This window comes from Castor canadensis, chromosome 8, assembly GCF_047511655.1.
Source record: "Castor canadensis chromosome 8, mCasCan1.hap1v2, whole genome shotgun sequence".
NCBI lineage: Eukaryota > Metazoa > Chordata > Mammalia > Rodentia > Castoridae > Castor > Castor canadensis.
Window position 1 is genome coordinate 154,183,024 of NC_133393.1, and position 70,852 is coordinate 154,253,875.

Here is a 70,852-nt window from a genome sequence, read left to right on the forward strand (position 1 = left end):
CAGTCGCACAGCCATAAAGTGGTCACAGGAGTTGGGTTTGACAGGTGATCAGGTGCACAGCCCAGGTGGAGAACCACTGGCACATGCCTGCTCTCTCCCTATAACCCTTGCCCAGAGTTAGTCTATAAAATCCCTTTTGGCACATTCTGGGGGGAAACAGCAAGTTACCAGTGTTGCCAGGAGCTATGCCAGCCTCCGTGCCCAGCCTTGCCTCAGTTCACTGCCAGTGCCCCAGGAAGACAGCGGTAGCTGCTTTTGAAAAACCCGTGGCCTGGAGTCAGGTGACAAGCCCAGGCGATGGGCAGGGCGGGGTTCCAGGTGCCCTTTAAGTGACTGAGCTTAACTGGTTTCTGGAATTGGCTAGTCTTTTGAGAAAAACTTTTTTCAAAATACACAGTTCACTAAAAAACACGATTATTTCAAACTGAACAACCTAATTATTTTATTAGTCATATTCCAAAATGAAAGACCCCCCTTCGTCCACAGAGAGGAAAGAAAAAGTGTTAACCTGTAGGCTTATGTAAAGGCTAAATCAGGAGGCAATTCAGTGTTGTCTTCCCCAGAAACAACCATTTTCCCCTGCCAGCTGTGTTCACTTTAACAGCCTGGCACAAAGCACAGCTGTGTTACCTGGGGACAGTTCACCTTTCTCTTCCCAGTTCCAGATTCCCCCAGGGTTTCCCTTCCAGTGAGCACATTCTGGGCAAGGGTATGACAGATCCTAAAAGCTATCTGGGTCAGGATAAAAGACCTGAGGCAGCAAAATGGTCTTCAAGAGTCGGTGAGTAACATGAAAGAGTGTCGCAAGTAAGATGCTCCCTGCTCCCCGTCCCTGCCTGAAGGACATCGATCAGAGGTCTCAGGTGACTTTTTGGCAGTACTAGGGTTTGAACTCAGGGCCTTGCACTTGCCAGGCAGGCACGCTGCCATGTGAGCCATAAGCCCAGTCCTTCCTCAGATGACTGTTAGACTTAAAAGACTTCCCAGTTACTTGGCAAGGGTTTGATCTGGATGACAAGGGGGTCCTATGGCCTAGGTGGTGTCCAGTTCCTCTCAGACCCCTTTCTCTGCCCCTTATTTCTATTCTGAAACCTCAGTGTGTTAGGCCTTTGCCCATTGCCTTGTGACATGAGTAGTCATTTGGCCACATGAAAGGTGGCTGTGAGGTGAGAGAGCAGCCAGCCGAGAGCAGGCTCTGGGAGGCTCAGCCAGAAAGCACTGCAGCACAGGATGCTGGGCAGAGGGCCGGCCAGGCAACAGGAACACCTGGTCCAGCCCCTCATGCCCAGAGGCTGAGTGGCTTACTGGGATCTACCAAGACCAGATTCCTGCCTCTGTTCCTGTCATTTCCCACTCCTGCGAGGGTTTTTGGAGAGATTTTCTAGAAAAAGTTGGCTAGTTTCACAGTGCAATTCCAAGGGCATGCACTGCTTCCCGGGGTCTGAGAGCTAAACCTGAAACACATCTCACGTTCATTTTGCAAACAGCACCTCTGGCTAAACCAATGTCACTGCCCCCCTCACTGACACCACTGGCCAGCATCTGCCAGCACAGGGTGACATGGTGGCCTCCAACATGTCCCATTTAAAAGCAGTACCTTGTGTGAGAGCTCCAATAAAAAGTTTAAGGACTCTTTGGGGGCAAATTAAAGTTCGATCATTAAGCTACTGCTTTGACAGAAAGCAATTAACCTGAAAGTATATTATATGAAAAATAATCGGGTACAAATCAGAGGAAGCTAGAAGAAAAATGAGCATCTCATATGCAAAGCAACTTGCAAAGAAACACGAAATATAAAGGCAACCACAAATCCTGCCTGGCAATGACTATTGCATGCAGAGAATGGTTCACCAGTTAGCTGTAGATAATATTTATGGAAATACCACTGACAAATTAGCATACAAATGTATGCCATTACGATGTTTTTGCTAAAATTTATTTCGTAGAAATCACGAGTTAGGCTTCAAAGAGCAAAAAAAACTCTCAACATCATCTTTATGGGTTTAACTACGCTCATAGAATTAGTCTGGAAACCATAAAAGATTGCTATTGCACCTAAACCTCTTAAACCTTCTACCAAGTGAGGGACTGAAGCCAAAAGAACGCAAGGACGAAACGGTTCACGCTGTGTGCAGAACCGGAGGGTCATTGTCATTTTTGATGGGCAGATCTCAAGGCCTGGGCCTGCCCTTGGGAATAACAGAAAACTGTAAACAAATCTCTGCATGTCCATGGCTTCCTTCACTTCCAGGGTTCCACCTGCTCAGAACTCTGAGCCCAGCCCCAGGCCACTTGGTGTCAAGTACCCCAGCTTCTGTGTCTGATGATCCTGGCAGAGCACTGTGGCTGTTTGTTCCAGGGGCTCAGAGAAAGGTTTGGAGGATTCCCTTTTCCACAGAGGGTCATGTTGGTAACTAGTCAGTTGGTCAAAGGGAAAAAGATCTGGTGGCCACCACCCCATAACTCCCAGTGGGCACCCGCAGAGGTGTGAAGCCACCTGGCCTAAGAGCAGCTCTCCCTTTTGGGATATTGCTGACTCCTCTGGAGGTTACTTTTTGCACTTTTGGGTCTTAAGAGTTCTTGTCAGGATTTAGCAGAAGCACTTCTGATTTTTTGGTTTTTTGTTTTGGTGGTACTGGGGCTTGCTAGGCAGGTGCTCTACCACTTGAGCCACTCCACAGCCCTTTTTTGTGATTTTTTTTTTTCCAAGATAGTCTTGCAAACTATTTGCCTGGAGCTGTCTTCAAATGATCCTCCCGGTATCTGCCTCCTAGGTAGCTAGGATTACAGGTGTGAGCCACCAACACCTGGCACAATTCTGCTTTCTGATGCAAACGTGAGAGCAAGCCAGACGGGGGCAACTAACATGTCAAGAAACTGGATGGGAAACCAGATTCCAGTTCATCTAGACTATACGGCAGAGCGAAGCCTACTGAGTTGTGTAACACGTCGGCAGGTTTTTAATATAAAAGCCTTTAAAAAATTTGGCCAGCAATTTAAAACCACGACATGACACCGTCAAGTGTTTTCAAGTCATTAGTATGCATCAGCTGCATCGGAACTGGAATGTCTTAATGAAAAACAAGTCTTTCATTTTTCAAAAGTCTATTAATTAGTCTGTGATTAAAACAGCAAAAAATAGATCCTGGTTTGATTCCAAATTTTTTTGAGAACACATCAGGAACACGCTTTCATGTTCTTCATCATTACTCCACGTGGACAGAAGGCTAACTTCCCGGCGATGTGTCCAGTGTTAAAGATTCTGCTCACAGGAAAACCCATCCGATAGCCAGGTGGGTCGGGCTACACAATGTTCTTTTCTCTTTTGGTTACTTGTCTGCTACTTGTGTTTTAAATAATATTCTTCTCTTGGGACAAAATGAGCCAGCCAGCTCTTGTGACAGCCAGGACTGCAAGAGCGATGTTGCCTGAGCCTTCACGTACCCAGAGTCACTCACAAAGAAAAAGCCCAGCACTACCACCTTCTCAGTGTCCTTAAGGTTGACACCTCAGTTTCCACAAAGGAGAACTGTACTCTAATCCTGATTCCCATTTATGACCCGTCTGTGCGCTTTGCTGACCTGACCCATGTTGTCCAGGAGACAGGAATGTTCCCAGAAAAGCGAAATGGCCTTCCAGAAGCAAGTGTATCAACACCAGGACTTTTGGGGCTCTGGTTCTGACCATCACTTATATCACTTTTTTGTTTTTATTTTTTGAGGCAGGGTCTCACTATGTAGCCCAGGTTGGCCTTGAACACATGATCCTCCTCCATCCATCCCTGCGCCCCAGTGCTGGGATCTTAGGCATGGCCACCACACCCAGCTATCAACTTTTGTTGATGTCAGTTACTACTGTGAATAAATAAAAAACCTCAGAGTGACAGTTTATAATCTAGTTACCAAATGTCACTGCACATGCTTTAATCAGGATCAGAAGTACCCTCTGGAGATGGATTTAGGACTAAGAATGGTAGATGTAACCAAACACCTGTCCATGTGTCCCAAGCCAAGGCCCAGCTTAACTTCTACCATCGTGATCTGTGATTTAACTTTACGCAGTTCACCCAACTGCTCTGTGGCTGTTTCCTTGTCTGGAAGATGGGAACACAGGGGTACATAAATGTTGGAATGGGGCCTGCACATGGTAGGTGCTGTGGGTTAGACACAAACACAGCCAACCCATGGCAGGCATCTGTTCCCACACACCACATCTGCATTCCTATGACCTGGGGAACACTTTCACACAGGACTAGTCCTTCCCAGGCCAGCCTGGCTATGGGTGAGGGAGCCCTTTGCTGGTCCTCACTCCGAGAACAGAGCGCTGCCTGTCTTACACTACCTGTCCTTCCAGAAGATGCATCGGGGCTGTATTTCTCCCAAGATCCCAGCCCAGAGTCTTCGGATTCCAGAATGAGCAGGGAGAAAAAGTTCCTGAAGATAGGTATATTTCAGCTATCCTGGACACAAACTTGGGAACAGCATTCACAACCCTGTAGAACAAGCAGTGTCCTGCAGTGCTGGGTCACGTCCACGGCCTGAGGCGCTGCTCAGACACCCTGGGGCAGGACCCGACTCTGTGGCCCTAAGACACCAGGTTAGAATGTGAACCTGCTCCAGGGAGTCACAGCACCAGCCTAAGCCAGCACTGCTGGAAGATGGGACACCGTCCCAGTCTACCTGCCACTGGCCACCGTGGAGGAGGTTATCTCAGAGTGGGCAGAGGCAAGCTCCCAAGAACCTCACCCTAACCCTGACGCCCAATCAGCTATGCAGTACAGCTGCTGACTGTACCATGACCTTTGTGCACTTGAACCCTAAAGACGTCAGTGAGGTAGGTTGTTAACAGCCCCATTTCATAGGTGGGCAAGCTGAGGCAGAACGAAATGCAATAGCTTGCTTTTAATAACAACATACAAAACCTGGAGAAAGCCCCAAAGTAGTCCCCATTCCCAGAGCCGGCAGAATGGAAACAGAGCAGACTCCTGCTCTTCCTTTTCTGCCCACAGGGGATCTCTCAACGCTCAGTTGGAGCCCTCCAGTACTCCGGACATCAAACTCCAAACAGCAGCAACAAGGAGACCAGCTTCCAGTCTATTCCAGTTGGGTAGAGGAAGGCCTCAGCTCCTGAGAGCACACTGTGCTGGGACAAGGCAGGGCTAGTGGCCGTGGGTCGCTCACATTCATCAGCTGTACCACCCACGCACAACCAGCCAAGCCAGTTCCTCCTTGCCTAGGGAGCTGGTCCAACCAGCACACTGGTCAGAGGAAACAACACCCGGCCCCAGAGGTTGGTGGTTCTGCCTACAACCCCCTGGGAGGATGCCAACCCCAGCCCACACCAGATACCCTGCAGCTAAAGTGCCATTTTCCTGCCCTCAGTATCCAAATTCTGGGAGTCCTGGCAGCCAAGGTGGGAGGCAGGACGTCTGCCTTCCTGTCCGGATTGGAGGCGGGCGATGATGATGTTCTTTGGCTGGAAGCAAAAGGCCATTCTGGCGGGATGGGGCCTGTCTGCCCAGCTTGGGGCCATTCTGAGCTCAGCTTGGGCATAAGGGAGGTATTCCCAGCCCAGGGTGAAGCTGCAGTCTCCCCATGGGAACTTGCTGTGACAGAGTGATAACTAGGGGAAGACAAGGTGGGACTGCCTTGGACGCTGAAGTTCACAGGTACCACAACTGCAAAATCATCAACTGCTTTTCCTAAGAAGTGTGGACGGTCTGACTCGCTGAGAGCACCAGCACTGGGTTCCACCTGCCATGTCAGGAGGTCTGGGCACATTGCAGACGCCAGCCCTTGCGTGCTCTCTGACCTGTTGGTGTCTCTGGCCTCTCTGGGTGCAGAGAGCTCTTCACAGATGGGCTGGGGTGCTGGGGTGGGATGGGGATACACAGGGGAGCAGAGCCAGCAGGGAGGAGGACGAGGCACTTCAGTTTGGGCTGGTGTTCATGGAGTCGGCCCTGGCTCCAGGAGTCGAGCGGCCCCGCCTGGCTGTGGCTCTGGCGCTGGCTTGTCACAGAAGACCCCGGTGGCGGTGACAGGTAGGCACTTGGCAGCATTCCCAGGCCAGGCAGAGCCAGGGCTCTGCATAGGCTCCACACACGCTAGGTCATCAGGATGGGCTTCTGCCGGACTTCCAGGATGTCTAGGGTAGCAAGAGGGAAGCAGACTGGATGGGGAAGCTCAACCACCAAGCCATAGCCATGTCAGCTCCTTTCAGCGGGGGAGCTGTGGCTGCCACACACACACATTTCTGCTTAGGTCTCACAAGACCGCAGAACCTGCCACCTTCACCCCTCACACGCAGGCACTAGGCCAGACACAGCTGCAGAGCTCAGCCAAGGGTGAGAGGAAGGGGCTCCAACAGAAGCAGGGGCCTGCAGAGCCCAGCCCCAGAGGCTGCAGGCCAGGCATCGAGGGAGCCTGAGACAAGCCAAGGTCATGAGTACCATACCTGGGGACTGAGACCATGCAGGAGGGGACAGCAAGGGCCCCAGGAAGGTGTGCAGAGGCGAACCACTGGCTCTGGGAAGCTAGGCCCACCTGAAGTCTGGAACAGGGAGGCCAAGGTCCACAGCCTCCACCCCCCACCCAGGGCCTTGGGAATCTTGCCTGGAGTTAGACCTGGCTATAAAGGGGGTCCGCCCTTCTACGTGGGCCACATTACCTGTTAAGATCCGATGCAGCGGCAAAGTGACGTAGGTCAAGTGTGCATAGAGAAGGAAATTCCCATCGGCCCTGTTCAGCTTCAGCCAGGACCCGACCAGGGACCGTCCCGTGCCAGACAGGGACCGAGACCGCAGGTTGGTTGCATTGTGTAGGTCAGCTAGAGGGGAGAAAAGCCCTGTCAGTGGGGGAACAGCAAGACATTCCCATTCCAGGCTGAGGCCACCTTCAGCTGCAATCCTTAAGAATGGTTCCCCACGGACACAACCCGCCTCCAGAACAGCTGCCTCCTTACTTTCAACCCCTCCCATCCTTCAGGGCTCACCTCCAGAGGACTTCCCTAACTGCTCCTTCTCCCCTTTCTTTCTCCCAAGCTCAGAGTCTCTCTGCGGGTCAGTTTCCCAATGCCCCATCTGTTGCTGTAATTGGGCACCAACAGTCACAGACCATGAGAGCAGTAGGCCTGGGATGACCCATCACTGTCAGCCAGTCCTGTGGCCCTGCCCAGGTGGGCAGACTAGATAGCTACTAGCACTTTCCTACCAACCTGGAAACAGTGGAGGTGGGGGCTGTAATATGGCCCTGTCTGCTGACTCAGAAAGTGACAGCCATAGTCAGGCACCAGTGGCTCACTCCTAGCTACTTGGGAGACTAAGATCCTCCCTACCCCATCCTGGACCAACCCAGGAAAAAGCCCCTCTCAACCAAGAGCAGACAGGATGGCATGCACTTGTCATCCCAAGCTATGTGAGATCAGTAGAGCTGCGGTTCAAGGCCAGCCAGGCAAAAAGGTTTATAAGACCCCATCTCAATGGGAAAAAGCTGGGCATGGTGGCATGGTGGCACGGTGGCACACACCTGTCACCCTAGTCATGGTGAGAAGCTTAAAACAGGAGGGTGTTTTGGGCAAAAGTGAGGCCCTATCTCCAAAATAATCAGGAGATATGGCTCAAACAGTGGAGCACCTGCCTAGAGAGAGTGAAACCGAGTTCAAACCCCGATACCACAAAAAACAAAAAAAAGAACAAAAAATGTGACCACCACAGACAACATGCTGGCCACTAGGGGGCCAAGGTCACACAGGAGCAGGTGAAGGCTGGTATTACTGTCTCCATGCCCCAGCTACCCCTGGCCTCTGGGTCCTGGAGTTAAGACAAGATCTCCCCAACAGGCTGCACCCCTGCTCCCTATTGGGATCTGGCCTGCACCAGCAGGGAAGCTTTCACTTATTCAATCAACAAACACACACAGAGCTGACACAGCAGCAGCTTGTCCTGAGGACAGTGAAGAACACTCAGACCCCACCAGTAGAGCTTTCCAAAACCTTCCATGTATCTGTGACCACCCTGCTCCCTAAAGTCCACTTCTCACCCAGACCACCCTGTGGCCAGCACCCCAGCAGTTTCTCTGGCCTGGAAGACCAAGGACTCCCACTTCCCACTAGCAGTAGCATGGCTCACTGATAGGATGCTGAGAAGGGGCCGGTATGAGGAGAGGACATAGACGGGTGGACAGAAGGTGTACAGAGAGAACAGAGGATCTCACGGACCTCTGCGCAAAGACACCTAGGAGGCCACTGGCCAAAGCCAGAGGGGAGGACGTGAAGCAGTGGTGACTGGAAAGCAGGCAGCCCTAAGGTCAGAGACAGAGGGAGGAGGAAGGCCAAGGAACACCCACGACAGAAGGTTCCACAGGGAGGGTGACAGCTTGTTCAAGACAGCAGAGAAGGATCACAACCAGGTTGCTGAGTCAAAGCTGTCCTCCTGCACACGGCCTGCAGACGGGTCAGGCCCCAACACCTGCTCTTGATCAGACACCAAAAGGCTCTGGAGGCCTCTGAACCCAAGGCAGGACAGACTGCTGGTGGTGTGGAAGGGTAGTGGGGAGTCCATGGAAATGGGGGCTCCTGGAGGACTAATGTCTGTCCTCAGCTCTGTCCCCAGGCCCCAGATCAGCTCCTGGCACCTGGCACCCACTGTAACTAACTGTTGCTGAATGAATGAACGAACAAGGAATGGAGCTGCCACTAGTCCAGATCGAGAAGAAAGTGGATGGCCGAGGCACCAGGCTCACCCCCACCGCTGTCCTCCCGGAAGAACTCCTCGCTGTCGTTGGCCGAGTGAGACTTCTTCATCTCAGCGATCCGGTTCCGGGGCACCTTTCTCTTGAGGGATGGGGAGAAGAAAGCAGGCCGGTTGTTCCGCTCTGGGGTGGGGGGTGTGCTGAAGGAGGTCACCTGGGAACAAGGAGCCCAAGTCACAAGAGCAGCAAGAGCTACTCATTGCCTCAGGGGCCCCATGTCCTGCCGTCAAACTGAAGTGGAACAGAGCCCTGGGAGAAGGGGCACTGGGCCCACCATCCTGGCAAGGAGCAGCCGTGCCCTGTGTGAGGAGGACGCATGACGCCCGCCTTCCTCCGACATAAACTCCAGGGAGGGGTTGTCCAGCACAAAGTGACACGGCACTTAACCACAGCACACGTGGCACCCCCTGGATCCTCCCCCCACGCTGAGTGGAGGCTCTGTTGCCCCGTTTGACCCCTGAGCAAAGGAAGGCAGGACAGGGACAGTGCCCTGCAGGATGGAGGCGACACGGGGGCCTGAACTGTCTTCCGCTCCCAAGGCCGCACCCGGGGGCCCTCGGGCCCTGCCCTCCCACTCCCCACCCCTGTCATAAGAAGTACTGGGCTGGGCGGCTCGCTGCCTCCAGCTCCTCTTCTCCCTCTAAGCACATGTGGCTCCACTCACTAAACGTTCTGCACACTCAGTCAGAGCCACTCGAGCACACACAGGCACATGACATAGCTCCCTGCCCTCAAGGAGCTCACAGTCTGCTGGGGGCAAGAGGTTCAAAATGTGACAATCACAGACAGCATGCTGACTGCTAAGACAAAGAAAGGGAAGTACAGGACACAGGAGCACAGAGGTGGAAAGGGTCAACAGCCTGGGAAATCAGGGTAGGCTTCCTGGAGAAGGTGCAGCTTGAGCTGGGTCTTGAAGGACGAGTAGGAGTTCGCCAGGTGAAGAAGGGGGGGAAGGGCGTTCCAGGCAGAGGGAACTTAGCCCATCTCCTCCCTCCTCCCCACGCAAACAAGCATCGGAGCAGCAGGACGAGCTGGGACAAAGACTTCGGGAGCCCCATTCGGCCTCCTCCTCACAGCTCCGACATCCACCAGTCCCGGCGGCTGCTGGGCTCCAGACGGTCCTCCCACAAGCCAGGGAAGGTTTTAAAAGATAAAAAACAAACACCAGAAACCACAATACACACAGTCTGCATTGGTCGTGCACTGGTTACAAGTGACCCCTCAGGACAGGAGGACAGGTGACACTGAGCACACAGGAGGTGGGTGGTCCCTGGGGCTCAGGCCCTGCCCCTAGCACTAGTGACACCAGCAATTTCTCTCCTGGGCCCCAGGACCTCCCTGCTTCCTGGAGCCAGGCACTGTCTCAGCCCTCACAGCCACTCCCACTGCTGGATGAGGGAGGGAGAGGCCCAGGTGGTCCAGTGACGTACCTAGCAAACAACGAACAGCTGACTCAGCATCAACCCTGCCCAGCCCAGGACCCAGGCCACATCTTCACAAGGACTGTCACACACTCTTCATGGTCCCAGGGGGCAATTTAGTACCCAGGAGAAGAATTAGGTCCCTCATCTCAGCATGAGCTCAGAAATTAAAACCACCTCCTCTCCAAAGACAGAGGCCCCTGCCTACAGTCCTCACTCAGCCTCGCAAAGAAGAGCACCCACAGTGATTGCAGAGGGTATCAAAAAGAAAAGACGGTAAACAGAGAGAAAGAGAACCAACCTCTGGCCACCTGGAGACACACACAGTTATGACCTCTGCACAGAATTAAAGTGCAATGGACCTGCTCCCCTCATTTCAGCACCTAAGGGTCATTTATGCTCCCAGGAGCGGCAGAGTCACCAGCACAGCACTACTTGAGAAGGCTTCTGGGCTGAGCCCCATGCACAGTGTGTGACGAGGGCGGGGCGCCTCAGAGCTCCCATAGCTCAGGAAGCACGTGTTCTCACCCCCATTTCTGAATGAGAAAACGGGGCCCAGAAAGGAAGAGAAACAGCTTTTGAGCTGCAGAGTCTGGTTCCAGCCACAGCGTCTCTCCTGGACAAGGGCTGGGCAGGTCATGAGTGCTCTAACTTACCTGTTCTTTTCTGGGACCTACAGCTCTAAGGCCCCTCAAGACCCAAGCACAGCTAAGCAGCCAGTGTGGGGAGAACCTTCTCTTGCCTCAGGACCTGCAGGCTGGCCCACGGAAGGCTTCTGGGCTTGGAAAGTTGCCCGACCTCAGCTCCCTACCAGGGGATGGAGGGTGTCTGGAAAGAGCAGGGGTGAGGGCCCAGTGCCCAGTCTGAGGGGCAGCAGCCTCCCAGGCCTGTGAGCAGGAACTCTTATGCTTATCCACAGGACTGCTGCTACACCCCTAAACAGGTGGGCCAGCACAGAGAGAGGTGAGGTGGGCGAGGGCCTCTGAACTCTTCAGCTAACTTGTGGGGCAGCAGGAGGCCAAGTCTTCATGATCCTGCACTCACCAGGGAGGGCTCACATGGCCACACTCACCTGGCAGGCCCATCTAGGCAGGCTTTCTGATCAGTCTCTTCTGTCTACAGTCCCTGAAGACTCAGCCTGGCCACAAGAGCAGCTCAGGGAAGCAGAACGAGCTCTGGCCCAGGCCCCAGCCTGCCATGGGTCCTGCAGCAAGGCACCTCCCTTCTCTGAACCTCAGTCTCCCCATGGTGGGGTGATGAGACCTACCCCACCCAGGGAGTATGGGATAAAGGAGACATGGGAGGGAATCCAGATGACAGGAGGCCCCTCCCCAAGCAGTGCAGCCCTTACCCGCTCATGCATGGGCGAAGCCGGGCTAGAGTCCTCTTCAGTCCCACAGGGGGATGTGTCACCTGTGGACACACGGCTGACGGCCATCTCAGCATGCCCCTTGCCCTGGGGCCCCTTCATGCGCACAAACTCCATGTTGCTGTACTTGTAGAAGCCGAACGACATCTTCTGGGCCATGCGGGCAGCCACGCTAACCTGTGGCAGGTGGACATGGCCTGAGGAGGTGTGGCCGGGGGGCTCCACAGGACCTCTCCCTCAGGACAGAATTGGTCACAGCAAGCATCCCCAAGGGCTGTGCACAAGGAGGCTCTGAGCCCCCATGAACCCAGGCCACCCAAGCCAAGGAATGTGTACAGACCCCTGGCCAATGCTGTCTCGCTGCCCTCACTGCCCATCACAGTCCCTCCAAATCCCAAAGCTGCTACCCTGGGCTGGGAAGGGGTTTCCTCAGGATGACCAGCTGCAGGAGAGCAGCCTGTCCACTGGACTCCTCTCCCTTCACTAGTCAGTCAGGGGCCAGTTTCAGGAGTGCTCCCAGCACCTGGCAACAGACAGCGAGGGGCCTGTGGTGGTGAGACAGCCATGGCACCACTGCTGTCACTCCCCAGAGAACTGCAGAGTACAGAGGACATCCCCACTTGGAAAGGACAGAACTATCTGAGGGTACCAACCCCAGGTCCCAGTGAGCATCCCTGGGCCACCCAGCACTCACGCGGTTGTCATACACCTTCTTGAGGGCCTCATAACGGATAGAGCCCTGAAAGATGACCCCCTGGAATGTGTTGGTTTTGTCACTGGCCACCAGCTCCACACAGACCATCTCTCCTTCCCCCACAGTCATGTCGCAGAATACCTGGTGGGGCACAAAAGGAGACAGGGACATCAAGTGTCAGCTGCCACCACCCAAACCATAGCCTGACTTGGCTGCCAGGAAGGCCTGCCTAGAAAATTCCATTTTGAGCCAGGTGTGGCTGCACACTCCTGTAATCCTAGGACTCAAGAGGCTGAGGCAGGACAATCTCAGGTTCGAAGCTGGCCTAGGCTACAGAATGAGATCATCTCAAAAAACAAGAGCCAGTCGCAGTGGCTCACCACTGTAATCCTAGCAACTTGGGAAGTGGAGATTGGGAGGATTAAAGCTTGAGACCAGCCTAGCCAAAAAGTTTGTCAGACCCTATGTCAGTTAATAAACAGTCGCACATGATGTCATGCTCCTGTTATCCCAGCTCTGTGAGAAGCATAAATAAGGAGGACCATGGTCCATGCAGCCTACGCATAAATGTAAGACTATTTAAAAAATACCTACGGCAAAAAGGCTGGGGGTATGCTTCTAGTGGCAGACTGCTTGCCTGGCAAAATGCAGCCCTGAGTTCAAGTCACAGCAGTGAAAAAGATAAAGAAAACCCCATTTTTCAGGTGAGCATGCTGAGCAGAGAGGTCAGGCTATTTGTCCATAGCTGCCCAGCTCTTCCATGGCTCCTCCTGGGACCACTGACACAGGAACAGCCTTCCGAAAGGACAGGGATATGCAGCAGGGACTCTCAGACTGGAGGACAGCTCCCTGCACTGGGCCACTCAGGGGACTCCACCCCTCATCCCACTTCCTCAGGCATTAGATAAGATCACCAAGACTGTCAGGCCACTTGGAGACCTTCTTCATGCCAGCTATAAGCACAGCCCCCCTGGCCCGCCAGTCCCTGAACTCGGCTCAGCAGAGTTGGCAGGTTAACCGCCCGCCTGGGAGAACACCACCTGGACTCAGGTTCCCAGATGGGTCTGACCACTTCCTGCCACCTTTCTGAGGTGCTGCTCCCAGGGGCTGGCATATAGACATGAGCTTTGAGGTCAGACTCAGATGCAGATAGATGCAGATACTGTGTGACCCTGGGGAAGGCATGCCACCTCTCTGAGCCTCATGCTTCAAGGCACCATCAGGACCTGCAGCAACCCTGAAAGCCATGTGCATTTCTTCATGGGTCCTCCAGGAGCCCTGTCTGCCTATGGACAAGCTCAAGGACCAGTCCAGAGCCTCAATGGAGGCAGCCATGCAGGAAGCAGAGCAGCCTTCTTCCCTCCCTGTGTTTCCCCATGAGTCACATTCTATCCTGGGCCATTTTCCCAGCCTTAAGACACAGGTGTGGCCCAGAAAACGGAAGGCCTGGTCCTCTCTGACAGCCTAGGATTCCATGTGGGCACAGGTGTGCCATTTACAGTGTAGTACCAAGGGTAACGAAAATCTCCTCCTGCCCAGGCAGTATTTATTGTGAGAGTTTACCATGTATTTTCCCGCTCAGAAGTCCATAGATCATCAATCCTGACAGGTAAATAGGACATATGGTCATCACACTCACTTTACAGATGAGGAAACTGAGGCTCAGAGCTGGGAGAATGAGGGGGAGCCTCTTCAGTTGGGCCTGCGTCAGACCCCTCCCTGCTCCCCACGGCCCAACAGCTCCTGGAACACTGCAGGCCCTCAGGGCGGCAGGGGTGGGGGTTGGCGCCTCCTGAGGGGATGGAGGGGGCGGGGCAGTCTCAAGAGGCTCACCTCCTCGAAGCTGTCGATCATGAAGAAGATATTGGGGTAGCTCATCTTGGATTCTTCCCCTTTGCTATCCATGGGGTGTTTACTGGGGGATGCAAACACTTGCTGAAAGAAAGCAGATTTTAAGGGCTGAGAGAGGCCCCTAAAAGGCAGGCCCAGAAGCCACTCCAGGTATGCGCATGGCCATGTGCTCGGAGCCAGCCCGAAGCCAGGGGGAGCTCTAGAGCACCAGCATTGGTGAGCTGGTTGGGTGCTCTCTTCACGGGATGTGGGACCCAGATTGCTGAAGGGATCTCTGGAGTCGACCCCTCACAGTAGGGCAGGGAAGTGAGGAGGACATGTCTCCACAGCACAGGTGCAAGGCAGCCAGAGGGCTGACGAGCTGGTCACCTGGGGGCTTCTGCACCAGGGCTCACCTGGGATTTCTTCCTGTGGATGTGGATGTCGCCCCCGTCAGCACGCGTGCACACTGCACAAGTCACCATGTAGTCCAGCTGGAAGACAGCACAGGTCAGTGTGCACGGAAGCTGCTGTCCCTCGGGCCTGCAGCTACCTGACCCATCTACCCCTCACCTTCTGCAGGATGAGGTTCAGGCAGACGCTCTCCTCCCAGTCGATGTCAGGGTCTCCCAGACCCGGCAGTTTCTTGGAGTCCCGCCGGTACACCTCCACCTCCACCTCGGGCTCGGCCTCAGGCAGCTGCAGCACAGAAAGAAAGTGTGTCCGAGGCTCATCGTGGCCTCCGGCATGCGTCCACTCTCTAACTGCTGCGCTGGACAGGCGTTAACAAGGACAAGAACACCCATTCTTCCTTCCCAACTCTCCAGCTTTGCGACCAGAGGCCATCCATTCTCCTCTTGGAGCCTCTTTTTCCTCATCTGTACAGGGCCTGACAGCAGCTTCCTCCCAAAGGTGTTGTGATGACTGCCAAGCTCAATTAATGATAAGGACAACAGTGACATTTTGAGCTCACAGTGGGCAGCAGAGTCTGAGCTAAACGTTTTGTAAGTGGTTAATCTTTCTGCCCTGACAACAACCCTTCAAGGAAAGCATCATTAATCCCAGTGTAAGAGATGAGGACTGGACTTACTGAAGATCAAATAATATATCCATATCAAAGAGAAACCAGAGCACCTGGCCACACCTCTCCAGGAAGAAGAGGTGTTAAGATGTCAAAAGCAGATTTTAACTGGGCACAGTGGCTCAAGTCTATAATCCTAGCTACTTGGGAGGCTCAGATCAATACGATTGCAGTTGGAGGCCAGCCAGGGCAAAAAGTTCATAAGACCCCATCTCGACCAACAGCTGGGCGTAGTGGCTCACGCCTGTTATCCTAACTACACAAGAAGCATAAATAGGAAGATCAGAGTCCAAGATGGCTCAGGTATAAACAAGAGACCTTATCCCCAAAATAACTTGAGCCAAAAGGGCTAGGGACGTGGTTCAAGTGGCAGAGCACCTACCCAGGCCCTGAGTTCAAACTCCAGTACCCTTCCCCACCAACAAAACAAAAGCAAATTTTGATGCAGCTTCCTTTGGCTGGGAGTCCCTCAGCTCTTAGGAATGCTAGCTAACTCCTGGTGAGCAGTGCTGGGGCCTCTTGCAGGGACACAGGCCTGTGCACCCCAAAGGCAGAGTGGGGATTCATGCAGAGGTGCAGGAGGCCAGGCCTGCCTCAGTGAGAAGGGATGGTACATAAGGTGAAGCTCCCACTTCCCAGTACCTGTGAGGCTGCGGGAAGTCACCCAAGCTCCAAGTGGAAGCAACAAGACTGCTACGCCTCTCAATCTCACTCCATAGCCCTGCTTGGTTACTTTCCTCTCCTCCCAGCTTTTATCACTCCAAGGTCATCTCATTTATTCCCCCAAGAGATGCAGCTTCAAACAGGCAGCAAGTATATAGGCTTTGTGCCCAGCAGGTGCTTGGCAAATCTCTGCCAACACAGTGCGTAGAAGAAAAAGCACAGAGGTTAACACACAGCTGTTTGCAGGTCAGCACCCAACACACTGGACAGTGGAAAAAGCGGCTCCCCAACAGAATGGTGGCCATGTGCACACCAAAGACAGGTCTAAGAACATGCAGGGCAGATGGACAGTGTGGTATACTCAGGGGAATAGCTTACAGCCACCAAGGTGGACAAGTCACAGCCACCTGTGTCAACAGGCACAAATCCAAAATATGACATGGAGAAAAGCAGCCAGAGTACACCCTGTGCCAGTCCATGTACACGAGAGGTACCACCTGCCCAGAGGTGTGAGAAGAAAGAGTGACCCCTGAGGAGAGAGACAGCTGCGGTGGTCAGGAGTCTCAGGCGACACTGGATCTAGAGGCTGGTGACCCTGGGTACTCACACTGACAAGATCATCAAGCTGTCTACACTTGCCTGTGCGTTTTTCTGCATGTCTGTTATACTCAAGAAAATCTACTGAAATCTACTGAAAGAGAAAGAACCGTGGGGAAGCTGTGTGACGCAGAGCTGGCGTCACACTATCTCTGGCCTCTAGTTTTCTGTGAGTGAGTTTAGGATAATCTGCAGCCCAGTATTGCACGGGTGTTGATAAGAGTGACAATGGCACAAAGCATAGGCCATCAGCACAGAGCAGGCCACAAGCAGACGCCACTGTCCCACACTGCCAAAGACAAAAGGGACTGCTGAGAACAGGGAGCATTCTGTCCAGAGGGTGGCATGAAAAGACAGCGCAGGGACATCCTTCTCTGGGAAAGGCTGGGACAGGATTCCCACGGTGTTCCTGGAGCCAGGTGTGGGGATCCAGCATCCCCTGTCCACCCACACTGCAGCTCTGGTTCTGCTCAGCTAGGCAGGGAGCCCTGTTGCCGTGGCAACAGGATACCAGCAGGACGAGGAGGAGTGGAAAGCTGCACTGCGGCAGAGGACGGGCACTGCGCAGGCGTAGTGGCCCACACCTCCAGCCCTGGGTTCTTGACAGGGAGGGGCTCCTGGCTCCCACCGCCCTCCACACTGCAGCCTGACAAACTGGGGAAATGCTAAGTGGTGGTGGAGCCAGGTGCCACCTGCCCCTGCCTTGGCCCTCTGAACACTGTGCCAGACACTATCCTGTTGGCACTTGTTGGTAAGGCACTACGCTGGCCCTGCCACACACTGTGTCACATGCTTATGTCACGTTGCTTGGAACCCCCTGCCCTATTCCCTCCCCAGTGTGTCCAGTCCACAGCTGCCTACTATCCTACAATTCTCCAGACAAACAGATGTCATCTTCTTTTTTGCAGCCCCCGAGCCCGTTCTTCCCGCCATCACAGCCCTGGTGGCTCTGTACATGAATGGCATGCCATCTGTGTGCCCCAACAGACTAGGGAACCAGAGGCCAGGGCTGAGTTCCTGATGCTGGGGAAGGGGACATTTGCACATGAATCACTGTGGGTGCTCAGCAATCCCATGGGACTTGGGGTCCCCTCACTGACCTCCATACCCCCAAATCTTCAGAAGTGTTTGGAAACAGCAGCCCTAACCCCTCCCACTCCAAACTCTCAGCCCTGGATCCAGGACTGCTCCCTTGCTGAGGACAGCTCTTGCCTTTAACTTCTTTCACTCAAGAAAGAGCCAGCACCTACCCATTCCTCTTCTCTTACTCCCTCCAGACACACATGGATCTGTCCTCTCTTTCCCCTCCTGGTATCTCCTGGAACAAAAATCCAGGGTACAGCCGGGAGAGAGGGTCTCACATATGCCTGAGCCTCTGCTTGCAACAGCCTTTGACTTGGAGAAAGATAAAAGTTTAAAAAAACAATTCTCTGCAACCTGCCTTCAGCAGACAGTGCAGGCTGGAGTAGCTGGACCCAGTCTACAGTCCTGCCACCCTCTGCTCCTCCCTCCTAGGCAGACAAAGGCCTTCACTCCCTGAGTGTGCCACGGGTGGAAGCAGGGCCCTCACCCATGCTGTGCTGGGCTGCAGGAAGGAGTGCTCACAGCATGGTCACCAGCCTCTTCCTACCAAGGACATCTCAGTGGTCACATCAGTCCCAAGTATCCCGGCCTCCCAGGTGTCCACAATGGGAGAGCTCTACCCACAGAGTATCTACTCCAAGCCCAGAGACAACTGGATCCAAGGCACCATCACACAGCAAACGGGAAGGAAGCCAGTCTAGAAAGCTGCTCTCCCAGCTGCATCAGCCAGAGAGGGCATGGTGGGCAGGTCAGAGGAGCCAAGAGCTGGGCTCCAGAAGGTGCGAGGTTCAGGAGTCCCACCCTCAACACCTGCCTAACGACCCCACAAGCAAAGCTCCTCATCACCCCTTCCATGGGATGCCCTGCCCAGCCCAACCACACTGAAGCTATTCTGCCAGGCTTCCACACCCTCCCTGGTACCAAGTCCAATTCACTGGCCATGCCTGCTTCTCCCGGCCCTTGCCTCCCTCAGCATTTCCTCCTCTCTGGCCAGAGCCCATGGTTTCCTGCTGGTCCCTCCCAGGCCAGGCTGGCAGGGAAGGCACCTCCTCTGTGGAGGCACCCAGGCCTGTCCAGTTGCAGCAAACTCATTCTGCATATGTTCAGACTCAAAGCACAGGCTCAGGGCAGAAGCAGGCTCACTGTGTGAGCCACAGCTAACCATGGGGCTGGAGTCCCAGGCCACTGGACTTGGAGCCAGGCAGGCTGCAAGCCCCAGACCTGTCTCCACGGCCCAGCAACTTTTTGTTTTAAAGTAAAGCAAAGCATTTCCACGTTTAGCAAACAGGCTGCTTAAATATTCTATAAACCACCAAAGCTTCCGAAAATAAGGACAGACTCATGCAAAATTCGTTTTATTAACTCCACACATACTTAAGTTTAGCGGTGAAACACCAGTGAGTCACATCATCTCTGAGCCCTGTATTCTCATCTGTGTACGCTGACGAGCCGTGGGGAGCTCACAGAACCACGGACAGAGCCCAGCATGTGTCTAGTTTACGGGAAGAGCTGTCAGAGGAAAGCAACACCAGCACCAAGCCAGGTCACCCTTCCCACAGCCAGAGCAGGGTCCTGGGCTCTGAGATCAAACCTCTGCACAACCATTAATTACTAACTGTGAGAGGACGGCCATGTCAGCTGGACCCTAAACCTCTGCTTCCTCAAAACTCCACAGCACCCTTCAGGGCCATCATGCAGATGAAAAACGGTGCATACAGCATGCCCACCACAACCCACAGTGGGTTCCTGCAACGTAACGGATGCTCAGAAAGTATCAGACATGCGCAAGGAGACCGCAGGGAAGCCCAGCATGCAGGCCAGGAGCAGCACCTGAGGGATGCTGGAGCACAGACTGGGTGGGGTTGGAGGGGTCACACACCTTCCTCCCTTCCACGTTGCTCTCGCTGCCTGTGTAGGCCAGCTTCCGGCGCACATAGAAAAGCATGTCGTCTTGCCGGGGGGCCCATTTCTCCATGAAGTAGGTGGAGAACATCCACGTCCAGAAGACGATGCGGTCATCCTTGAAGCACCCTGCGGAAGGAGGCCGGACAGGAGTGAGAAAGGATGGCCACCCTGGCCCTTGCTGTGTAACCATGGCCAAGCCCTGCCCATCCCCTGCATTTCTGGTCAGAAATCTGACAGGGCTGAGACACTTGGCCCCTTCTTCCTCAGTGCCCCCACCCCACCCACAGGGCATCAGGAGAGGCTGGGGGTTGCCCCTAAGGAGAGCCAATTCCTCCATCCAGCAGCAGGCTGAGAGCCGGAAGTGGCTACACTGCAGAGCCGACTCCAGTCTGTGAGTGAATCAGCAGCTTCAGCTCTGGTAGAAAAGGAAAACCTAACAGACAGAAGGAGAAACGTCACCGGCTGGCTGTCTGGGCTGGGAGCTGAGAGCTGGAGGCTTTGCAGGGAGATCTCCCCACCCCCACCCACTCCCCCCCTCCCCAAGGCTGCAGCAATTCCCTGGGAGAATCCAACTTAAAGGGACAGAGAGAGCCCTTCACCAGCCAGTCTCAGCAGCAAGTGTCAAGGCAGGAACCACTGGAGACAGAGCTGCAGGGCCCTGACAGCACGCCAGACTGACTCCCTTTTGGTTCTCACACAGACGTTTTATTGCAAATAAAATATTTGTAATCTTTTCCTGAACAAAAAGGAAAAAAAAGCCCACAGGTTTTATTAGGAACAATCTGGGTTTCCATCCCAACTCTGCCACTTTTATTATATGACATTGGACAGGAGGCTCAGTCTCTCTGAGCCACAGGTTGCTTTTGGATAGATGCAGATTAACTGGCACCACAGTTGGAAGAGCCCATGCCTGGCACACAGCAGGGTCAGCAAAGGGCTTCCTCCCTTCTAGACAGATCCACAATTTCAACATATTAAGCTGCCCCTCTCCCCCATTTCCCATTCGCCTTTCAGAGCTAGTCCTGGCACTTTGCTGCTGGGAAGACCTCGTTCCTACACTCAGACATGGGGAGGCTGAGGGCCAGCCAGGTTTGGGACCCTCCCTCATCCTCACCGGACGTCAGTGGCCGACCAGGAATGGACCAGGTCCTTTCCTGGGGGGTCAGTAATTGGGCTGAGTGGCAAGCAGAAAGCCCCAGCCATACCACTGACCAAAGAACCAAAGTTTGAAGCCAGCCCCTGCCCACAGCCCTCTGATCTCTGCTGGCAGTCTGGGGTCCACACAATGAACCCCAGACATAGGGGCAGCGGGTGGGAGGAAAAGAGGGTATTTCCTTGGTCAACAAGCCCTGTCAGCCTCAGGTGAAGGTGGGGAGTGCCTGTAGCACTGACAGCCACCCCAGGCTCACCTCCTGTCCATTGAGTGCCAGGTGGGACCCCACACTGTCACCGCATTACTTGGGAATTTCTGCCACATTTTCACAGCAGGCAACGCCCAACTCGTGCTACTACCTCCCTGCGAAGTTAGTTCCTGGATAAAACTGCCTGAGTCTGTTAAAACTGTTTCACTTTTAACTCCCTTTTACAGCCCCACAGAAAGCCCATTAAGACTAAACCCCCAAAGGCAGCTGAACCAAATGCTTCCTGGTCCCCCAGCTGCTACAGAAGCAACTCTGGCCTATCAAGCAGGGGGCCATGACTCAATCCCGCCCCTGCTACAGCGTGGCAGGGTTTTACCACGAGTCACTCCAAGGGACACGCTGCCCTTCCTCATGGCGTCTCTTTTTAATCTGCAATAAAAGCCACCTGAGGGGGATGCAGGGATAGTTCAGTGGTAAAGCGTGTGCTCAGCAGACACAAAGCCCTGGGTTCCATTCCCAGCACGCGCGTGCGTACACACACGCGCGCACACACACACACACACACACACACGTGGTTTCTAGGGCACCCAGGCAAAGGTGATATTAGCAAGAACAATGGTGATAATGACAATGCTATTAGCTATGACTTGTCAAGGCAAAGAGCTCAACACACATTTCTGCAGTCACTCTATTATCACTGCCCCATTTCACAGAAGAATCTGTCCAGAGGCTAAAGAATGTGTCCAGGTTCACAGAGCTGGAAACCAATGTGACAGAAGCAGGCCTTGGAAAACCCCTGTGCTCAGCCACCTGCATCAGGAAGGAAACAGATGACAAATGCTCACTCTGCAGGCAGCCAGCAGGCCCAGGAGGCAAGAAGCTGGAGGGCATGAGGCTAGGAGTTGGAAATGGCTCTCCACCGTTCCCACGCCTGGCACATCCAGTCCCACCCTGTTCTACACTCCTCGAAGCTCAAGAGCCCAGCCTGCCAGTGTGGGCTCCAACAGGACAGCTCAGCACATATAGGACTCCTGGGGCAGGGACTTATCCCCTGCCCATCAGGGCCATGCCCTCAGGGTCAACAGCCATCTGTGCAGTGTGCCAGACCCCATGCTGGTCCCACCCAAACGGGTTCCAACAGCATGTCACAGTGCAGCTGTGTGACTGTCAGAAAACCCAACAGGTGCCACCCATTGCCACCAGCCTCCAAACTAGCACCATCTGCACTACCAGCCTCTGACCTCCACTTCTACCCAATGGCCCACACTACATACCACAGCTGGAAGGGCTTTATTTAAAAAGATCCTTTTCTGAGTCAGGTGTGGGAGTGCATACCTGTAATCCCAGCAATAGGGAGGCAGAGGCAGGAGGACCTCAAGTTTGAGGCCAGCCTGGGCTACATAGCAAAAGGCTATCTCAAAAAAAAAAGTAATAATCCTTTCCTGCCCCTTCCCTTGGGCCTTCAGAATAAAATCCAAAGTCTTTATCCAGTGCTCCATGACAGATCCCTCACAGCAACCTGGCCCACTGGCCACCTGCTCATGACACTAGGTACGCTCCTGTCCCCAGGGCCTATGCATGGCCCCTTCCACCTGTAGTTTCCTCTCAGGATCTCAGCATAGGTGCAAGCTCCTCCCATTGTCTCTTGGAGGGCCTTCCCTGATGCTGTGTGAAACTGTGACCTCAGGAACCACACTCTCCCTCCATCATTTCACTGCCATCAGAGCCTTATCACCATCTGGCATGTTCACACACGGGTACTGACTGTCTCCTACTACACAAAGGTGTCACTGGACACCTTGTAGCCAGGGCCAGGGGGTCTGGTTTGTTATTAGATTCCACTGCCCCCATATCAGTACCAGACACACAGCAGGCAGGCACTCAATAAATGCATGTTGAATAACTGGGTCACCCCAACAAAACAGGAAACAAGACTCCCGGCGAGGAAGGAACCAGCCAGGACTGACCATCACCTGGGCTCACCCTGGTGGAGCGTAGCTCAGGCTGCCATCCTCCCCTGGCCTCAGGATCTCCAGTGGTAAGTTTCCAGGGACGCCCCAATCTGTACCTGAGCCTGGGCTGGGCCCACCCGCTTAGTTCTCCCTCATTCACAGCAGAAAACTACCTTGGCTGTGAGGAGTTGCAGTGCCTGGAATGTGCAGGGGGGACAAGTCCCACTGCCCATCAAGTCCCCAGCCTTCCCAACCCCCTGCTGCCAGCCTGTGGCAGATACATGCAAGTTAGGAAAGCTAGCACCAACAAGCTCTGAGAGAGACAAGGCTTAAGACTGGCTATAAGCAATGCAAAACCACACAGATATCATCAGTACTATTCCAGTACCACGAGGGCAGACCCAGCAGGGAGGAACCTGCAGTCCATCAGGGAAAAACCTCCCTCACTCTAACACAAGCGAAGGCCCTGCGTGAAGAGGGAGAGAGGCACACAGCAGGCAGGAAGCAGCATCAGAACACCTCCCACAGGGGCTGAGGCACTGATGGGATGGACGACACATTCCTGGGACACTAGATACCAGGGAATCACAAAGAAAGTGGCCAGGAGATGGCCCCTCAAAAAACATTCAAAATTCCCCTCATGCTCGAGAAGCCCAACCAAAATTAAAGAGAGCAGAAGAAACCAGGAGAGAAATCCACACAGACAACGGAGGCCAATACAGCAAGGCGTCACATCATAGAAGCTACGAAAGAAATGCTCAAGACCCAACAGAGAAATAGCTAAGACAGCAAAGCAGGCAATACACCAGAAAGGAAACCAACTGGTTCACAAAATGAGAGTAAGTATTAGTTCCACTAGTAACTCATATTATAGGACCAAGTTGTCACTTTTAAGAGGTCAAATTTGCTCTTTAAAAAAATACCACTTAGGTAGGCTCAGGTGTGGTGGCACATACCTGTAATTCCAGCTACTTGGGAGACTGATATAGGGAGGATCGAGGTTTAAGGCCAGCCAGGGCAAATAATTTTTAAGACCCTATCTCCAAAATAATCAGAACAAATTGGACTGGAGGTGTGGCATGCAGTAGAGTACCTGCTTTGCAAGCGCGAAGCCCTGAGTTCAACCCCAGTCTCATCAAAAAAAAAAAAAAAAAAAAGTTAGTTCCAGCCCATGACAAGGGAGTACTGGGCTAGGACCCTCATATCTAAGAGAACAAAAATCATCACAACTTTGTGGAAAGCAAGTGAATGTTTTTCCACTTCTCTGAATCTACCTTATTGAAGAAAAACACAAAACAAAAGCCACTTCCTGCGGTGCCAATACCGTGATGTAGAGGGCAGGGCAACACGAGGTTGATGAGGCTGTGAGGTCAGACCATGTGAGTCCAGGTCCTAACAGCTCCTCTCACCTGCCCCCCTCCAGAATCAATGTGAGGACTGCGGGGAGAGAGCCACTGAGAAAGTCCATCCACCTGAAGGTCAGTGAGGACCCTCTGCTCTGCTGCTTTGCATGTCTCTGTGGCCTGTTAGGAAGAGGTCAATGGATCCCAACCCCCCAGTGTTCTTGTGTGAATGAACACACAAGGGACAACTGACTCCTCATGGGGCCTGAGAAATCACCGTGGTCTTTCTCCCACAGGCAAACCTCTCCTCCTTTCCTTTCCCAAGACCTGGCCGGCCAGAGCTCCCCTAGGTCTCTCTCTGCACTCCAGCAGAGAGCATTCCAGTTTGCAGAACCTGCTCTCTTCCTGCTTCCAGCCCTTGAGTCCAGGGGACAGACTCAGGGAACAGATGCAGTTCTTGAAGCAGAGCCACTCACCAGGGAGCACCACAGGCAGCTCTGTGTCCTCCTCCTGTGCTGGGGTCAGAAGGGACAGCATCAATTAGCCCCTTCCTACCTGTGGCACCTAGGTTCTCTAAAGTAGCTGCAAACTCTGAACTAGCAAATGCTGACTCCCACTGCTCTTGGGGAAACCCAAGGCTGGGCTCCCAGGAACCTCTGGTCACAACCTCATTGGTCAATAACCTGATGTCAGGTTATCAGATGTCTGTTTAAAGGCACTGTGTTTAACATGTGCACCATTCGCTGTCACTGACTGCAAGACAGCGGCCTTCATGCCTGAACAAAGCTCGTCTAACACCTGCACTCTCCATGAACACATCACAGCCTTCCTGTGCCTGAGACCATTTTAAATGACCCACAAAAGCACAAAAACGTGAAATACATGGCACTAAACAGAATACCAAGAGAATACTTGTTCACAGTCTGAGGACTAAAGCACAAAGGCAGAGTGTCACCTTGCTCACATCAGCTAGGAACTTAGATGTCAGAAGACAATTTTTTCATCATCATTCTGGGAAAGTCCACCAGTAATCATGCACGTGCTGAAGGGGTTACAGATAAATTTTAGCAAGTGGGCAAATTCATAAGTACAGAACCCATGAATAATGAGGATGAAATGCCTCAGGAAAACGGCTCCCAGCCTCACTCTCCACGACAATGGACTGGCAGAGTGACAGTACCAGCAGCTCAGTACCGACTGGAGGAATGAAGGAGAGTGATGACAGCTCAAATGTCTCCTGCATTCTAGAGCTTACAAAGCCCTGTCACTACTACCTCTTCAGATTCTCTTAACAACCTGGTGAGGCAGAGATGGTCTCAGCACAGTGTGAAGCCCCAGACTCAACATAAAGACCTTGGAAATCTGGGGCTCCATGGTATCCACAGGAGATGGCACTCAAACCCAGCCCCTCAAAACAGAGCCATGTTCCTCCCACACAGGCACATTCAGGGCCAGGATTCTTCTAGCCAATCTATAATGACGGAACTGAGGAGCCCTTGAAGTCACTGGCAAAGAGATGGAAAATCACCCTAGTTTCCTCCTACCCTTCTGAGTCCCAGGAACAGCTCTGTCCTCCCTGATAACCAGGAGGGTGGCTCACAGTGGCCATCTAAATCCTGAAGTGTCCTCAGGGCTTGCAGCTGCGTCCAGAGGGACATCCGAGGAAGATGGTTCATGTGTGGGCACTGTGCGTCCACTTCCAAGCAGAGTGCCAATTTTACATCATTAAATTACCGCCCTCAGACTGCTTCCTCAAATGGACACTGAAAGGGAAGGAAATGCTGTGTTTACAAGGCTTTTCACATGAAAACAATCACAATATATATAGGCTGAGGAGAGCTAAGAGCAGACTTGATCAGCATTTTCAACCCATTCCCCGCCTAGGGGTAAGCTACTTTAACCTCTCAGACTTTCAGTTTCTCATCAGCAAAATCAGGAGAATGGCTCCTTCCACAGTGACTGTGGAAACAACAGGAGATGACACAAGGTACCCAGAAGGGACAGGCACTTAGTAAACACTTAGGAACGATGACTGCTGTTTGCAGTCTGAGGACTACTGTGACAACGAAGAGCTTTCCATTGCCTGGACCTTTGGAATAATCATGAACTGGATTTTAGGAGGTGCTTCCTGAGACCCCTCCCACTCCTCTTCCAGACACTACACCACACAGGTAAAGTCACTAAAGTCACGATCGGGTGTCACAGTACAGAAAACACTCAGGAGCTACTCTTGAAAGGAGGACACTGGAGTGGTAGGCCCAGGACCGTCTTTCACAGGGCAAGTCTGTCAGAGCTTTGGAATTCCAGGGCTGGCTGCTCAAACATTTCTGGAACCTAAGAGACTTACAGTTCTTTTAACAAGGTGGCAAAACACTGATTCCAAAGATACACACACACTCACTCAGCAAAATCAGAGGTCAAGCTCTCGTATGGGTATCAATATAAAAAGTCCTAAATAAACAGAATCCAGCAACCCATTAAAAAATACATGCTAAAGGCCAAGCAGATTTAATCAGGAACACAAGAATGATCTAGCACTAGAAAACCTGTTAATTTATTCCCATCTATTTGTAGATCAAAAAAAGAAATCCCATATGATCATTTCCACCAATGCTGGGAGAGCATTCAACAAAATTCAACACCCATTCCTGATTAAAAAAATAATCTCCATAGAACTCAGATGGTGGTGTCCATCTGCAATTCCAGCATTCAGGAGGCAGAGGTAGGAGGATCTCAAATGTGAGACCAATCTGCTACATAGCAAGTTCCAGGATAGCCTGGGCTACACAGTGAGACCCTGTGTCAAAAAAAAAAGGAAGTCTCCATAAAATATTAAATAGGAGTAAATAGGTCCTTCCTTACACATGATACATATCTCAAATAGAAGAGCTAGGAATAAATTATCACAATCCACTAGACATTGTAGTAGACAATGCAAACATACTAATAACAACAGAAACTGTAAAGGTAAGCAAAGTTAGCATCACTCATAGGTGATATGACTGGCATATACCTGAACTGGAAAATTATTCAATCAACAGAAGGCATAAGACATAAAATCACAGCAACCCAGGGGTTGCTGCATCCCCATCCTGCCACGTGGAAGAGGCCGACTTGCAGGAGAGAAAACAGCGAGAGAAGTTGAGAAAGGAGCTGGAGAGAGGCCAGGGCCCCTTTTGTCCTAAGCACTGTGTTCCTATTCTTTTGCAGTTTGAGTTTTCAAACCATCCCCAGGCTGTTAGCCAATAAATTTTCCTTTTCATTTAAGCTTCTGTGGAGTGGGTTTCTGTCACTTGTCACCAGAAGAATCCTAATACATTCAAGACTCACATAACTTTAAAAAAACAAACCAACCCCCAGATCATCCCTAGCTAATGTTTCATCAGAAGCTGACTCTGGCCTCCAATGGAAACTTTTCAGTCCTCATTTTCCTGGACAGATTTGCCACCTTACAGAGTAGTTCATTTCTACCCATGCTGCTTTTTCCCCTGCAAGACTCTCAGATTTGTCTATCTCGCTTCATTGATTCTTCAGACCTAATCCAACCGCCGCTCACAAACCACTGTTTTCACCCCAGACTCATGAACCACATCTCTACCCTCTTATGTCCTGGTTCCTAAGAAGTGTCCACATTAATACCTTGACCACACTTTCAAGTAGTTTTTTTTTTTTTTTTTTTTTTTTTTTGGTGGCACTGGGCCACCAAAACTCAGGGCCTTACTCTTGCTAGGCAGGAGCTCTACCATCTGAGTCATTCTGCTTGAGTCTTGACCACACTTTGAAAATGTCAATCAGTTCTCACTACTGAAATGTCACAGAGGATTTCCCAAGCCCCACCACCAACCAACAGTCCTTGCCCCACTTCTGGCATCATTTTCTCCAAAACACTTGCCACTATCAAACACAATACACGTTTTACCTATTATTTTATTTTCAGTATTTCCCTAGTATAGGAGTCAGTAAACCTTCCTGAAAAGATCCAGATAGAAAATACCTTAGACTCTGCTGCCTGCAGGTTCCTAACTCAATGACAACTCAGCCACAGAAATACAATTGGAAATGGGCAACAGAAGTCTATATACAAGAAAGGCAGCAGTGTAGACAGCCCAGGGGCCAGGGCCAGCTCCCTGCTAGAGCTAAAGCTTCCTCAATGCGATCATTTTGTTCACTGCTGTATAATTGGTTCTTAGAACAGTATCTGGCATACAAGAAACAATAAACATTTGTAAACTGAATGAATAAATGAAGTGAATGAAGTAACTAAAGAAAGCAAGGTGGAGATGGTATTGCACAGATAAATCAATGGAAAAAACAGAAAGTATAAAACCAGAGCCAAAACACACAATAACTTAGTTTATATAAAGATGGATATTTGGATCCGTAGGTGGAAGATTCTTCTTTAACAATTTGTTTGGGGACAAGTAAGCATGTGAGGAAGGAGAATAAGATTGGGTCTGTGCTGAAGCCAAAATAAATTCCACCAAGATCAAAACTTTTGCCTTTTGTTTTTTTGGTGCTAGGGCTCGAACCTGGCCTTGTGGTACACAGTGACCTGAATGCCAGCCCAGGCTGTGCAGTGAGGCCATGTCTCAAAATGAGGACTGGGAATGAGGCCAGTGTAGAGAACTTGCTTAAAGTATGCACACTAGCAGCTCAAAAGAAAAGAAAGTGGGGTAAACCAGCATTATAAGTTTTAATATTAAAGAGAACAGTTTAATGAGACATTAATGCAGTGAAGCACAAAGCACGCCTTCAAGATGGAAAGGAAGAGGTGGGGGCAGGCCAGATTGTCAGGGTCCCTCTGGCTCCACACTTCTGGTCATGCAACTTGGGCAGATCTCAAACCTCCTGCTTTGTCTCCTGACCTGTGAGGTGGTGGTCACATGGCAGCTCCCTCCAGGGTTGTTGACAGTTTAAATTCCTCCATACACCAGAAGCCCTGCAAGCCCTGTGTGTCATCTACCCCACTGCTAGTGCCATCATGGCCTTTAGAGACAGAAGCTAGGGAGAAAAAGACTCGGTGCTCTGAGTGCCATGTTTATCCATCAGAAAGTAACCAAGGGCGGGGACATGGCTCAAGTGTTAGAGCGGCTGCCTACCAAGTGAGAAGCCCTGAGTTCAAATCCCAGACTGCCAACAAAGAAAAAAAGTAATCAAAACATTCTCAGTAACAATGCAGTTATCAGGAAAAATGCTACAATGGGGACTAAGGGACAAGCTGGGAACAAAGCTGTACATATATAAATGCTCACAAGAACATTGGTTTTTCTTTTTTTTTTTAAATGCCAGAGAAGAAAGACTGAAAGAAAACATCCCAAATGCCCATACTGGTTCGTGTCAGAGCAGTGAAGTTCTGTTTCTTCCCTGTTCTTCAAATCTTCTGTACTGTATTTATAAACACACTGAGGGCTTGCAGTGTGCCAGGCGCCATACTGAAACTTCCTCCTCCACCTCACAACAATGACATCAGCAGGTTTTGTTTTACCAGAGGGAATGAGTTGAATACAGGCACAGGTGACTCTAGCCAGACCATGAAGCCCACATCCACCTGGGCTGGGCCTGGAGCAAACATCTTCGAGTGCTGACCAGGCTCAATGCTGGGCGGGAGGCTGAGCAGAATCCTGCGGACCTCAGCCCTGCCAGAGTTCTGGGGCAGCTAAGCTCACCAGTAAGTAACCCAGACACAGCAAGAGCCAGGAAGGCAGGTGGTGCACAGACCTAGCACTGGCAGGGCAGCTCCCTGACGAGGGGCATTTCACCGGGGGCTCAGTGGAAACTACGAACTAAGGAGGCACACAGGGTAGAGGGGAGGGGAGGAGAGGATGGAGGAAAGGCCCCAGGAGTGAGGACTGAGTAGGAACCAGAACTGGAGGGGCTCCGAACTCCCAGGCATCCCAGCTGGGTTGGTGACTTATGCTTAGTCTCATGGAGCTCTGGAAGGGAGGGGACTGAGATGGGGTCTCTGTGGTGGCCTGTCATGCCAGTAACCAGCCTGGGCCCATCCCCAGGCTGCCTGGACGAGGGCCTCCCAAGAGGTCACTTGGTTGGCAGCAGACTCTATTCAACTCTGCCACCCCGCAAAGTGGGGGATCAGCTGGCCTCTTTGGGGAGAGTCCAAGGTAGCCTTTGGCCCTCTGGAAGCTTCCCCACCCAGGCCACAGAGGAATGAATAGGCTTCTGTGCCCCTCAATAGGCCTTTCATTAACTCCAGCCTCAGGGCTGAGGGCCTCCCTCCCTGGGGCACAGCAGACAAAGAGGCTGCCCTGATGAGGCCCTTAGAAGAGCAAGAACTGGTCAGTCAGGTCCCCGTGTGAACAATCCTGAGGGCTTGGCCAAGCAGAGGGTAGCATGGGGTTTGGATGATGCAAGGAGGCCAGATCAGGCCGAGCCTAAACCTCTGCCTGGTCCAGAGCCTTCTTCAGGAAAGAGTCCAGACTCCTTCACCACACAAGCCAGGCTCTTCACACAGCCCCCATGAGTCTGCCCCATGGTACATTCTTCCCTGACCAAACACCTCCTCAGTGGTCCCCAGCCCAAGGGTCTTCTCCTATAGGGAGTCAGCTCTGTCATCACCACCTGGGGCCTCCTTACCCAGCTGGGCCCTTTGAGGTGCACCAGGTGCTATCACACCTGATGACGTGGTCCCTCCCGCTTGCAGGCGCCCACTCAAAAGCAGCTTTGCCTCCTTTGACCTTTCTTTACCTGGTGAGAAAACAGGCTCAAGGCATGAACCACCCATCTGCCTCGTAACACGCAGGCCAGACCACAGCCCACAGGAGCCTTCAAAGCCTTTGCTATTCTTGTCACACAGGCTCCTCACTACCTGTCTTCAAGGGTTCTTGCAACTTGCTGGACAGGGTGTCCCGAGTCCCCAGTGTAGGACAGGGCCCACAACAGTCAACCAGTGAATGTGGGACAAATAAACATGACTAGACACTCAGAGAATACCAAAGTGGCTCAAAACACACCCAGGCCACCATTGGCAAGAACCTTGTTTGGGATCCCCTAGATTGGCACAGTGTGAAGTTCTTAGAGCCCCGTAATCTCCCTGTCAACCCACTGCACAATTAAGGAAACCAAGGCCCTGAAGTCCAGGTTGCCCAGTGAGTTTGTGATAGGCACTGGGACTCCAGTTCTATGGCCTGCTCTGTGCCAGGCAGGGTGCAAGGTCCTGGATACAATGACCTCAAGGTCTCTTTCAGGGGCGGGAGCTTCCACTTGGGCAACTCACCTGATCACAGTTCCCAAAAACCCACCTACACAGTCCCGTGACCAACACCGCACTGCACCTGTCACTTCACTGCCCACAGGCTGTTTCCAGACTGCTGCTGCCTCCCCAGCAGCTTTCAAGCTGAACAGTAGCTCCAGGTTCAAATTCCCACCGAGTGCATCAACAGTGTGGCCTTCGATTCCTCACTTACTGCTTTTCTCTGACATAGAAAATGGCCTCCCACAGATGGAGGGGCTGCTGCTTGTTCTCCTGAGCTGTTCCTCAGACTTCTGACACCTCACAGGGTGCCCTGTCCAGTAAAGCAGGAGCCATGAATCAGCAACCCCAGCACCTACCTCCACCTCCCCACCTGCCTGGGCTGGATATCACTTGGCCACTGGCCAGTTGCCATTTGTCTCCTGCAGCCTCCAGCTACGCACTACGAGGCATGAGGTGAGTGGCAGAACCCCAGGAGCCCAGAGCCCACCCTTTCCAACCAGCAACCCGGACCAGTGTGAGGCCAGAACGAGGCCAGGAACTGGGGCCTCCTGAGTGCATCCAGTCACACACATACACAGGCACCTCACCGTGCCAGGCTCTGGGCTGGGAGCCAGGCATCACGCCAAGCAGATCAGTCCGACACTGAGCCTGTGTCTTGTCCATGCTGTGCACATTGCTCGCTGCAGCTCCCTAGGCTCAGGCTGACTTACACTAAGCTCTTCCCAGGTGCTCACAAAGCTGCACAGAACAGGACTCAGGGCAACTTCTGGACCTGGGCAGACTCCAAGGGTCAATCCAGTCCCTCAGCTCCCCTATCTTCAAGGTCATCTAGCCACTCCCTCTGGGGACCAGAAAATGACACACTCTCCACCCCTTCAAGTGGCCCCTCCTCACCAGTTCCCCAGACCTGGAGGTCAAGTCCCTGGCTCCTCCTGCTAAATGACTTCCTTCGGATCACTCCCTTCACCAGCCCTCCCTGTATCCTCCTCTGCTCTCACCTCTTCAGCCTTCACTGTGAAAACCAGGGGCTGGGTTCTTCCTGTTGTGCTACACCGGTACAGGTCCATCCGAGACAAAGGGCATCAAATGTGTCTTTCAGAGAAATGGATGTGTGAGTTCAAGAACAGAAGGCCATAGCCACGAGTCCAGGAGAATTACGTTCAAAGCCCACTACTGCTGTGGGATCTGAACAAGGGCCTCAAACTCTCTGAACCTTACTGGATACATGTGCCAACAGGGGTGACCACTCCCCCCCATCCCTGAGCCAATCAGATGAGACGTTCTGCTAGGGGACATGGTAGAGGACTGGAAGAGCATCGCCCAGCTGGGTACTGGGCTCAGGAGAGCAGAGTCACCCTGCCACAGCCCCTGAATGAGGATGACCTCATTCCCCCTGACAGACACAGACACACAGACACAGACACACACACACACACACACACACACAGCCGCCTGCCACAGTAGCAGCAGCAGCTCTGGCTGATTCATTTCACCAGGAGTGCTGCAGGGAGAGGAGTCCCGGGAGCTCCCTGGCAGGCGGGGCAGTCAAGGATGGAGACTGCCTGAGTCAGCAGCAGCCAATGCTGATCAACAGAGTGCAGAGTGCACCTGCCGGGTTGGAGGAGGATTGCACTCACAGTGAGGGAACCTACAGCCCCAAGTATGAAGTCATAGCTCTTCACAGGGTGCTCAGTTCAGTGTATTGGGACTGGGTGGGTATGTGCCTCTCCCCATCTGTCTTTTTTCCCTCCTTTCTGCTGTCTCTGATCCCAAGTGCACACAAAGCACCAAGGGCCCTGAGCAATCAGCCCTACTGGGCAACAGGGCTTTTCACAGGTGGTGCAGCAACTGCAAACAGGTGTTTCAGAACTTCAGCTGGGAGCAGCGACCCACCAGGTCAGCCTTCCTCCCATTTGCATAGGAGGAAACCAACAGCCAAGCGGAAAGGGCCATCCCCACAGGCTCACAGCGACTGTGATGTCAAAGCTGTAGGTCTGGCCCTCAATCCCTGCTGGTAGAGACAACAGTAACCTGCCCCATTCTGCCCAGAGAGCTCAAGTGACTTCTCTGAAGCAGCACAGCTAGGTAAAGTCAGGCCCTTCTCTGCCCTTTTCCTACTCTGGCTGCTCAGGCAGGGCACTGTGAGGAAGGCCCCACTCAAAGGCCAGCTCCCTAAGACTTAACACTATCCCTCACTCAGCAGACCCCTCTCCATCAGCCCACTACCCAATGTGTCCCCACAATACCTCCCCAAGCTGCTCTCGGGGGCAGCACCTGGCCATCATCCACTCTGAGCTGGCACAAAGGATGCAGAACTAGTGCCAACTTTGCCTCAGGTAGGTGAGGGGAGAGCCACATAGAGGAAGATCCACAGTCACAGGCCTCGTGGCAGGAATGGTGCTGGTACCCTCAGGAACAGAGGAAACAGGCAGCCATTTCCATCCGGGGGTCAAGCAAAGGCCATGGAGGGGTCCTTGAACTGACAGCTGAGGCTCCCCTGACAGACAGGAAGAGGATAGTAATTCTAAGCAGAGGAAACAGCAGGGTGAAGGGTCCAGGGAACTCTCCAAAGTCACATATCTGGGGTCCAGGTCACAAGGGGTCTTGAGCTTTCTGCTTTATAGGCATCAAGAGTTAAAGGTGTGAGGAGCAGGGGTGAAAGTAAGTGGTGTTTTGTTACTGGGACCTCAACAATGATCTTAAGGTGGGAAGAACAGATATTGTTCATCCCCTACACTGGCAGTAGGGCCTGGAGGCCCAGGAGTGACTGGGCAGGTCCTGGCATGGCATGGACTGGATACAGAAGCATCAGGAGGAAGCTACATGCATGAGCGACCACCCTCCACTGACCTGTAAGTTCCAAGCTCCTGGATGCTAGACCAGCCCTAGTTGAGCTCTGCATTGCTGAGGCTCAGAAACTAGGACCTGTGGGAACCAGCAATGTTGACTAAAGATCGCACTTGGACTGGGCAAGTGCTGCAGAGAAGGTGAGACGTTTTTGTAGTTGTTGTTGCAAAGCTGCTTATGAGGCACCATTTTAGAAAGAACTAGAAGGCAGCCTGCCTATCACTGGGTCTCCATCCCCTGTAAATCAGGACAGCATCCCCTGCACTCTGCAGTGAGGACAAATGACAGTGCAGAGGAGAAAGCACTGTGTAAATGTGGTCCAAGCATGTGCAGTACTGCACACCTGTCATTCCAGCACTGGGGAGGCTAAGGCAGAAAGACCTTTGAGGCCAACCTGGACTACAATGCAAGACCCCCGCCCCTGCACACACACACACAAAGGTTGGGCCTTTTCTGTATATAGTAATCAAAGCTTTCCACGATAAAGCTTTGTATTCTGTTTCTCTCCCTTTCTTTGTCACAGAGTGAAAAGCAGTTTTCAACATTCGAAGCACATCCAAATGCATAGGAGCTCCACACTGAGCAGTAACAGCACTTCTACCCACAAGACAAAGAAATGGAAATGAACACTTCCATTTCTCCTTGCCGACATTTTTCAAGAGTACACTGGTCATTTGAGGGTAGAAAAAAATATTCCTTTAAAAACTCAAGCAAGCTAGGTCTGTGTCTCATATGCTGTCAGATAAAACATATTTTAGAAGAAGGGGGGCCCCCTAAAATGAGCTGATGCCTCTCCTCTCCAAGCCTAGGCTGTGCAATGGGTCCTCCACCAACTGGGTGGCTCTGACCCCTGGGAGCCCAAATAAGCCCTAAGCCCAGACCCAATGGCTGCAAGCCCCAGCTGGCAGGCACAACCTCGCCCAGCATTATCCCAGCCTCACTCTATGACCATACGGGGCCAGGAACGGACATCTTTGAGTTCCTCTCTGATCCACATGGGCCTCTTATTGCCCATATGAACTAAGGAAGCTTCATCTGCCATTAAAGGGCCTCAGTTCCGCACCTGCACAATGGAGCAGCAGAGGGGAGTGATTAAAACCAGTCAGGCCAGATCTGGGCTCTCTTGAAGTCTCCCTGTTTGAGCCACTCAGGGCCCTTGGAGCCTCCTGGACTTGCCCTTACCAATGACAGAGCTGGGCTGGTTGAATTCTGAGAGGCTTTCTGTGCCATCCCAGCTCCCCCAGGATGGGCTGTGACCCAGAGAACATTCTGCTCCCAAGCCTAAGCCAGGATACAGGGAGCACATTGCTGGGGTCTCCCCACACCGCCTATCCTGGGAGGGGTGAGCTCCTCAGGCAAAGGAAGCCCAGAATAGAGACTCCCAGAATGCCTGTCCCTCAAAATGGTGACAGCCATGACAGGGCTACTGGCCCAATACCTCCCATCTTGGGGGGGGAGTGACCTATTTTCTGTACTTGACGGAAAGCTCAGCCTCCACAGGTGCAGAGCTGCACTTTGACTAAGGTGCAGAGACCTCTAGCGACAGGACAGGGCCACCTTTGCCCACCCAGCACTAGAATGCTAACATGCAGGACAGGAAAATCATGCCGCTGGGAATAAGCAAGCTGGCCTAGATGAGTCCAAGACTGGGTGTCCAGGAGGGAGGCCAGGTCACTCATACAGGAAGTGGGGGCAACTGCACCAGGGAGGCATTACAGCTGGCTCCCGCGTCCTTCTGAGTCTCAGTGGCCGGGTGGCCCCACCTATAAAATGGGAAAGGGGTGGATGCATCATGCAGGGAACCTGTTAGCACCCCAGATTCTAGGCCCTGTGGTGGTATTTAGCCAGATACCCAGGTGAGGACAAGAAGTGGGCATTTTGTTCTAAAGTTCCCAGTGAGCTAAGGATGTAGTTCAGTGGCAGAGCACTTGCCTGGCATGCACACTGCCCTGGGTTCCATCCCACAAAGAAAAAGAAAAAAAAAAGCTCTCAGTAATGGTCCTGGGCAAAGGCACTCTGACGTGGTGGCAGGGGTAACAGAGCACCATGTGGTACCAAGTGTTAGAGGAGGCAGGCAGGCTAGGCCAGAAGCTGGGGCTGAGGTTCTGAGTAAACTGAAAACAGTCACTGCACTGTGCTGCCCAATGCTCCAATACAGCCAAGCAAGCACTTCACAGCTCACGAGCTTTCCAGGTGTACTCACACAGAAGTTGGTAGGACTGGGAGGAAAGAAAGACACTCCACCTAGGGAGCCACAGATACAGGCCCAAGGCAGGAACACCTGGGATCTCTGGGGAGCTCACATCCTGTCAGAACACACCTGAAGAAGTCTTCAAAGTCAGTGTAAAACAGCCCTGGTGATCCACTTCTGGAGGCACCTGTGTGTCTCTACCTCACCAGGGAACCTGGCGGCAGCTCTCCAGGAAGCTTTGAGGGTGAGCCAGCTTACAACCAAGATGCCAAGCCCAACCAGCCCCCAAGGGACAAGCACAACATGGCAGCCTCCAACCTTCTGGTGGGATTTGGGTGTTGGGCAGCAAACTCTGCTTCCCAGGAAGCTGAGTACCCCAGTCCCTAGACAGGAAAGATCACGTGGAAGTGCCACACAACTCTCTGGGCCTTTTTTTTTTTTTCCTGTAAAATGTGGGCTCAGTTCCTATCACCTGGGAATTATGAGAATTAAATGAGGCAAAAGTTGCCCACTTAGCAGCCTAGAGTGAGGATAAAAAGGATAACCAGGAGTAGAAGGGAGGGGCAGCAGCTTGGGCGTGCAGGTAAGCATGCAGGCACAGGTGGGGACTCGGGGGCGTTTAAGTGGATGTGCAGACACACGTGTTGGACGTGCAGGCACTGGAGGGGGTGCAGGCCTAAGTGTGGGCACAGGTAGATCTGCAGGCACAGGAGAGGATACAGATGGGGGTGCAGGTGAGCATGCAAGTCCAGGAGGGTGGGCCTGCACAGAGGCTCAGCTTCCAGGCCTCACCGTCCTTGGCTGGTGAAGAAAGGGGCCTCTACCTCCAAAAGCAGGGGCAATACAAACTGGAGAATCACAGACCAGCCCCAAAGCCTCACCTGATGCTGGATTCGTCCTCAGCTGTTGAACACCCTGTGGGAAGCTCATCTCTGCTCACCGTCTATAGCTCACCTTTCTTTCTGTTCTGTACCAATTGTTGAAAAAGTTTCCCCAGAAGTTTGGTAAGCACCAAACTTGCTAGCTCTGCCCTTGGAGGTCAGACAACAGCCTCTGAGAAATGGCCTCCAGGCTGCTAGGCAAACACAGAAGCCTGTTCACATACAAGAGGTTTGTTGCAAGTTACTTATAACAGTGGAAAAACTAGATCGAAGCTAAGTTTCCAAAAAAGAATGAAACCAATTCAATAAATTAAGGCACATCTACTCAACTATCATACAGTCATTTAAATAATGTTTAGAGTATGAACAACGTGGAAAATGTTTTAAGAATTTTAAGTGAGAAGTATGAATAAGAAATTTCTGTACAGATAACAAGTATTCTTTCTTGTGTGCATATGTGTGGTTCAGGGGTTTGAACTTAGGGCCTCGCACTTGCTAGGCAGGCACTCTACCACTTGAGCCACTCCACCAGACCCATGACCATTTTTTTTTTGTTTTGGTGGCACTGGGGCTTGCATTCAGTGCCTTCACCTTGAGCCACTCCACCAGCCCTATTTTTTTGTGATAGGGCTTTTTTTTCTTGAGATAGTGCCTCAAACTATTTGCCCAGGCTGGCTTCGAACTGTGATCCTCCTGATCTCTGCCTCCTGAGTGGCTAGGATTACAGGCGTGAGCCACTGGTGTGCAGCCGTAACAAGTATTCTTCAGAAAGGTTTTGAAAATATTGGAAGGCAAAGGCTGGGGCCATGGCTCAAACGGCGGAACACCTGCCTCGCAAGCACAAGGCCCTGAATTCAAACTCAGTACTGCCAAAAAAAAAAAAAAAATAGGCCAAGACTTTGTAAAATTAATCACACGACCATGGGTAACTGGAAATATGAGTAATGTCCTCCTGGACTCTTATTTTCCAGGTTCCATGTGCATTAGCTTCTAAGCAAGCCCTCTGCCACTTGAGCCACACCTCCAGCCTACATTAGCATTTTAAATTGGAAAAACCTGTTTTGGGACTGTGATGATTTTTATTTTTTAAACAGGTGTCCTGCTTGAGGCTTCTCTTCAGTGGACTCAGGGCTTAGTTGATACTCAGGAGCCTGCCCAGCTGAGTGAAGGGGGCAGGGACCCGTCAGAAGGCTAAAAGGAGGAGGAGGGATATGACTTACCCAAACCATAGAGCTGAGCAGCAGAACATTTTCACCCCAGCCCATGTGTGCCCAGACGCAGGCCAAGATGGCTGACTGTAGAGACAGTGCTGCAGCTATGATCCCTGCTTCTTTGCAGAGGCCCAGAATCCTCAGATGCCCCCAAAAAGCAGAGGCCGGAACCCACAGACCTCAAAATAGGCCCAGGAACTGAAAGTGGCCCTGCTACCACTCCTAACGGTCACACTTCCTCCCTACTATACTGGCCTATAACAGCTCTAACTGCCTTAGAGTTGGGAAACTGCTTGTGGACAAGAAACCTAGGGAGACTGTCCCCACTGACTGCATAAGCCATCTGGTCTTCAGAGTGTGGAAACAATCGTAATTCTATGTGCAGGTGCTGAGCAGACACTCTTCACGCTTGACAGTAACAGCAGCTGGGGCTGCGCCATCTCAGCTGGAGCTTGTGCTGAGCGGGTGCCTGCCCCAGCTCATTTACTACCTGCCACTTCTCTATGCAATTCCCAAGTCCCCAGGGAGTCTGTCTCTTCTTTACAGACAGGACACAGGAGCCCAAAGACGGCAGGCAGTACCTGGCCAGGGCCCCATGGTCTTCCCTTCAGTCACATCTCACTGCATCTCCACCTCCCGTCTATACCATGCCCAGAAAATGGCAGAGGGCCACTGAGGGTGCACAGGGCTCATCTCACTTCAAAAGTTGGGCCTGGCACACGGAGGGCGCAGCACAGAGGCAGCGCTCACTGGGAGGCAGCCGCCCTCCTTCCTCTGGCCCTTCCATGAACCCTTTCCAGGTTGCCATCTTTCTCCGATAGGCCTCAGCTGGACTCTCAGCTCGGGCTCCCTCCTTTGTATCTCAGGGAGAGTCACATTCTTCTCTTAAGCTCAGCTTTCTCACCTGCAAAATGGGGTAATGGCAGAGACTCCCTCCACAGGAGCAGGACCAGAGGAAATGCAGGTATAGGGTGGCAGGTGTGGAGTGGCCAACCTATGGCCAGGGTGCAGAGTTCTCTGTGCTAACTTACCCCAGCTCTACTACAAAGCTTTCTGAGGCCAGCCAGGCCAGGCAGGGGACAAATATTCAACATTCAGAGACCCAAATCACTGCTCCAGTCAGGTGAGCCTCTGTTCATCCAGCCTCAGCCCTGCTCAAAGACCATACTCTCCACAAAGCCCACTCCTAAACAGCACTGGTGACTCCAGCTCCCTTCTTAGTGACCCCTCTGGTTGACTGGGTGCTCACAGCTCTACTAGGCCCTCCCTTGATCCGCCTTGGCCAGGCAGCATGTGCCCTGAACCAACTGGGCTATTGGCATCCTGAGGACAGAACCAGGTGGGCCTCAGCTCTGTGCAAAGCCCACCAGTGAAGATCTTGGACTCAGAAAGATTCTGCCTCTTTCTACCCTTGTGGCTGGGGGCACAAATACTGATCCCCCAAACCTGTGTTCCCCCGTCAGGACAAAGGGTGTAACAACACCTGCCTTACAGGCTTATTTCAAGGATGAGATGAGAAAACAAATATAGAACACTCACTTTGACCCGCAGCTCTCACACAGAGGGAATCCTACAAAATGCCCAGGCACAATTGCCTCCAACAGCACTCAGACAAGGCAGGGCCCAAAGACAAGAAGCATGACGTAGGACCCACCCTCTCAGGACTCACAGAGGGCCAAGAGAGGCATACTGCCCCCTTGAAAAGAAGCCTGTCAGGTCGGGGAGGCAGGAGGCTGCCTGCACAGTATGCTTGTGCTGACGTCAACAGCCCCAGAGAAGCCCCAATCCCTGGGAGAAGTGGCAAGCTTTGTCCACCTTTGGCTTCATTACTGCATCGCACACGTGGGCACTGAACTACCTGATTTGGCAAAGTTCAGAGATTCTACAGCCGTCCAGAAGCTACCTCAACTCAACCACAAGCAGTTTCCTGTAGAAGCAACATCAAAATCCTGCTTGGAGTGCCTAACAGTCACCTGTGCACCTGGCTTCTCTCCCCCAGAGACTGTGCCTTTCCACAAGGGTCAACCCCATCTACCACAGAGCACATGTTCAAAACATGCTTCTACTGCAGAAGCCGCCATAGACAAGATTCATGGTGCCTTTCATCACAAGAACCAAGCAGCGATCACTGCATGGGGAGGGCCAGTAGCTCTGACCCCCAGACACTGAGTCAGAGATGACAACAGCTTTCCACAGTCTCTCTTGATACTTCAAGACAAGCTCAGAAAAGAAAAGAAAAAAACAAGCTTAGAGGACACAATTCTGAGTAACCTAAGCTTTAATTAACCACCATCACCAAAATCTGGAAGCTCTCAATCCATGGTAAGGTGGGCATAAAACATAATCCAAAGGTTGGGGGAATAGGAGAAACAGACGAACTGTAATCCTGGCCCCACAGGCTGAGAGAGAGGCTTAATTGCTTACATGGGCAGACGTTAAGTGCTCTGGCAGGTATTCTTGGTTCCCATGTTCTGGGTGCTTGAGCCAACCATCAGGCCCTAACCCTACATTGGGAATAAATCCCCAAAACAAAAAGGCTGGGGGCATGGCTCAAGCTGTAGGCCACTCCCCTAGCATGCTCGGAGACCCAGTACCACAAAAAGAAAAAGAGTGGGCCCATATAAGAAGACTCCACTCCCCTTGGCTGTTCACAGCCTTCCTTTGCTCAGAAATTCTATCATTTGTTCACTACATGTTTATTGGGCACCTGCTCTGTATGTGCCCCACATAGGGACTGAGGACACTCAGACTGGGCAGTGTTCTTAAGGAACTCAATTACTAGCTAGAGGGACAGGCACACAATTCGTTACAATGCCAGAGTCCTCCCAATCACTTGGGATATACAGAAGAGGCAACAGAACAGAAGCACGTGCCTAGGCATTGAGGGCGGATCCCACACAGCAATCACTGGAGCTGAGACTCAAAGGAAGACCTGCCGTGATTGAGGGGCAAATGAGTAGGGTCAGCTTTTGGTGCAGAGCAAACAGCAGCACAAACAAAAACCCAGTACATTAAAGCACTACAGAGGACTGAGTTTAGAAGCCAGGTAAGGAAGTCTGGAGGCTAGAAGAGGAGACAAGGAGGCACAGCAGTCCTGCTGGGGATGTGGAGGTGGAGGGAGACTCTGGAGCCAGACTTGCCAGGGGTCAATCAGCTGTGCCACTTATTCATGGCTGTCCCTGGGCAAGGCTCTTCATTAGTAAGAGATTATATTCCTACCTGGCAAGGATTAACCTGACAGCACACACAAAGCACCTGGCACATTGCAAGTGCCCAGTAAATAAAAGGGGCCATTATGCTACTATTGGGGGATGACCTGCGATCTCCTTGGAAGCAGGGACCAACAGGAGAGATGATGCTCAAAGGTCAAGGCCATCAGAAGACATGCAGGGAGAGGTGTGTGTGTGTGTGTGTGTGTGTGTGTGTGTGTGTGTGTGTGGCACGAGCAAGCACTCGTGCACACACAGGGGACTGGAAAGGGGCTGCCTGGAGCTGCTGAGGGGCCTGCAGCAGATGGTCCCCCAGGCTCCTTCCAGTTCAGACATTCTGTGCCAAGAGACAGGTGGGCTTGTCAGGCTGGCACACGGTAGGTGCTTCAATGCATGTTTTCTGAGTCAATTAATGACCATCTTCCAATTTCTGCTCAAAACTGTTATCTGAACACCTTTTCAGACAAAACCACTGAGACCTATGCTCTGATCCATCCCCACTTCAGAAGCAGCCCCTGCTGCACCTGTGCCAGGAGGTGTGATTCTCTCTCCCCAGGCTGGGACCCACTCACACTGAGAAAGCCTGTGCTAAGCTTGCCTCCTTCAATAAAGAGGATTCAAAACCATTTCCTCTCCTCACCCAGCCTCCAGGGTGTGGTCTACAGAGAGACCCCAAGTGCCTGGGACTGCCATGTCCCTCTGCTGTGTGACTTCAGGGGAGATGAATTTCCTCTATGGGACTCAGTGTCCCCAAAGGTGAATGAAGGGAGCACTGGTAAAATCTGGAAGGCTGTTGCACCCTCACAAATCCCCAGTCCAGACTGGGAGACGTGGTGGGGGCGGGGGGCTGACAACACAGAATGAAGTCATTCCCTGCATGAAGAAGGGAGGGGTCTTTTCATGTAGAAAATGACAAAGAGAAACTACAGGGGAGGGTGCCCCTCCTACCTTGGGTCTGGGTTAATCCATCGTAATGGATTACCTCACACCCAGAGGTCTCCCAGCCAGGAGACCCCACCCACACCTGCAGTCCCAGGCCCTTTCAAACAATAAGAGCCCCCACCCCGCCCCACCCCCCAGATGTATGCCTAGGACCTCCTTAAACCAGAATCACACCCAGACAGGCAGCAAGCCCTTGCTCCCTGTACCAAGCAGGTGGGTTCAGGGGCCGAGGCCCAACAGGTCCCTGGCCAGTCGGTGCAGAAAGACAAAGGCTTCTGCAAGCAGCAGACACGGCCCTACACGTGAGCCGGGGCTGTGGCCAGGGCACACTCACAGGGAGGTCCACTGCCCTGTATGCTGGACTAAGGCTTCCCGAATCTCACGCCCACACTCCCTGCAGCAGCTCTGAGGACCTCAAGAGGTCTTCTTGGAGAAGGAAGGCGATTTGCAGAACCACGAAGAGGAAGGAGACGGGACAAGACATCCGGACAGGCAGAGGGAGACACCCAATGACCCAGGAAGCAGAGGGAGACGCCAAGACACAAGGTGCAGGCGCACCTTTTGTGGTCCCAAAAACAGAGACGGAGACACAGGGACACAGAGAAGACCCAAATACAGGGCCTTGGGGTGCCCGGAGGAAAGGCAGCGCACACAGGGAGACAGTGACAGCTGGACGCAGGGACAGATACACGGAGACAGACGCGCGGAGGTGGACACGCAGAGAGGCGGTGACAGACAGGCGGAGGTGGACACACGGACACGCAGGCCCCCGCCGGCCACTCACTCACCGAGGCCGCAGACCTCGCGGCGCAGGCTGAGGCGGCCGCGCTCCTCGGCTATGGCGCGCAGCATGTGCTGCAGCGAGCGCTCCTCGGCCTCGGCGCTGCCCGCTGGCTCCGGGGACACGGTGGCGGCGGGGGGGAGGGCGGGCGGCCCGGCCCGGAGCCCCGCGGGCGCGGACGCCGAGGCACAGGCCCGGCCCGGCGGCCGCGCGGAGGCCATGCCGGGCCCCGGCTCATCGCCCGCGCCGCGCCCGCGGGGGCCCCCGGCGCACCCCGCCGCTTCGGTCCCGACGCCGCCCGCCGCGAGCAGCAGTGAAGCCACAATCCGCCTTTGTGAGCGTCGCCGTCGCCGTCGCCGCCTCCCGCAGAGCTCAGCTGAGAGCGCACCTCCGCGCCGCCGTCTGCGCGCTCCGGCCACCGCCCAGGCCCCGCCCACGGCCCTGCGAGTCCCATCCTGTGTACCGGTCCTGCCCCATAACCCCGCCCTTGCCCCGCCTCCCACATGAAGTACCACGCCCACAACCCCAAAGCCCCGCCCTTGTCTGCTAGGCTCCGCCTCCGGGCCGCCCCAACCCGCCCAGACACTCCAGTCCCAGTTCCGCGGCGCTGGCCCGGTCTCCTCCCCAATGACCCGCCCTAGCCACGCCCACTTTCCTCTGGCGAGTCTCGGCCGAACTAGGATGGCCACCCTGGCTTCTCCGCTCAAACCACTAGGGGGATCCTTCTCCACACCCCAGACCTGTTGGTGGTCTCCTGGCCTCTCTGTGCCCTCCCCGCCATACCCACCATCTCTAGGATCTACTCCCAAGGTTCTGAACGCCTCCTCCAGCAGGATCGCACTTCCGAGCCCCTCCTTACCCCTCCCCCCAGCCACCCCTGCAATTTTGCACTTTGTCACTGTGTTACCTCCTCCTCCACCAAGCAGACTTGGCTGACTTCTTTCTGTAAACTTATTCCTGGGTTCTGATTCAAATTTGATTCACTGAACTGGCAAGAGGTCACCTTCCTCCAAAAGGAGGTCTCCCGTAGGACTCAGAGACAAAGCCCTCCAGTCCCCACTCACTGCACCCAGCCCAGTGCAGATTGAGGAGCCTTAGTTTCCTCCTCTGTGCAATGGTGACCTCTCCCTGTCTTACCTGCCCCAGTGTTGACTAGGTATGAGGAGGCCAGGTGTGGATGACGTCATCTGGGCATGTGATGCTGATGAAGGCCAAGGTCCAGCTCAGCATTCATCATTGTGCTAAGAGAGGAAGACCCAGCAGAGCAGCAGCCAGAGGCCTTCCCCAGAACTCACCCTCGTGTCCCGTGTCCCAGATCAAGTGGAGGAAGCGATGAAGGGATTGGTGCTACTGGTCCTCATCCGCTAAATCATCAGTGTCACCCCTGCAGTTGAAAAGGAGATTTGTGCAGGAAGGAAAGCCTCCACTCAACCTTGCTGGCTTAGATGTGTAGCCCGAGGGAGGGTCGGCATCCTGATTCACCAAGTTGAAGTACAAACTTCATGGACAGGAGTGAATAAAGCAGGAGAGTTGCTGGGTGCTGGTGGCCACGCCTGTAATCATAGCTACTCAGAAGTACTCAGAAGGCAGAGATCAGGAGGATCATGGTTTGAGGCCAGCCTGGGGAAATACTGAAGAAGACCTATCTCAAAAATACCTAACATGAAAAAGAGCTGGTGGAGTGGCTCAAGTGATAGAGCACCTGCTTAGCAAGCACAAAGCCCTGAGTTCAAACCCCAGTACCGCCAAAAACATAGCAAAGAGTAGAGCTTGGGAGGGGTCCCAAAAGAGAGTGCAAGAGAAGTGACACATGCTAATTAGGTGTGCAGAAAGCAGTGTTTCTATTGGCTGTGCCTGCAACATTCTGATTGGACATACCCAAGTCCTCACAGTGTCCTCATTCTGGTCCATCCTGCTTTTTTTTTCTTTCCACCCTTTAAAGTCACAGGGAGCTCATAATGAAGGTTTCCAGGGGAACTTCTGTCCTAGCTATACCGTCTAATTTCAGGTAACTGCCTAACCTACTTGCTAGCAGTCACAGTGGCCATCAGGCTCTGTCCCCATTCCTCACCTGTGTCCAGAGTACTTGCCTCCTCCTTTCCTTTGGGTCCCAGTATCCTTTCTCAAAGAATTCTCCCTGACCACCTTACCTGAAACACCACCTTCCCTCCTTTCCATCTCTGTACAGAGAAAGACCTCCTGCTGAGGTCACATCACACAGCTGCATGTTCTGCTTACCATCCAACTTCCCCACCCAGGAAGCTCTGTTTTCTGCACAGTTGTATTCCTAGGAACATGGATGCTGCCAGGCACATAGTAGACCCCTGCTGCAGCCTGAAATTCCTATGTATTTGGAGATGGAGCCTATAGGGTTAATGAAATCATAAGGTAGGACTCTGATCCAACAGGACTGGTGTACTCCTAGGAAGAGGAAGAGACTCCACCCCCAGCCATGTGGTGGTCTGCAAGCCAGAAGGCCTCACCAGAAACCAAATCAGACAGCACCTTGATCTCGACATCCCAACCTCTGTAATGGTGAGGAAGCAAATGTCTGCTTAAGTCACCAGCCCGTGGTATTTTGCTATGGCATGGGAACCGACTAAGAAGTCACTGTGCGTTCTACAGAAGGTCTTCTGCACAACTGTGTTCCAAGTGCCTAGGATGTTAGCTGCCCGAAAGATGGATGTGGGCTGAATGAAGGAAGAGTGGAGGAAAGAGGCCTGTCTCCTTGGGAGAAAGGCAGGACATGGAACGGCCCTGGAACAGGAACTGGTGCCCTGGATCCTGCTTTAGGCCTTGCCTGGAGCTTTGAGCCACTATGCTCTGCCCTTCTTGGGGCAGGGCCTGAGTCCGACTCTCTCTGTGTTCCCAGCAGTAGCCACAGACGGGCTCTGTAAGAAGGTGTGCACTGAGGAAATTAATGATGACTGGCCTTTCTCCTCGGGGCTGCATCTCCATCTGTAACTGAGGACAGTGCCTGAGGGTTAAGGCCTCCAGTTGTGAGTCTGGAGAGCTGGGGTTTGAGCTGGTGGGAACGAGAAGTGGTGGAAATGGCCATTCAGAGAGAACGCACAGGGGGTCAGAGGCTGGCAGGTCCAATGGTGGTATCCCTCTGTGTTTCCCCAAGTCCACATCGCCTGCCTGTTCCCACTGACATGCCTTTGCACTTGAAATCTAAATCATCTTCCCTCCCCACCTCCCCGGGAAGCCTTCTGAAGAGGCTTGGCCACTTCTCAGCCCCCTGCACACCGCACGTGGTTGCTTTCCTAGATTCTGTGCATTGATAAATTCATCCCATTTTCCTCGGCATCCAGCCAAGGACAGGTGCCAGAAAGTATTTGTTGAATGAATAAGTGAACATCACTTGGGCTCTCTGCAGGTTTGTAATACTTCAGGCACTGTCCACACAGGGAGTTTTCTAATGTCAGCAAATGTAAAGTGATCTTTAAAATGGAAGAGGGCGGGCTAGGGCTTCCAGGCTGGCAGCACTGTCTTGATCTAGGCACTGATTACATGGGTGTGATCACTTCATGAAAATCAAGTTTTAACTTGGAGATGTATGCACTCTTCTGTGCACAAAAAGAACATAAAATAGAATCAGGATGAACACAGTGGCTCAACCCTGTAGTCCTAGCTACTCGGGAGACAGAGATCAGGAGGATCTCAGTTCAAAGCCAGCCTGATCAAAAAGTTCAAGGGACCCTGCATCTCAACCAATAAAAGCTTGGCATGGCACTGCATTCCTGTCATCCCAGCTACTCAGGAAGCATAATTAGGAGGATCATAGTTTCAGATGGCTTGGGCATAAAGTGAGACCCTATCTCAAAAATAAACAAAGCAGCTGGGCACTGGTGGCTCATGCCTATAATCCTAGCTGCTCAGGAAGCAGAGATCAGGAGGATTGCAGTTTGAAGCCAGCCAGGGCAAAACAGTTCATGAGACCCTGTCTTGAAAAAACCCTTCACAAAAATAGGGCTGGTGGAGTGGCTCAAGACGAAGGCCCTGAGTTCAAGCCCCAGTACCAAAATAATAATAATAACCAAAGCAGCTGGGCACTGGTGGCTCATGCCTGTAATCCTAGCTACTCAGGAGACAGAGATCAGGAGGATCATGGTTCAAAGCCAACCCTGGGCAAATAGTTCAAGAGACCCTATCTCAAAAAACTCAATACAAAACAGGGCTGGTGGAATGGTTTAAGTGGTAGAGCGCCTGAGTTCAAGTCCCAGTACTGCCAAAAGAAAGATGTGAAATGCGTTTTTACAGTGTCAAGCAAGAAATATGTGGGCTGGGCATAGAGCTCAGTGGTAGAGCACATGCACAAAGCCCTGGGTTTCATCCTCAGCACCTAAACAAAGAAAAAGAATTATGGGAGGCCATGGTTTTGTTCATTTGTTTCGATGGTCCTGGGGTTTGGACTCAGGGCCTCCTTCTTGAGCCATGCCTCCAGCCCTATCTGGGTGTTTTTGTTTTTGTTTTTGTTTCTTAATGTAGTGATTTTATTATTGTTTTTACTTTTCAACCAGAGAAGTTTTTATTGCTGTCTGCACTGGTCTGTCCTGCAAGGTTCCGCTGTTCCTTACGGGAAGTTTCTGTCCCTTGTCATGAAGATGTTATCGACCATTCCTGTCCTTCCTTGATTCCAAGGTGGCTGCAGGAGGGAATGGCTCAGAGCAGAGGACAACAGGTGCAAAATGGAGATGGAGATGCCAGACGTTTCTCCTGCTTGTTAATTCATGGGCCCAAGTGAGGAGTCAGTGCTGCTCAGCACAGCACTTTAAGTGCCTCTTACAAGATTCATTATTATATAGCATTTAAGAACATTAAAACTGTCTTAAGATTTCAAATTTGAGAAATCTGACAAGTTTAAAAAAGTGCATTAAATTAGTGACAATTTTAAATGTGTGCATATTTTATAATCAGAATCTATTTAACATGAATATGAGCTTTTCTCACTGCTATCCACTTCCCAAAGTACAGAGGAGGCCATTGTTGTAGACTAAGCTCCTGCAGTCACCCCATCCAGACTAAAAAACAAAATGAAATTGTTCGTACTAAAGTTCTGTATCACCAAACCAAAACTAAGTTATCTGACCTGAGAAACCCTGGAGAGAGAGAACACCCAAATTTCTGCTGGCATGACATCGAGGTGTGTCTGCTTTAACCCTCACACATTAAAAAATAAATAAATGAAATAACCCAGAGCTGGTGTAGTTCATGCCTATAATCCCAGCACTTGGGAGGCTGAGGCAGGAGGATTTGAGTTCAAGGCCAGCCTGGGCTACCTAGTGAGACTCATCCTGCCGAAATAATAAAATAACAAAATAACCTGAAGTAACCTTATGCTAACCCATCAGTTATTTTTCTATTATTTGGTTTCTTCATCCCCACCTCATAAAACCCACTGTTCAGGTGTAGCTGGTAGAAGCCCTAGTCTGTTTCCTTTTTGGAGGCTGTCCCAGTCATGAATCGCAAGTAAACGCCAATTAGATCAATAACTAAACTTGTTGTGATTTTGCTTTTTTACAAGAGTGCACTCCAAGAAGAAAAGAGTATGCAAAGAGAATGATGGCCCCAGAGACACCCACACCCTAATTCCTGGAATGCAAGAATACAGTACCTTACCTGGCAAAATAGACTCTGCAGGTGTGATAAGGGTACCTATTTTGAGATGGAGATTTTCCTGGATTACCAAGGTGGGTTCAATCTAATCACATGAATTCTTAAAATGGGGAACATTTTCTGGCTGCCAGCAAGACATGACAACAGAACTGCTGCTGGTACTGAAGATGGAGGAAGGGAGGGGCCACGAGCCAAGGAGTGCAGGCAGCTTTCAGAGGCACAGTGCTGCTTACAGCTTGGATTCAGCCCAGTGGGACCCCAGCTGCACTTCTAACCTATAGAACTGTAAGAGAACAAACTTGTGTTGTTTTAAGGAGTAACTTACTGCTAATTGGTTGTGGCAGAATACCACCTCAGCTAGCAAGCCCAAGGTGAAGACAATTGTGCCAGCTCTCAACTCCAGCACTTCTTTCCCTCAAGTTCATTTTGCAAACAACACTACAACAAAAAACCAAAGTTCAGCAGAAAGAAAATTCTGTACAATGAATATATGCTAATAAAAGTGAAAAAAAAAATAGATAAAGAGCTCTGGTTCAAGGGGGGAAAAGGAAAAGAAAGGAAAAATCAACCATGGTTTAGTTGCTTTAATGGGTCAGTTGTTTGATGCGTTCATCTTGAGTCACTCCACCAGCCCTTTTTTTGTGATGATTTTTTTCGAGGTAGGGTCTCGTGAACTATTTCCCGGGCTGGCTTTGAACTATGATCCTCCTGATCTCTGCGTCCTGAGTAGCTAGGATTACAGGCATGAGCCACAGTTGCCCAGCAAGTTGCTTGTTTTTTGGTGTTCCTGCCTGGGACTTGCCTCACTGTTTTCTACCAGTTTAGGGCCAATCTTTATTCAAAAACAAAACGAATGTCCACAAATTCCTCTCCTGTGTTTTCAGTGGCCAGGTCTCCAGAGGCCTGTTAGACAAGATGCCAGTTCAGCTGAGACACACAACCCCACTCCCCCACACGCACTCCCACCCCTGCACCTGACTGCAGGCCTCTACTTACCGTCTGTATAATAGGGACTGGTGATTTCTGACCACTCCTCTTCCTATCCTGTGACTGATTCAGCCCTAATCCTTCACCATTTCTCCTTGATCTCCAACAAAAAAAGTAATCAATTCCCAGAGCATAGCGGGTGTAAACAGCCACCTTGTATGGGGCAACACATGTTCCAAGAAGCAAGTTCAAGTGCGCTTCCAATCTCCATAGAAATCTGCTAAAATCCTCTCTGGGGTCACGTGAGGGCGTTTTAACAGCATTCTAGCCAGACTTCTTTCTATGACTCGTGAGTCTCTTTCCCTCACTTGGAATCCTTGTTCCTCAACTTCTTTTTCATCTAGAAAGTTAAATCAATCCTACCACTCCCAGGTCCAGGTTGTAAGACACCCGCCTCCAATCCTGGGCTCTTGTCACCTGCTACAGAGGCAGAGGCCTTGCCTCCCTCCCCTGGGCCTCTAGTGCTCTCTACTCATCCCCCAACACACACAAAACAAATCTTCTCATCCTTAGCTGTGGTCAGGAATTCTACCATTAACACTCCACTTAAAAAAGAAAAAAAGAAAAGAACAGAGTACTGTTAAAATTGTTCTGGAGGGGAGAACCTTGCGGTTATTATTAGGCACTGGTGCCTTGGTGAGAATAAAGGCTTCACACATTTTGAAAAGGGTGCCTGATGGGTTAGGGGAAAGGAAGATCAGGCTCTTTATTTTTCTTCTTGTTTTGGGGTTCTGGGGTATGAACTTGGAGCCTCATATTTGCCAGGTAAGTGCTCCACCACTTGAGCCTACCTCCAGTCCTTTTTACTTTAGTTATTTTTCAGGTAGGGTCTTATATTTTTGCCCCAGGGTCAATCTCAGACCTCCATCCTCCTACCTATACCTCCTGTGTAGCTGGGATTACAGGCATGCATCCCCACATTGGTCCCAGCTAGTATTTCTTGAGTCCCAAGCCTATGGACAGAAACAAATGTAATCCCTGAGCCCAGAACTCAACTTGCAGAACCTGGAGACAATGGGCCTGCTCACATGGGCTCCTCCTGAAGGCAAGTTGGCTGTCCAGGAATGCTGTCTGCCTGTTGTTGGGTACAGCACTTTGCCATAATGAACTGGAGAAACAGTCTCAGGAAAAAAGTCTCTCTGCTGGCCCCCTCCACCCTCCCACACATCCCCACCCCAACTCCTTGCTTGATCCTCTGTCTCTTGCAGGCTCTGGACTGATTCTGATTTTCCCTGCTGAGCCTTAAGACCAGCGAACACAATTCCCTCCCTGAAATCTCACCTCTGTAGACAGAAGGTGATAAGGAGAACACAGGGGCAGGGAAGCTGTCATGAGGTTTTCTCTTCCTACCAGGCGCATTCCGGTTCCAAAGGCGATTTCCACCTCCTGGACCACTCATCTTCCCTCTCTATGGTCAGTTTGTAACTGGAGTTCCAGGCCAGAGACCCAAGTCCAGGACACTCCCCCAATATGCTGAATAAAGAGATGAGGAGAGAAAGGACGTTTATTACACAGCCTGGGCACAGCACAGGAAGAGGCAGAGGAAGCCCTTCAGCCCATCTTTGGGGTACAGACATGAGGAAGGATTGGGGTGGTGGAGGGAGGTGTGCAGAGTCCCAAGCAATGTGTGGCCTGGTTGATCCTTACCAAGTGGTTCCAAAGAAGTGGTTACCACTGTCATCACTTGAGGGGAGAATCTGGTCACAATAATAAACTTTCTGGTGGCTGTGGGGTAGCTTCAACTCTTGTCACAAGATGTCATCGGTCAGTCCTGTCTGTCCTGGATTCTAAGGTTACTGCCAGAGGAGAGGCAAATGCAAAGTGGAGGCTGGGAGGCCCAGCTTGTTACACGGCTTCCAGTTAACTGTGGGCCCAAGTAAATAGTAATTTTTACCAAAAGCAGTTATTTTTGGGGGGGGGGAAGGCAGCTGGGGTTTGAACTCAGGGTCTCTTGTTTGCTAGGCAGGTTTGTTACTTCGACCACGCCCCCAGCCCTTTTTCACTTTGGTTGTTCTTGGGATAGGGTCGTGTGCTTTTGTCCAAGCCAGCTTGGACCACCTCTATTCTTCCAATCTCTGCCTCCCAAGCAGTGGAAATTACAAGTGGGAGCCACTGTGCCCAGCCCAGCAAAAGCAGCTTCTAAGTGCCTATTATATTTTCTATCTGTTTGTCTGTCATTGATCTATTTCTCTTTCCTTCTTTTTCCTTCTAATATGAAATCTTTCAAGTAGAGTGGACATTACAATGGATACTCCTTATACCCAGCCCCAGGATTTTATAAGCGTAAATATCTTGCTGTGTTTTATTCATCTTTTTCTTTAAGATTTTCTTTTGTAGTAATTTTAGCAAGTAATCCTTAATTATTTTTTGGCGGTACTGGGATTTGAACTCTGGGCCTCACAATTGCTAGGCAGGTGCTCTATCTTTTGAGCCACTCTGCCAGCCCCTCTTTAATATTCTAAAGTCAACTTCAGCAGGGTGATCGATCTCTCCTAAGTGCTCCAGTCTGTGCTTTTCATTTCTGGAGTGGACATTTTTCTCCGTGACAACACCATCTCACACCTATACTTCCTTCTAACCGCCCCCCCCCCCACGTTGTATACAAATTGCTCTTATTTTCCTAAGACATCCTTCATAACTGAGCAGCACATCAGGCTCAGGGTGACCTTCCCCAAATCTAAATCTGAATGCATCCCTCTCCTGTGAGCCTTAGGAAGCAGGACCTGGTGCCCCAATGCTTGATGCTCAATGCTTGCTCTGCCTCTGGCCTTATTTCAGCTTCCCACAGCCGCCCTCCTTTCAGCCCCAGCTCTCCCAGTTTGCCATTTCCTCTACCTGGGAAGTTCTTGGTGCCTTCATACTCTTCCCACCCAGTTCTGCCATTATTTTCCCAGGGAAGCTCCCAGGAATTTGTGAACCTATTACAGGTCGTCTCTCCCTTTTCCCTGGACCCTGTTCCTGTTCTCAGAGTGTCGACCATGATCCTTGCTGGTCCATTTCTGGGTGACTAGCTTGAGGATGACTCTGAGGGCCACAGCTGTTTGTTCACCATGCCTCCCCTGGCCCAGAGCTGGCACACAGTGGACACTCCACAAATACATGTGAGCCAGTGAACCACGAGCAAACAGGGCTTGGGTGAGGATGGTGCCACTGTCCCAGGACCTTGTAAACCCTGCCTGTGGTGAGGAATTGGTGACAAGGGATGATCCCCAGAGGGATGGGCCAGCCATAGGAGTGCTGCTTCTCCAGCAGGTATGGGGACACTACCTGTGGGGATTGTCCCCAGAGTTCCTCTTTCCCTCCAGGACACTGGTGTCCTGGCTGCTGTGAACTACGGTTAATACCTGCAGAATGGGGTGACAAAGAGCACTGTCTCCTTAAGAAACCAGAATGTTCCCCTCTTAGAGGGGCTCCCTGAAGCTCCCTGGGACCTGCCAGATCTAGGACAGGGGGAAGAAGATCAAAGCTGGGAGCAGCACTAGGGTCGTGGGGGCCAAGGGCAGCAGCAGAAGAGCAAGGAGGCTGCAGAACAAGGGCAAGAGCAGGCACTTAGGTTCAAGTCCTGACCGAGCCCCTGATGTACTTGGTGACCGGCAGCTCCACCTCCACTGAGGCCTCAGTTTCTTTTTGAGTACAAGAAGGAAGAGACATCACCAGGAGACCTCCTTCCTTCTGGACCTGACAGTCTCAAGGGAGTGGAAAGAGAAATCTCCAACCCTGCTGTCCCCACATGAGACACTGCTCAGCCTTGCTGCAACCCACAGGCTTGTACAGTTCCTGGTGCTCCTTTCTGGAAGCATCTGGCCCTGACTGGAAGGGACCAGTCTTCACAGTCTCCTTTCTCCTGCAGTCCCAGTGCACAGAAGTCATTCATCCATTCCGTACTCCTTCACTGTCCCCTGCCTCCTCTGGCAGGCCATTGAGGGCAGGGAACACTAAGACCTCGGGGGCTCTCAGCTTGCTTCCCATGGTGAAGGAAACAAGATAGGAACTGGGACGTGTGCAGAGGTCAGAGGAGTCGGGTAATTGAGCCAAGTGTGTGCACAGAGGTCCGTTTTACTGGAGCCTGGGAAAGAAGGCTCCCTGGAGGAAGCAGCCCTTGGGCATCCTCAAGCTGCTCTGGAGACCTCAGAGTTCCTGAAAAACAGCCGAAGCTCATTCTGTAGCCAGCATCAAACATTTCCAAAGACTGGCCAGACGGGATCCCTCTGCACAGCTCACCTAGGGCCCAGGAGGGAGATGGTACCCTATTTCACAGTGAAACTCTGCCAGGTCGTGACTCACGGCACTGTTAGGGGAGATGCTGGGAGTTGATTTAAACTCAGAGTTCAACCCAGCTCTTTCTTTAGCTCCATAAACACAGCTGAAGGGCAGCCAAGAGTGAAGGGCCAGGACATGCAGGACAGCTCTGGAGGTAGGAGCCCTGCCTTTCCTGGGATCCAGCAGGAGGCTGCAGCCTCTGCTCTCAACATCAAGGCCTGCTGTGATGACTGAAGGGAACACTGGTGAGGGGCCAGCAGAGGCCATCTCTGCCTTTACACTGCCCCCTCAGTCCACCTGGCACAGCAGCCTCAGCCCCTCAGCCATGATCACAAAACACAGTTGAATTCTGCCTCTTCCCCCCGTCCCCCAAGTTTCCCCATCTTGTGGAGGTAAGACTCTAGGTCTGCCTTCCCCTGTGAGTCCCTGTGTGTTCAGGGCCTGCAGACCAAACCGAGTCTGGAACCAAATCAACAGAGTGACCGAGACAGGGCCCGCCTTCTAGGAGGAGAGGAAGGTGGCAACCTCTGAGTTGGCACAGAGGCCCTGAGGCTAGAGGGCCCTGACCAGGGGCCAGCAAGGAGGTCTGTGTGGGCTTTTCTTTGGTTCACACAGGACAGGTGTGGGTCTCTTAACACATCCTGAGGAATGTGTCACTAGCCAATTATGTCCTTTATCTTTTTTTTTTTTATTTTTGCAGTATGGGGTTTGAACTCAAGGCTTACACCTTGAGTCACTCCACCAGCCCTTTTTTGTGATTTTTTTTTTTTTTTTTTGAGATAGGGTCTTGCAAACTATTTTGCCCAGGCTGGCTTCAAACCACGATTCTCCTGATTCCTCCTTCCTGAGTAGCTAGGAAGCTATGTCCTTGTGTGAACATCCCGGAATGTGCATATACGCTGGAACTCAGAGGACATGGGCCAGTCACTCTTGGTGCCTTCTAGAGACCTGGTAGACACGTGGGTGAGGATGAGACTGCTGTCAGCACAACCCCACAGACCGTTCCCACTCAACTCTTTTGTTTTGTTTTGTTTTTTGAGACAAATTCTTGCCCAGGCTGGCTTTGAGCTCCCAAGAGCTGGGATTACGGACATATGCCACCACTCCCTGATCTGTTTTTTAAAATAGAGGAAAGCACTTCAAAATAATGACAAATAGTAGAATATAACAGTTGCATAAATCAGTAACAGTTATTTATTACCAAGCACTATGTACTGGACATAGACATATGTGCTGAACGTTTGGACAAGTGGCAGCACAGGTTTGTTGACACCAGAATCACCCGATGGCTGTGCTGCACTACATAGTATGACAACTGTGGTGTCACTGGGCGATAAGAACTTAGCTCCACTGTCATCTTGTGAGAACACCATTGTGAGAAACACGCTCACCTGTGCAAACCCAAAGAATGCACTCAGAGACACATGAAGCACAGCAGAAGTGAGACGTTAATAGTGGTCTTAAGATCTGATGTCTAGGAAGCCAGGCACACCCAGAGCAGTTACAAAAGGCATTTCATCCTGTGCACAGGTCCCTCCCCCACTTCCTCATTGGCTGAGTACTATGGGGTTCACATTCTATCCCTGTTTGTTGCCTAATTCCTATTGGGTTATTTTAAAATATGCCTCTCTTGGGATTGGTCAACTTTTAGAAGTGGTATCTGCCTCTGTTTGTGGTGGGAAGCCCTCCCTGAGATATATGTTTTCTGGCATCTACACAGTTTTTACCCGTTTCCTCATTCCATGGTGATTTATCCCGCCGAGCTTAAATTCCCTTATCAGTTGTCACTCCCCAACACCTGCAAGCTGATATGCAAGCATGTGGCTAGAATTAAATGCCTTTCCTTGAAAATGGACCACTGACTTTATTTTTTAAACAAATTTCATCTTTTTTCTTTTTACACTGGTCTTTTTTTCACTCTTGTGTTTTTTGTCTTTCAAATTGCTCTAGAATTTGTTGACTTTCCTCATCATAGGCAGTGTATCTGATTTGCTTTCTAATAGTAGCAAATTATTCTGCTGATAGGTCATGGGCATCTGTTTGCTAATTGCTGTTTAATTAGTCTCTGTGCTGATTCTCTTACACGGGATAATACAACACCCTATCTCTGTTAAGACCCCAGCTACAATGATGAAAGATGTAAGAATTGAGGCTATTAACCCTTCCACTTTCCAAACCATCTTTCTAACATCCAGTGAAGGGATTGTCAATGCTGACTTTTTGCCAGTTCATTAGCCAAAGTCATTAGTCCCTGGAGTGCCTTTGTGACTGTGCCATCAGGAGCTGTACTATTAGGAATAAAAGTACATTTTCCTCCCAGTATAACACAAACACCCCCTTTCTCTGCCAGAATCATGTCTAGTGCTACCCTGTTTTCCCAAGCCATTCTGCTAGTGGCATCCAACTGACTAGCTACCCCCGAAGAGCATCCTGGGTGTAGTTGATAAACCTCTACCTGGTGATTGCTTTTATCCTGTTTGGGTACCTAGGGGAATGCCAGGATGAATGGAATGGCCAATTGAACTGGGGCACAGGTCCCAGTCCAGTTAGATGGTAATATGTCACAGAGGTTCTTTTTCCCACAATACCACCAGACGTCAGCCCAGGTATGTGAAGAGCTGAGTAATTGACACATTGGTGACATTTAAGATATTGGTGCAAGTAGTCAGTTCTCCCATGAATTCTGCCCCCTGTCCAGAGAGGCATGAGGAATAGTTTGTTTTCCCTATAGAGAAAGAGGGGATTGCCCTGGAGTCTGATCTTCACAAAGCAGGAAAGAGCAAAGCTAGATTCTTCCAGGTCTCATTTCCCCATGCATCCTTGTCTTGGTATAGAGCCAGCATGAAATGCATTCTTCTGGGATCAGTATCCCATCCGAGGGGAAATGGAACCACCTGTGCCTGTGGCTGTCCACAGCACATGCATAGCAATCATACTTGTTAAGAGCTTGTACTGTAAAGGTGACCCATTCATATCACCATACTGAGTTTCTATTTCTAGAGTTTGTCTTAAATCTTTTACCTCAATTATCTCTACTCTCTTAAGGTTATTTTTCCATGAGCCAGAGTTCCATCACTGGGGTGGCACCAATGATAGGACAAAGTTGAATTGGTGACTAATCTGAGGGCTAGCCATCCCAGGGGGTCCCTTCCTGAGACATCTATTCCTAACCCATATACTCGGGGAGCTACTTCTGGTTCTTGATCTATGATAGTGGGGTTGTCAATAGTCAAGAGTATGGGATTACATTGAAGATTCTGACAATTTTCTGGTGGGGTGCCTTTGGATAGGTGTAGCTTAGCCTGCAAGGGTGCTAATTTCGGGTTGACACTGTGCATTTGCTGTCCAACCCTGATATTTAGTTGTCCACCATACCTGATTGCAACGGGGCAGGGACCTATATGCCTCCATACCCTATTTGTGGTTCTGGACAGAGGTATTTATTTTCTCCTGAGAATTGCCTCTGGTTTTCTAGATTTCCACAAGACAGAACCTGGCAAGCATCAATTTATAGTTTGGGGGGCTGAGGTCTTAGTTCTATTAATCACTAGCTTGATTGGGTATCTAAAGTCTGTTTATATATGTTCCCCCATCCAACCAAAGTTTGGGTTTTCACATATTGTATAGCCATCCATCCAAGACAAAATATCTTGTAGAGAAATGCCAGGTCCATAATTGGGGTTTTCAAGGAATATATTAAATTGGTTTCTTTTTCCTTAGAACTACCTTTAGGGGCCAGGCACTGATACTCACGCCTGTAATCCTAGCTACTCAGGAGGCAGAGATCAGGAGGACTGCAGTTGGTTCGAAGCCAGCCCAGGCAAATAGTTCATGAGACCCTATCTCAAAAGTACCTAACACAAAAAGGGCTGGTGGAGTGGCTCAAAGTGTAGGCCCTGCTGAGTTCAAGCCCCAGTATCACACAAAAAAAGGAACTACCTTTAGGGTTTTTTTTTTTTTTTGATGACCCATATACCGCCCACTGGTCTGTTCTCCCCCTCCCTGTATTTCCTAGTCCTTTGGCTCAGGTGTAATAAGTCCACCGTTTTCCCACTGTTCATATTGCTGTCTCAGTGGTCAGGGGCACTTGATAGGAGTCTTCCTAGTTGGAGCTTGTCTTCCTTCCAAGTCTTAATCAGTACCAGGTCACCATGCCGAAAGTGATGAACTGTGAACTCAAGAGGCAGGGGCTGGTGAGGAGTCCTTTTAGCCAAAGGGATGACAGGGAAGAAGATATCATCAATATATAGTTCCTTAAAAATTGATTTTTGGTTTCCATGGTAGGAAGATCAGCAGTCCTGCCCAGGTATGGGAGCCCACAGAACATTTCATAAGGGGACAGTCCCACATCTTTTCTTGGAGCTGTCCTAATCTGAAGGAGAGCTATTGGGAGACATTTGACCTGGGGCAGTTTGGTTTCTAGGATCAGTTTGGCAATTTGTTTCTTAAGGGTTGATTCATTCTTTCCACCTTTCCTGAGGAAAGGGGGATGCCAGGAAGCAGACAGTCACAATCAATATCCAAACTCTCCATTATTCCCTGTAACACCTTTGAGGTAAAGAGACACCCGTTGTCTGAGTTAATATTCTCCACCAAATCAAACCTAGACACAATCTGCTCTAAGTCCACTTTGATGACACTCCCTGCTGTGGCCAATGAAGTGATCCACTATGGCCAGTAGGTATCTTTGTAATCCCATCCTAGGTATCTCTAGGAAGTCTATCTGAATGCTCTGAAATGGTCTTAACCTGGGTGGTCTTCCCCCATTCACCTGTCCCCTTATCACTATTTTATTCATTCTTTGGCAATCACTCATCACCCACACATTCATAATTCCTAAGTACTCTCCAATTCTCCAATATGCAGTCTTTCTCTTCTCTTTTCTCCAACTAAATTCTTTGCAAATAAAATCTTTCCCACCTCTGCTGTTGGAGTCTGCCTGTGCTTTCATTCTCAGAGCAGGCTCAAGAACCCTGAGCATCTGAAATTCCTACGCATGTCATCCGTGCATCATACTTGGCGACGCACGAAGGGACCAGCCTTCACCTGAGGTTGGTATAGGTTGTACCAAACTGGGAAAGACTGCCTAGGAATGTGACTGTGAGCATCCGGCACTCCGGTGGAGTCTGTTTTTCAGGACAGACCCCCCCACCACGGCCTAGCTACGGTGGAACTCTCAGGTTGACCTTTTCTCCCTCTCTCTCTATCTTGTTAAGGAGGGTTTCTTCCTTGGGAAACTGAGGAAAAGGTCCGAGCCCACTACAGCTGTACGGCAGGCAATCTGAGGAAACTCAGAGGCCAGGCGGGGATTTATAACACACTGCCAATGCTACGTGGGCGGAACCGGACTTCAGTGCACCGAGGCTTTTTCTTTTTTCCTCTCCTTAAACGCTAACACTCTCTTTCAAGATCTGACCAGCTTAAGGGGAGTTCTGAAAACAGCTGGTGAAAGGAAAGTTTGTCTTCAAGCCACAAGGTGTTCTGGCCGGGGCACTCCCTGGTGTCACCCAAAGGCTGGAGATGCAACTTTTTGACCCGCCCTGAGGCCCCAAAGGCGGCTAAGTCTTGGACCTCCCCAGTCATGTCCGTGGCAAACAGACAACCAGATCTCTCATGCTTTCTTCATGGTTTCCGTGGCCCGAGAGTGGAGGTCACCTCTTGCTTCCAGTGCTCCAGTACTGCCTTTGGGCAGGATCGACCTGGACAGCAGGGATGATCAATAATCCTTCATGCATTGAGCCTGGAAACTCTTTTTCCCCAACCCTCAGCGTCTCCTTCTCCTTTCCCAGGCAGTTCAGGATGAGTGTCCCCCTCCCCGCTTTTGCTGTAAATAGCAGTGAGCTTCTTTCTTCAGGAAGTTTGGGAAAAATCCCTACAGGCATCAGAAAGTGCTAGTCTCCAATTTAGGCTTGACTGTCTTTGTCAAGCATCAGATTAACTGGTTAAACAGGTTCCGCAGCCTGCCCTCAGGGAAAGGAAAAAAAAACAGTTAAAAGGCAAAAACCTCAGGTCTCTGTTTTTTGCCCCTTATCAGAGCAAAAGCCTCCAGATGCTCTCTCTCCTTTCATAGAAAGCATATATGCCTCACAGGATATATAGGGGGACAAAAGTCTACTTCATCAAGAGTCCCCATCCATGCCTCTACAGGGGTCCTCCTTCTGGCCATGCAAGCCCTCTTGGTCACTTTGATAGTTACGTTTTAATTACAAGCGCTCAGCTGATAGAGGAGAACCAGGCCTACCTGGGTCGCAGGGCAAACAGGCAAATCAAATAGATGAGAGGTTGGTCAAAGATCATCTCAGGGGGTGGTGCAACTGAGATATCTGTAAATCCTCCATGGCTTTACCCACAAGTGGCAGTGGAAGGAGCAAGGGAGAGCAGGACGCCCTCTCCCACTAGAGTTTCTCCTCATCTGGGGACACCTAGATAAAAGGAGAAACCTCTGTTAAGGTGACCAATTTTCCCTTGTTTCCCTTTTTAGATGGGAAATCAAGCCTCAAGGATCCAGGAAGGACCCCCCTTGCCTACTTATTAACTCAAGTTTTACTGCACCCAGGCTTGGCCACAGTATCCTCTGGGAGATGAGGAAAGATGGCCAGAAGGAGAGAGCATTAATTATAATACCATTCATCAATTAGATATGTTCTGTAAAAAGGAGGGAAAGTGGACCGAAGTTCCATACATTCAATTGTTCTTTTTCCTAAGAGACCACTCAGAATGGCTAAACAAATGCAGGCTAAATACCCAGACCATGGTAACCCTTTACAAAAAGCCCCCAAACCCCCTTGAACCAAAAAACCCATCTAATGCTCCATCAGCTCCACCTCTCCCCCCTTACCCAGCCACCTCACACACTAGACATCCTCCCACAGGACTACCCCCTCCTGTTAATTCCTGGAGGGGACAGAGCTCATGTTCCTTTTGAGTGAGTGAACTTAAAGAAATAAAAAAGGATTTAGGAAATTATGCAGAAAACCCAGATCAGTACATCCAGGCATTTAGAGAAGTCAGCCAAAACTTTGAACTGAGCTGGAAAGATGTACTGCTATTGCTATCTCAGACCCTCACTTCTCTGGAGAAACAGCAGGTTCTAGATCAGGCAGTCACAGCTGGAGACAATTATCACTTAGATAAAAGCGGCCCTACAGGCCTGTCTCCTACTGGGCCCTCACAGGAGGAGGAGGGGGAGGAAAAGAAAGACAAAGACATTGGATACCTAGAAGGGAGCCTCGATTCCCAATTCCAACAGGAGATCAGGCAGTGCCTAGATATGACCCTAAGTGGGACCCTGAAAATGACAAGGATGAATGGAGTCGTAACCATTTCATCCACTGCATTCTTGAGGGACTAAGGAGAGCCAAGGTAAAACCTCTTAATTACTCCCAAGTCACAGCTGTACAACAAGGCCCCTTAGAAACTCCAGTAGCTTTCCTACAGAATCTTAAGGATGCTTTACAAAAGCATACCAACATTGTACCAGAGTCACAGGAAGAGGAAATCATCCTAAAACATAAATTTCTAACACAGTCAGCACCAGATATTCATAAAAAGCTTCAGAAATTGGTGGCTGAAGGGAGCAGAGATCTGGACCAATTGGTCCATGTAGATATGTCTGTATACTATAACAGGGACTTAGAAAAAGAAAGGAAGGACCTGGAAAGGAAAAAGAGAGAGGATAAGCGGCAGGAGGCTCTGATCGCAGCGCTCCGAGAGGCTCCCCCGGGGCAAAGTCCAAACCCAAGGACATGCTTTCAATGTGGACAGGCAGGCCATTTTAGGAGGGAGTGCCCCCGGAGAAAGCTACCTCCAGGACCCTGCCCCATTTGTCAGGGAAAACACTGGAAGGCACTCGGTTCTCAGGGGAACCGAGGTCAGAGCCTCCCACCCAATGACGGGTCCCTGGGCCTCCCACACAGGCTCTGTAACCACTGTAAAAGCAGAAGAGCCCCAAATTAAACACAAGGTCAGCCTCCTTATTGATACTGGAGCCAGCATCTCAGCTATTCCTTTCTCTCCCCGCCAGGTCCTCCAAGAAAATTACTGTTCGAGGCATATCAGGCCAGCCTCTAGAGCTTTATTTCACTCAGCCTCTAGCCTGCTCCTGGGGAGATTTCCATTTCTGTCACTCCTTTTTAATTGTCCCAGAACCCCCTACTCCTCTGCTAGGGTGAGACCTTCTATCCAAATTGGGGGTACAGCTCCTTTTACCCCCAGGAGAGTACTTTTGCTTGCCCCTAATAGAGGAACAAGTAGACCCCACGGTGTGGACGGATGGACACACTGTGGGACGGGCACGAACAGCTGTCCCAGTCCTAATTCATCTCAAGGACCCCTCCTGGTTTCCCCATCAAAAACAATATCCTTTAAAGCCAGATGTTAAGGAGGGCTAATTCCCATAATCAAAGACTTAAAGAGACAGGGACTGCTAATAGAATGCTCCAGCCCATGTAATACTCCTATTCTCGGTGTCAGGAAGGGACCTAACAAATGGAGGCTCGTCCAGGATCTCCGCCTGATAATGAAGCAGTGGTGCCTCTCCTGTAGTTCCAAATCCCTATATGCTTTTAGCCCAAATACCTCAGGGTACCGCTTACTACTCTGTCCTGGATTTAAAAGATGCCTTCTTTTGCATTCCCTTACACCTTAAAAGTCAACCTATCTTTGCCTTTGAGGACCCCACAAGAAAGTCTGGACAGGTCACTTGGACTGTCCTCCCCTGGGATTCAGAGACAGCCCCCACCTCTCTGGGTTAGCTCTAACCCAAGACTTGGCAGAGTGGCGATATCCACAAGCTACTCTGCTACAATATGTAGATGACCTCCTGCTCTGTGGACCAAACCAGCCTGTCATTTCAAGAGCCACTGAGTCCTTACTAAACTTCTTAGCAGATAGAGGTTATAAGATCTCTAAAGAAAAAGCCCAATTGTGTCAATCTAGGGTTACATATTTAGGTCTTGTCCTGGAGAAAGAAATGAGATCTCTAGTAGAAGACAGAATCTGTCCAATCCTGACATTTCCTCTACCTAAAACTCTAAAGCAATTGAGGTCCTTTTTGGGGGTCACAGGATACTGTAGAATTTGGATCCTGGGATATGCAGATCTAGCCAGGCCCTTATATCAAATCCTTAAGGAAGCACAGAAGGATCCCCAGCCCTTTATTGAATGGGATGACAAGTCAGAAAATGCATTCCACAGGTTAGAAAAGGCTCTATGACAGCTCCCGCCCTGGGTCTCCCTGTACAAGACAAGTTTCAATTATATGTCTATGAAAAAGGAGGACTGGCCTTGGGCGTGGTGACTCAGATCCAGGGCATCACTCCCCAGCCAGTAGGTTACTTAAGCAAAGAGTTAGATCAGGTAGCTAAGGGATGGCCAGGATGCCTCAGAGCAATGGCCGCAGTAAGCCTTCTAGTGCTTGAAGCTCAGAAACTTATCCTAAACTGCCCCCTAATGGTTTATACCCCACACAACCTAGGGGGAATTTTAAACTCAAAAGGAGAACTTTGGCTATCTGACAGCTGTCTACTTAAATATCAGACCTAGCTTCTGGGAGGAACAGAAATAACTTTAAGGACCTGTCAGAGCCTAAATCCTGCATCCCTTTTACCAGAGGCAGAGGGAAATCCTGAGTGGGGAGGTACTTATGGAAAATTATTTTGCCTGACCTAACTTAACTGATCAGCCCTTAAAAAACCCAGATCTAGAATTATACACTGATGGCAGTTCCTTTGTCAAGAATGGTGTCAGACATGCAGAGTTTACAGTTGTGACAGAATTTGGCATCCTCAAATCAGGTCCTCTTCCTCCTAATACAAGTGCTCAATTGGCAGAATTAGTGGCCCTAAGAGAAGCCCTAAGACTGTCAAAAGAACAGAGAGTAAACATCTATACCTTCCTGATCCTGCATGCTCATGCAGCCATTTGGAAAAAAAAAGAGAAATGCTAACTACAACAGGAACAGCTTTCCATAGGGATAAAAGAGAGGTTACTGTAATAGTTTTAGGGATGACAGCATTAGTTACAGCCCTTGCTAGAATCAGCTATGGGGTGATTGCCAGTCACGTAACTACAAAAAACCTAACCAAAGTGATAGAGGATACCTCAGACCAGGTAGGCCTTGCCATTAAGGACATGCAAAGGTCTTTGTCGTCCCTTGCCTGTATGGTAATGGACCACCGCCTAGCCCTAGATCTTCTTTTGGCCAAACAAGGGGGGCGGGGTATGTGCCATCACCAATACTTCCTGTTGCACATATATAAACACTTCGGGCATTGTAGAGGAACGTGCAGATCACATTCTCCAACAGGCTAAATGGCTCCGGGAGCAATCTCTTGAAACCCAGGTTTCTACTCAGGTATGGGACCAAATAAAATCCTGGCTCCCCTCCAGGACTTGGTTCCTACCCTTTCTGGGGCCTATAGTTGCCATTATTGTCTTGCTTGTGTTTGGGCCTTGCATTTTAAATGTACTTGTCAAGTTTGTTTCTTCTCGCCTAGAATCCATCAAACTACAAATGCCTCTGGTGGAGATGAAAACGACCTACTACCGCAGTCCCCTTAACAACTCCTCTCGGTCAGCCCTGACACTGCGGGCCCCTTCATCGCCCCCTGTCAGCAGGAAGCAGTTACTGAACAGACTTCGTCGTCCCAATCCCTAACAGTAGTTAGGGCTACCATTGAGAGGGGGGAGTGATAAGTGGTCAAGGAGAAACTTCTCCTCCCTAGGAAATGCCCATTTGCATCTGAAAGGCGTCTCCACCCCCAGGCAATGCAAATAGGCTATAAAACCCCACTCCCCACCCTGGCCCACAGATCACCAGTTTCCGGGTCCCCCTGCATTCTCCAATATGCAGTCTTTCTCTTCTCTTTTCTCCAACTAAATTCTTTGCAAATAAAATCTTTCCAACCTCTGCTGTTGGAGTCTGCCTGTGCTTTCATTCTCAGAGCAGGCTCAAGAACCTTGAGCATCTGAAATTCCTGTGTGTGTCATCTGTGCATCACCCCTATGCATCATGGGCTTCAGCTCTCTCATTGTGGGCTTGCTTAGCATTTCTCTCCCATCAGGGAGCACCCATCTTCCATCTCCTTCTTAGTTGCTACTATTTTATCTAGTTCCTTTTCTTCCTCCTTAGTGAACTGGGGCCTTAATGTTACCTTTGAAATGTTAGGAACGGGAATCCTATTCCCCCAAGAGACAGAGAGCCAGGCGTGAATGCAATCAACAAAGCAGAGTTTATTGGGCTGGCTAGCCAGGGTCGAGCTCCCACACGGACACGCAGGACCGGTTAGGAAAACATGACCCTGAGCCTCTTTAGGGGAAATCTTATATAGACCACTACCTGCCGTTACAGCAAAAGCCCGTGCAGCACTTAACCAATGATTTTGTAACACAGAGTAAAAGGTCAGCAGTTGCGCGCGTATTTTCGTTATCAACATTGAGCAAGCAGGCAGAGCACATCTTGCACGTACATCCTGTCACCTTTCGCAACCTTCTCACATTCCTCACATTCTATATCCCCAAGCCGAGCCCTGCTGCCCTGCTTATCTTATCTACATGGGGCATCTGGTACCGGTTTCTCCAACAAGGGGGTGGGGTCCGTTGAGACATCTCATTCCTTCTTATCCCTTTCATTCCCCCCTTTTCTTATGGCCTAAATTGAGGAATCATTTTCAAGGGGATAAAGAGCCTGATATTGTTGGCAGAGGACCAGAAGTTGGATAGTATTAATTCGACCTTTGACAAAAGTCATAAGTCGGTTTAGAATCCAGGGTCCTATGGTAACAAGTAATAGGAAGATTATTACTGGCCCTGCCAGTGCAGATAAAAGGGTAGCTAACCATGGGGACTGGTTAAACCAAGACTCGAACCAGCTTTTCTCGGCCTCTTTTTTTCGTTTTTTTTGTTTCAGGCTTTTTCAAAGTTTAGACATGGAGTCACGAACAACTCCGGTATGGTCAGCGTAAAAACAACATTCTTTCCCTAGAGCAACACATAGTCCCCCCTTTTGGAGGAACAACAAGTCCAGACCTCGTCGGTTTTGAAGTACTACCTCAGACAGAGAAGTGAGGGATTTTTTTAGGTGGCTAATGGAGGTTTTTATTCTCTCTATATCTTCATCTATGGCTGCGTGCAGCGAAGACATCCCTTTCTGCTGGGTGGCCAAAGAAGCTATGCCGGTTTCTGCTCCCGCTAACCCTAGGCTGAGTAGGGTAGCAACAGTTACTGTGGAAATAGGTTTTTTTTTTTTTTTTAACCATTTTTGTATTCCAGTATGAATATAGACTCTCTTCCGAATGATAGAGGATGCGGGGCAGCACAGCCACTATAACACAGAATTTTTTAGAGCTGTTAAACACCTTAGTTGATAGGCACGGGGTGAGTCCGGACCGCGAGCATAGCCACCACCCATTGTCCTTTGGAATTACCCATTTAATAGCATTTTCCCAGGTAGAACTGGTGTTAATAACAGTACATAAGTCTCGTCTATTCTTTGGCACTTTTCCTAAGCAGGTTTTTTGGCCGCTTACCTGTTGTATGGTCAGACCTCTCTTATGGTCTCCCCAGGAACACTGAGTGGGGTTTTCCTCAGATGAGGTATTGTGAGTGGTGTTTAGCCCTATTGCCTCATAGAATGGGGGCCTCACATCATAACATAACCAACAGGAGTTAGTCATGTTAGGGTTGGTGTGGTTTAACGTCAGGAAGGCAGCACCCACTAGCTCCCAGAGGGGGTCTTTAGATCCAGTCATGAGACTGGGCCTCACCAGGGGAGGTGAGGTGATGGTTCCTGATGGTCTTGGAGTTGTAACATTAGCCCGGGCTATGGTTGAGGGAAGGTGGTGAGTTGTGAAAGGTCGGGGAGGTGGCTTTACATAGGGTGGATTAAGTACCTTATTAGGGCCTACTGCTGTGGACGGTGGCCCCGTGCGCTCAGTTTTCAATCTGACTACTATGGTCGAGCCAGAGTGTCCACCATATTTATAAGATACAAGTCCCCACACCTTACCTTGTATCCACCCAGGGGTGTCCTCCTTGCCAGTTTCAGTGAAAGTGACCTTGATTCTATCTAGATCTGCGGGCCGGCACTCGCGGGTGATATGCGGAAGGCGCAGGCCCCCCCCCATCTGCTTCCCCATGGTACCCCATTTACAAAGGCAAATTTGAGCAGGTCTGGTTTTGATACTCCCCATTTCCATTCACCATCGTTAGATGTGACGCATGCCCATGACTTACAGAAAGAGTATTGTATCCCCCCACAGTCTTTGCTCTTTTTGTGGCCCGGGCAAGCATAAAAACCATAGCGTCGAGCTGAGTCTGGGGCGGTGGCCCCGTAGGCAGGATTGATGTCTCTGAAGCAGAATTGTAGTTTCGGCCACCAAGTTCCCAATGGGGCAGTGTGAGTCGTCTCATTGAGGGTGGTATGTGTCTCCCCATCGGTGAGTATCCAGGTTTGTTTATAAGGCTGGTGAGGGTTGGTTTTAGCAAGGCTCCTGCTCCGGGCAATGAGCAGGATCAGGAAGATCATCCAACTCATTTGTGACGGCTCCTGAAGACTCTGCATGTTTTTGGGGCCGCAAGAGCTTTAGCTTTAATGGGTTGTCTGGGTGCCGCCGTACGGTCCACTCTTTAGCCCCTTTTTGTTTTTGATGATTGGCTCGACGCACGTGGGAGTAAACAGTACAACATAAGGTCCTTTTCATCTAGGCTCTAGGGTTTTGGAATGATGCCTTTTAACCCATACCATATCACCTGGGACTATGCCATGTTCCGCGTTCGGGGTCCTCTCAGCAGTATGGTACGCTTGAATTAGGGGCCATATTTGTTGTTGTACTTTAGCTAAAGCCTGTAGCATAATCAGATAATTTGGGGCCAGATCATCTAGTCTCGGGCCTAAGGTCCTTTGAATGATGGGGGGTGGAGCCCCATACAGGATCTCAAAGGGAGTTAGCCCATGGACATACGGGGAGTTCCGGACTCGGAAGATGGCCAAGGGAAGGAGTGTCACCCAATCACCGCCAGTCTCCAGGGCCAATTGGCTAAAGTCTCCTTTAGTGTCTTATTTATCCTTTTTACTTGCCCTGAGCTTTGGGGGTTGTATTCACAATGTAACTTCCAATTGGCCCCCATAGTCTGGGCTAGTCCCTGCAGGACTTTACTAACGAAAGCCGGACCATTATCTGACCCAATTGCCTCAGGCACCCCATATCTGGGTATGATTTCCTCTAGCAAGGCCTTTGCCACTACCTGACTCGTCTCCTTCTTTGTAGGAAAAGCCTCCACCCAGCCCGAAAAGGTATCTATGAATACCAGCAAATATTTGTACCCAAACTTTCCCAGTTTTACCTCAGTAAAATCCACTTCCCAACTTCTTTCTGGAGCCCTCCCCCATTTCCGAGTACCTGTATGGTGCCCCTCCCTTAGTCCTGGTTTCATGACTGTGTAGCTGGCACAATCTTTCACAATTTGGCGGACTGCCACGGTCTGGTTCGGAAATCGGAGCTGCGCGGATGTCAGCAGGTCTAGCAATTTTTTCCGCCCCAAATGGGTGGACTTATGTAAGTTAATCAACAGGAATCGTCCGAGTTTTTCGGGCAGAATTAACTTGCCTTCCAAGTCGCTTCTCCATCTGTTTTCCCCTTCTCTAATGGGGGAGTGGGCTCTCATCCAGGTGAAATCCTCCATGGAGTATTCTGGTCAGGGGGGTAGCGAAGGGAGCTCTGGGACAGGCACATCTACAGCCGCGACCATGGAAGGACTCACCATTGCTGCTCTCTTTGCTTCTTGATCTGCTCTGTTGTTACCGACAGCGTCCGGCGTCTTGGCAGACTGGTGGCCTGGGACATACATCACTGCCACTGCCTTCGGTTTTTTCACTGTCATTAATAGACACTGGACCTCGGCCAGGTTCTTTAGATTTTTCCCTTCTGCTGTGTGGAACCCCCTTTCGCGATAGATGGCCCCGTGGACATGGATGGTACCGAAAGCATAGCGACTATCAGTGTAGATATTGACTCGCTTTCCTTTTGCCCTCTCCAGGGCCTCTGCCAAGGCAATTAATTCCGCTTTTTGGGCTGAGGTTCCGGGTGGGAGAGCGCTGCTCCATACCGTATTTCCTTTTTGGTCGACTACAGCTGCCCCTGCCCTTCGGACTCCATCTTGGACAAAGCTGCTTCCGTCCGTGTACCAGTTTAATTTGCAGCCGGACAGGGGGGTATCCTTTAGGTCAGCCCGTACCTGTGTAACTTCGGAGAGGAATTCTTTGCAGTCATGGACAGGTGTCTGTAGTTCCGGGTCAGGCAACAGGGTGGCAGGGTTCAGGGTTACAGGATCTGTGAATGTGATTCGAGGGGAATCCAACAAGAGCCCCTGGTAGTGGGTGAGCCTGGCATTTGTCATCCATTTTCCGGGGGGTTGTTTAAGGATTCCCTCCACCGGGTGAGGGGCCGTTACCCAAAGGGCCTGTCCAAAAGTTAATTTATCAGCTTCTCTCACTAGCATGGCGATGGCCGCTATGATGCAGAGGCAGGGGGGCCATCCCGCTGCTACTGCGTCTAATTTCTTGGAAAGGTATGCCACAGGTCTCTTCCAGGGGCCTAGTTGTTGGGTCAGGACTCCTTTGGCTACCCCCTTTTTCTTATCTACAAATAGAATGAATGGTCTTGTAGGATCTGGCAAGGCTAAGGCAGGAGCCTGTAAAAGAGCGTCCTTTAGCTAGTCAAAGGCCTGTTGTTTTCTTTCCCCCCATCTCCAATCCGGAGCCTCTTTGGTGGCCTCATATAAGGGTCTGGCTATCTCTGCAAATCCCGGAATCCAGAGTCTACAGAATCCTGCGGAGCCCAGGAACTCTCTCACTCCCCTAGTGGATGTGGGGGATGGGATAGCCAAAATAGTCTGTTTCATGGCATCAGTCAGCCATCTTGCCCCATCTGCGATCCAATAACCCAGATATGTCACTGACCTTTTACAGATGTGGGTTTTCTTGGCACTCGCCCGATATCCCAGCTCACCTAATTCCGTTAGCAGGTGTTCAGTAGCCTCGTTGCATTCCTCTCGGGTTTCTGCCGCTAACAGTAAATCATCAACATACTGTAATAGAGTGACTCGCGGGTGGCTCCGGCGAAAGGGTTTCAGGTCCTGGCTCAGGGCCTCGTTAAACAGGGTGGGAGAATTTTTAAATCCTTGTGGCAGTCTGGTCCAAGTAAGCTGTCCAGATTGGCCCCCATCCTCGTGCCACTCGAAAGCAAATAGCGGCTGGCTAATTTCTGACAATGGAATGCTGAAGAAAGCATCTTTCAAATCAAGGGTTGTATACCACACTTGCGAGGGGGGTAGGTGGCTGAGCAAGGTATAGGGATTTGGAACGGTGGGATGAATGTCCTCCGTCCGCTCGTTTACCTTTCGCAGGTCTTGCACAGGCCTATAGTCCTTGCTTTCTGGCTTTTGGACGGGGAGCAGAAGTGTATTCCAGGCAGACCGACAAGGCCGCAGTACTCCTTTCTTTAATAGCCTGCGGATATGAGGGGCTATGCCTCTTCGAGCCTCCTCGGGCATAGGATACTGTTTTACCTGAATGGGAAGAGCAGAAGCCTTCAATTGTATAACTACGGGAGGGAGGTGTTTGGCGAGCCCAATTCCCGCAGTCTCTGCCCAGGCCGTGGGAAATCTTTT

The 70,852-nt window shown here is 51.0% G+C and overlaps 1 protein-coding gene across 4 annotated transcripts; it reads right to left on the minus strand.

Moving 5' to 3' along the window:
* Positions 1 to 4,882: 4,882 nt before the first annotated feature.
* Kiaa0930 (KIAA0930 ortholog) lies at positions 4,883 to 43,478 on the minus strand. Of its 4 annotated transcripts, none has more exons than XM_020167422.2 (10): positions 43,326 to 43,478; positions 19,365 to 19,516; positions 14,635 to 14,760; positions 14,478 to 14,555; positions 14,065 to 14,166; positions 12,232 to 12,372; positions 11,520 to 11,714; positions 8,739 to 8,901; positions 6,667 to 6,825; positions 4,883 to 6,144 (listed from the first exon to the last, which is right to left on the minus strand). In XM_020167422.2, exons 1-10 carry the CDS (start codon positions 43,387 to 43,389, stop codon positions 6,104 to 6,106), a joined length of 1,221 nt encoding a protein of 406 aa, XP_020023011.2. In that variant the 5' UTR covers positions 43,390 to 43,478; the 3' UTR covers positions 4,883 to 6,103. The 4 variants fall into 4 exon arrangements, with proteins under 4 accessions (XP_020023011.2, XP_073940775.1, XP_073940777.1 ...); XM_074084674.1 differs by lacking the exon at positions 43,326 to 43,478 and adding an exon at positions 31,844 to 31,934; XM_074084676.1 differs by lacking the exon at positions 43,326 to 43,478 and adding an exon at positions 25,591 to 25,921.
* Between the last annotated feature and the right edge of the window lie 27,374 nt (positions 43,479 to 70,852).

Excerpts from the sequence above, each read along its gene's own strand:
- Kiaa0930 (XM_074084674.1), bottom strand. The coding sequence starts at position 31,919 with ATGGACAAGACACAGGCTCAGTGTCGGACTGATCTGCTTGGCGTGATG. Across the intron at positions 14,761-19,364 it reads GCAACGTGGAAGGGAGGAAG|CTGCCTGAGGCCGAGCCCGA; the intron begins GTGTGTGACCCC and ends TCTGTGCTGCAG. Across the intron at positions 14,167-14,477 it reads TCCACAGGAAGAAATCCCAG|CAAGTGTTTGCATCCCCCAG; the intron begins GTGAGCCCTGGT and ends GCTTTCTTTCAG.